At 42.9% G+C, this 50,706-nt stretch overlaps 3 protein-coding genes across 4 annotated transcripts in view; all 3 read right to left on the minus strand.

The window, feature by feature from the left end:
- glud1b (glutamate dehydrogenase 1b) overlaps nt 1-7,156 on the minus strand; it is a 12,847-nt gene extending 5,691 nt beyond the window's left edge. Inside the window, exons 1-5 of the mRNA XM_062378821.1 lie at nt 6,629-7,156; nt 2,784-2,864; nt 2,433-2,488; nt 1,811-1,874; nt 568-662 (exon numbers count right to left, since the gene is read on the minus strand). Coding sequence (XP_062234805.1) covers nt 568-662; nt 1,811-1,874; nt 2,433-2,488; nt 2,784-2,864; nt 6,629-7,025 — 693 coding nt within the window. The 5' untranslated portion in view covers nt 7,026-7,156. The remainder of the gene's footprint in view (nt 1-567; nt 663-1,810; nt 1,875-2,432; nt 2,489-2,783; nt 2,865-6,628) is intronic.
- A 7,281-nt stretch (nt 7,157-14,437) lies between these two features.
- On the minus strand, nt 14,438-20,009 carry epas1a (endothelial PAS domain protein 1a). Its single transcript, XM_062378374.1, has 9 exons — nt 19,773-20,009; nt 17,452-17,618; nt 16,816-17,051; nt 16,599-16,683; nt 16,415-16,515; nt 16,124-16,287; nt 15,310-15,416; nt 15,055-15,223; nt 14,438-14,870 (listed from the first exon to the last, which is right to left on the minus strand). The coding sequence occupies exons 1-9, from the start codon at nt 19,796-19,798 to the stop codon at nt 14,807-14,809; spliced, it is 1,119 nt and encodes a 372-aa protein (XP_062234358.1). The 5' UTR covers nt 19,799-20,009; the 3' UTR covers nt 14,438-14,806.
- Nucleotides 20,010-20,261: 252 nt separating this feature from the next.
- On the minus strand, nt 20,262-47,108 carry prkcea (protein kinase C, epsilon a). Of its 2 annotated transcripts, none has more exons than XM_062414341.1 (15): nt 46,006-47,108; nt 34,507-34,636; nt 30,285-30,450; nt 30,134-30,168; nt 29,501-29,589; nt 29,205-29,334; nt 27,886-28,028; nt 27,362-27,461; nt 26,560-26,759; nt 25,894-26,067; nt 25,599-25,753; nt 25,185-25,323; nt 24,410-24,598; nt 22,995-23,141; nt 20,262-22,123 (listed from the first exon to the last, which is right to left on the minus strand). In XM_062414341.1, exons 1-15 carry the CDS (start codon nt 46,348-46,350, stop codon nt 21,974-21,976), a joined length of 2,292 nt encoding a protein of 763 aa, XP_062270325.1. In that variant the 5' UTR covers nt 46,351-47,108; the 3' UTR covers nt 20,262-21,973. The 2 variants fall into 2 exon arrangements, with proteins under 2 accessions (XP_062270325.1, XP_062270326.1); XM_062414342.1 differs by having other exon boundaries at nt 34,573-34,636; nt 46,006-47,107.
- Between the last annotated feature and the right edge of the window lie 3,598 nt (nt 47,109-50,706).

Raw genomic sequence — 50,706 nt, forward strand, 5'->3', positions numbered from 1 at the left:
ACACATCAGAATGGAATTAGCCTACAAAGTTAGCAGTCTGATGGTTTGCGTGAGTTTGGCCTGGAGTCAAATTCCTGCCATGAATTATTGTTTCAGTCCAGCCCTGGATGAGTCATTTGGATTCTCATAACACTGCAGTTCGCTTTTCCCAAAACTTTTCTGAATATCCCAGACCTAAAACCTGCTTTAAATCCATATCATGTTCGAGTTTTTGAGAATTATAACTTGTGGCAGTTGGATGAAACTTTTAACAGCTGCTATAAGCATAAGAACATTCTGATAATACACACAAACGTGGGTAAATATTTCCTATCTCTGATCAAATATTATCAGTTCGACAGGTTTTTGATAGCATAAGGATTAACTGATAACACACACAGGCCTCTGCCTGCTAAACTGACTTCAAGAGAGCAGGAATGTCTCCCTAATGGGAAGGGAGAGGCAGGAAACCACTGTTCATGGTTTACATGTGAGTCACTCCTTGTTTTTCCATTTGGCCCATTTTCCGATTCGTACCAAAAGAACCAGCCGAAGCACGCATTTCTATTCCTATGTCTGAGAACTCACAGTGTGTGCAATGGTGTTGGCATATGTGTCGGCAATCCAGGACATTTCCCTCTCTCCTGTGCTCATGTCTGGGGCAGGGACATCGATGCCAGGTCCTGGTGAACGGAGATCGTGTAGGAGAGGAAAAGAGGGTACAAGAAGGGAGAGCATTGTAAAGTGTGCCAGCGACTGTGTACCTCTGCAGATCGTAACAAATTTGAATAAACGTTGTCCTTGACAGCACAGTATTGGATGACAGAAACATGAAGCACAAGACATTTTGTCATACTGTATATACACTTGCCCTCGGGCTGGCATCCAGCAACAAGGTTCAAAAACAGAGGCAGGCATGCAGAGATGTGGGGGAGGGGAGTACTGAGAGTAAGAAAATAATGAGCCAACCTCTCAATAGGGGCAGTTTGACCATGTTACACTCACAGTGACACAATAGAGTAGAGAATGTGAAGTGGGTACTGCTTCGCCTGCAGGGTGTATGTATGAATTCACCAGTGAAGGGCCTTGTATAAAACCTCACCAAATGAAACAACTGTTTGTTTACAAGCATATAAAATATCAATATACACAAATAACAGACTGTTATATTACTCAGTGCTGTGTTTGCACAGCACACTAACTTGCATCCAGGCAGGGGTGAAGAATGTGCCTGTATGGGGGCTGTTAACCTGCTGATCTGGTTGTAAACTTAACCTAAAACTTAAACTACATTTTCAACATCGGCATACAGAATATACGCTTTTTCCCTTCAGATTTTTCCACCTGAACACATGAGATTCACAGTGAAACTCGATCTCAATCCCTTTTCTCTTCCTTTTGACACCACTATTGTCTCCCTATACAGTTGACACAGGCACACCCTGAGCTACCCCAACCTGAATAAACAGCACTAGATGACAGGAGATGTTTGCTTCTCTCAGGTAATATTCATCACTACACCTCTTTGAACACATCTTTCAAAGCAAACAAATAAAAAGCGGTTCAGAGGGACAGCCCTCAGTCCTCCTATATAAGATCTGTGTTTTTCACTGTTCTGCATCCTCACTTTGAGACCCTTGTGGTTTCCCTGTGTTGATCCTTTCTGCAGAAAGCCCCTTATTAAATACACGTAGATAAATTTGTTGTTTCCAGCCTCTTGTATTTACAGATTTCCATCACAACGATAAATAATCACTCACAGAATAATTTATAAAACAATTTATAACTTTTTGAGTAACACGTTTTAAGACTATTGATTAAAAAATCTCACCAATGAATCCCTTCTTGGCCAGCTCAATGGTGAATCTCCTTGTAATCTTCTCCAGCTCATTATCCTATAAATGGACACACAGACAGTAGAGGTCAATAAAAAAAACAGTGGCAGTTCCATATAAAGTAATATGTCATCAGATATTTAGAAAGAAGCTCCAGCTCCTTTGATAACAGCCGATGAAATTTAAATCTGTTCATCTCAAAGTTGCGATCAATAGATGGACTAAATTCCCTATGATCAATCATATAAAAGCCTGGGAATCCTCACTGAAAGAATGTGAACATTGCACTGTTTATCTTCATTTACTGGCACTGCAGTTCTTCCAGGTTTTAAATTTAACTTGATCTCTCTCCATTCAATGGAGGAGAAATACAAAATGAAGGGGTGAGATTCTGCAGCCCTGGCTTGTGCATTCTTGTTTGGTTGGATCATCCTCTGGGGTTTGTTTGGATGTGAGAGACACAGTGAAACTGATCTTCCTCATATGACTGCCAGCCTCAAGATCTCCTCTTGGACTGTCTCGCTTTAAGCATAACAGCACACAGGCAAAACATTGCTGTAAATCTCCACATGTGCGTGTTGAGCGTAGGCGAGGAAGGACTGATATTAGGAGCCTTACAGAATAATTCTTGGGGTTGATCTTGACTCCAGCTTTGGCTCCCCCAAACGGCACATCTGGAAAAAAAAAACAGGAACATAATGTGGATATGCTTTAGCCAACACACAAGACAACAACATACGCAGGCAGAGCTGCATTTTTAATGTGTAGTTAGAAGACGACAAAGCAAAACTAAAGATTGATTCCTATTCTCTGCTAGCATTACATGACCGATAACCTAACATGCTGTCAAATGGTCCTGATTGCTTTTGAACATTAAACGTAAAAGAGATGAAAGCGCAAAAAGAAATTGTAGAGATCAGGAGATAAGAACTAAGAGGCTTTGTGGAAAGCTTAGACTTCAATACCTACCGACAACGGCACACTTGTAGGTCATCAGAGAGGCCAGGGCTTTCACCTCATCCACAGACACCTCTGTACTGTAACGGATACCTGAGGAAACATACAGAGGGAAGTTTAAAATGTGACCTTACAAAAAAAAATGCACATCAAGGAAAATGCACAAAAAGGGCTTCTGTGATCATATTCAAGTCATTCAAATGGAGTTGGGGTATTTTTACAGAATAATATTTAAGATAAATGGCCCTTACAAACACCATTACATGTGTATCTCAACAACAGAATAGTACTATCAAAGACTGGACCAATGATTGCTTTCAGTATGTCATCCACAATTGCACAAGAGCACATAAACCGGTCAGAGATCACTGATTGTGTTTGACAGCCACAGTAACGGAGGTGGGCGGGTGGAGACCGAGTGAGCCAATCCCAGCCCTCCATTCTGACCCCAGCCCGCAAGCTGCAGTGATTTCTTCCTGCTGTCTTGACTTTACTGCCGTTGCAAGTGTAACATGTGTGGATCTACCCCCAACGCAGCGTAAAAACGCTATCAAATAGCCAGCTGCCGGCCAGGCCATACCAGAACAGTGTGTGTGTGTGTGTGTGTGTGTGTGTGTGTGTGTGTGAGAGAGAGAGACTGACAGTGATACCAAATATAGTGTATCCAGAGTTAGCATACGCGGAGGAATCCAAGGGCAAACGCCACAAAGAGGGGACTGCAGAATCTCAATGGAGAAGAAAGCCCTGTGTGTCATTGCATGTGTTCCAACCACGAGCAAAAACACAGGAAATGCAAAAACCCCCACTTACTGGCATTATTTATGTGTGTGCTAACAGTCAGAGCCTCTCATCTCGAGTCTGTTATTACTGGGATTTTGGAATAGACGAGGAAAAGATCAGACATCCTGAAACAAAGCCTCATCTTGTAGAGTGCTGTTGTAGTTTCCCCTTCATCTTCCCCGCCATTCATCCACAGATCAGCTGAGTTTCCTCAGGCCGACCGTGGAGGACAATCTCGGGCACAGTGATCAAATTAAAAAGGGGAAAAAGAATAAGCCTAGCTGCCAGCCCATCCCCCAACAAACCAACCATCTAACCATGTATCCACCCAACCAAGAGCCGATCCCAGCAACAAGAAATCAAAACACGTCTGTAAACACATTCCTCTGAATTGGAAGGGCAGACTTTTTTCATATAAACTGAGGCCACGCTGAAATTCAGAGTTTCCACTGCAGTCAGATGAGCTGGATTTTTTTCACAAGACCTCACAAAATGGAGCTTTGTGAGTCAGAGCCTCTTGGCTGCATTGCTACACTCCTTTTAAAGCAATGGCTTAGATTAAGGTGTGTTTGGTTGATTGAATCTTAATAGTAATTGCTTCATAAATACCACTTTAATCCTGTTCATTTTTCCTCAGCAAGCACATACCACTTCATGTGTGTATGGTATACGTTTGTAGATATATGCAAGTCTGAGTTTATTCAAAGGTCTTTAACTTCTATAACATACCTATGCAACTTTCACAAAATGCTGAACTTGTGTTTTCCACATGACATACATTTATGCCAAGAATCTATTCCACTTCTGCACAGAAAGGAGAAGGATGTTGACTAAACAGATCTTTAGTGGCGCGTACTGTGGAGCAACTTGTCACAAAACTCTCCTCTGGAAGTGTGTAAACCATAAGAGATTATTTTATGCTGAATGGGCAGCTTGGACAACAATGGCTTACTAATAAAAAAAAGTGACAGGATGGGCTGAACAAGCTGAGGATAGCATGTTAGGATACTAACCTCATGAGAAGCAAACAAGTAACACAAATACACGTTAACAGGGATGTTGCTTTCAACGACTGTTGGTGAGTAATGAAAGGAAATTGGATACTGAATTAACAATGCTCATGTTTAACTGGTAAGTAAATAGATGGTAATGCTAAGGCTGGCTATGCGGCATAAGCAACACTCCCCTACTGTATAGCCCCAGACGCTCACTCAGTAGAATGCAGCTGTTGCTCTATGTGGCCCTCAATGTGCACACACAGAAACAGCCTTTGCACTTTTGATCTGACCACAACTGAGGGTCTGTGCACCATATCAATGATGTTTACTGAACCACTTGAATCAATGAGCTCTACAGTTTTTTTTATATGTAGCGCAAGTTAAGATAAGAGAGAAGTTGTGGTTTCACTGTGATGCATGTTTTGTTGTGTAAAAGACAGTATAACTCCAGCAAATTGCGAAACGAGTTCCAATTTTTCTTTGACACTATATAAGTTTGAAATCAAAGTTAACACATTCAGTGATTTGTGTGGTCAGCCATTGGAACAACTGGTTAGCTGTTTCTGTGATCTAAATTAAGCAACACGAGACCGGAAGTAACACGTTCTAGTAACACCAACGCTATAGATGACTTCTATTGCCGAGCAGGGTTTGGATAGAGCTTTGGATTGTGGTGATACTCTGCACCTCTCTCGCTCTCATGAAAGGTATCGAGAAGGTTTTGCGCGGTATAACTGAGGTTTGATTTGACTCAGATTTCCCCCTGCATTTCACACTGCTAACCGGCTGTCTAGTGCGTGGTGCTGCAAATTCATCAATGGGTGCACTGATGCATTAGTGATAAGTGCTTTGCTGAGGTGTAATGGATACTTTATCAGGGTCGGGTAGATGAGGACATTCTGATTCCGCTTACAGGAATGCGTCCTTTAAAACAATATATCGCTGTGCACGGCCCATTAAGGAAAGTGCACGTCTTCAGTCTAAATCGGCCTCCCCCCAGAATAGGCCTTTCACTCGCCACGTTACACGGCTGCAGTAGAGGGTTTGGTGGTGTTAATAACAGGCCAATGTCAGCTCCGTACCATTCAAACCTGCCCTTTGACTGCGCTGACTGAAAGGCATGCCTCTTTTCCACCTCGCTAGCCTCCTGTCCACAGCCCCCTCCCCCGCCTGTCACACCACTGACAAATAGGAGTTCCTGGAAACACGACCACCCCCCATCCCCAAGGCTGACACACCTCCTGTCTTCATCATAGCTCCACTCCCAATTTACCCAGAGTGCACTTAAGCAGAAAACCCATAATGCTCCGGCTCTGAACCTTGAACTCTGGCCATGGAGCATAAAGGATATTATAAAATATTCTGCTTTAGCCTGACACACAGTATTGACAGCTCCTGCATAAAGTAGATGAGTATTTGACTATATAATGGAGAGGATCCTAATCAGTGTAGAAGCTCTGCTTTTCGGATTTTTTCAGCCTTCTTTGATTCCAAGGACATGTGCAATGGCTCCAACCATGTGTTCTGTGCAGCAAATGTGGGGATGCTAAATCTGGAAATGCTCAAGGACATAACACCTGGGTCCTGCCCTCTCCATCACACCATACATTAGTTTTGAATATGAATAGAGGACGTTGGTTATGGCAGGAAATCGATTTTAATGGGTGCGTCCATCCAAATCTGGAGATCCGACCAATGAATAAGGAGAAAATTATGTCAAAACGATGCATTAGTAAGTTCATTGTTAAGATTGACGGAGATAAACAGGTTAATGCTAGATCGTTGGTGGCCCTCGGGCCAGGAATCAACAGCCACAGGTGAGCAGGAAGGTCACTGCAAACTACCCGGAAAGTCTCAGTTAAAGCCGCCGGAGTTTATACTCTGATGTGAGGGCGGTTAGCTCCGGATGAAACCAGTGGTTGAGTGTGTGTGTGTGTGTTGCAGTGAGCTCCAGCAGTTGACTTCCTTGTGTTTTGTGCCTTTAGAGGGCTAACGTTGCTGCTAACTCATGCTAAGTAGCTGGCTGAGGCTAACTAGCAGAGGGGCCAGTGTTGGGTAGGGGTCTGCCGCAGGTCTTACCTCCTTTGCAGGGAGTCCTGTGCTGGCTGTGCTGGGCGCGGTACCCCTCGATCACCTCCCACTCTCCGTTATCCCTCCTGATGGGGAAATTCACGCTCAGGACGTGGTTGCAGGGCTTGATGATGCGCAGGATGCCCCGCACACGGTGCCTCTTCTGCTCGGGGGTGTCCCTGGTCTTTATGTCCTCCACCAGCTTGTCCTCCACGATGGAGGCGCCGCGGTCAAAGAAGCCCTCGACCATGCGGAAGAAGTTGGGGTCGTCGGGCTTTTCGGCCGCGTCGGCATAGTGGCGGACCCGCATCAGGGACGCGGACGCCGGGAGAGCGGAGTCCACGCACCCCGAGGCCAGGGCGCTCCCCGCCGAGCGGGTCAGCAGCTCCCCGAAATACCGATACATGACCGGAGGTAGCTAACCGTGAGGAACTGAAGAAAACAGGGCAGCAAAGCAACCAGGACAATGGGGGTGACGACAGGAGAGAGGGGGGGGGCAGAAAGAGCGACTCCTCACCGGGTCCTGTCTTCTGGCAGAGTGCGAGCGACCCACTGCGCGTGTTTGCTTTAAAACGGTGCACGAGCCCCGGCGTGGCAGCGCGAGAGGAGGTCCGAGGCGTGCGCGTGCCCGTGCGAGGCAAGTCAATGTAACTGACAGCGCGCGCTCCCGAGGTGTCGCCAGTGATTTTAGCATCTGGTTTATTGACCGCGCGTGCACGTCAGTTTATTAGCGAGTAAGCATATCCAAAGCACATTTCATTCCAGGAGCATTTGGTTACAAATAATGAAGTATAAATGAAATAGAATAAAAACAATTAAAAGAAGTTTTTATAAAAGACAAAAATCACATACAGACCAGTCGACCAGACAAGTATTTTTTTATTTCTTTTTTAATTTGAATTAATACCATTGTGACCTTTGGATTTATTCTAAGTCATAGGCCACAATTTATACAGAAGGGCCAGTTATTTGTCCAGGAGTGTTAGTAAGTGGCACGTCAGGAGCATATCAGATGTCCCCCACCCCTGGGTTGAGGAATTTCTGACCATCCTCACATATTACATCTGCACAATACCATTATAAGCATAGTGCCTGTCTAATTGCAAACATACTCCCTTCTCTTTTCAAGCAATACTCAAGGTCTGGTTATAGATAAAGTGCAGACTAGCTGTACATTGTAGTGCCTATGCTCATGGACTTTCATATCTAACTCAGATGCCCCAGACAGAGAGTCACCAAACTCCAACTCTTTTGCCTATTTCACGTAAGGTAAGATGTAAGGAAACAACGTAGTTTAAATGCACACTTTATGCTTAACTATCCAATAGGACGCAAACACCTTCATGTAACATTGAGAGTGACAGCAATTTTAGCCTTTCCAAGATCTGTGTTGGAAAGGGTGATGCAAAGTGAGGGAGATAAATAGGGATGCCGTGTGAGACATCTTCAGGCTTTGGGGTGATAATTGCTGATGTTACACTGTTTCCATTTGTATGTTGTTCCAGCTTCGGGTCTCCTTGATGCATCAAGTCTATATTAGACTCTTCTGCATAAGACATTAGCTGCTGCCTGAGTTCTCCTTAGGACTAATACAGTCTAATACACAAGTGCAGTAAACAGATCGTACCTTCATGAAGGTAATTATTTAACTGCATTTGCAAACTGCCCTATACAAGTTTTCCTATAGATGTGTCCACACCATTGAAACAACAGACTCTCCTATTTGTATAATGCGACACAGTTCAATTGCCATATTCAACAGTTTTAGAACTATGTGCAAACAGACATGGGTTCAATATTGAATTTAACGGGGTTGTTTGATCTAGCTGCTTTCCACTGTGTGCCAGTCTAGACTATTAAGTTTACAGGAAATTGAGCAGGTAGAAAGGTAGTGCACCCGCCTGGTCATTCATTAGCCTTTGTACTGTAGAGTTTTGTACTTTGTGGCTTGATGGAAGGTCCTGCTGTTATCAGCACTTCCCTGATCAGTTTAGTGAGTGTTACATCCGTGAAGAGAGAGAGAGAGCAAGAGAGAAAGAGATGATGAAAAGGGCCGCTGTGTTTGCTTGATCAGCCACCATCAAGAGCAGCTATGATAAATGGTTGTAGTTGATCGGGCTACATTGATAGTGTGCAGAAACCACATTTACTATTTAGTTGGTCAGCATGATAACATTTGCTAGTAAGAAACAATGTGAAGCTGAGGCTGATTGGAAGGTCATACATTTTGCAGGTATTTGGTCCAAAGTACTGGATTAATTGAGACATTATTTAAAACTAATATCCGGTTGTATCTGTGCAAGATGTCGTTCTGATACATCAGCTAGACTGTAATGCATTTGACTGAATAAAGTAAAAAGTTTGATCAAGTGATATAAGGTGAAAAGTCAGACAATCACCAAAGTCAGGGATACACAACCCTGGAACCATGAATGTCTGTACAAAATGTTCAAATGTTTCAGTCTGGATCACAGTGGTTGACTGACTGACTGACAGACATACACATTTCAATCCTTACACCGACCCACTAGCAAACTTTAAGCATGAAAATTGCCATTTTGACCATAAAAACTCATTCAGATATTTTTTATCAACTTGAGACTCGAGCCAATTTTTTACATCAATGTTTGAACTGAATTTCTGCCTTTCTGAGCTTAGTTTTGAATCCAAAGTCCTTTAGCAGCAAAGTGTTCTCAGTGCTGTTTAGTGCAAACAACTTATTTGCATGTATTGTCAAAATGTAGTGTGACGTGGGGCATCAATATGCACACATACAAATGTTTTTTGTGTACGCAAATATGTGTGACCAAGTAGGAGAGCGTAATCCAGGGCAGCAGGTCACACATGGTGAGCATGTGAATGAATGGGGTGTTGCTGGAGAGCATGTAGGAGACAGCTGGAACAAGGCAGACGTGTGTGTGTGTGTGTGTGTGTGTGTGTGTGTGTGTCTGTGTGTGTGTTTGTGTGTGTGTGTGTGTGAGAGAGAGAGTGTGGCGACAGCACTACCAGCTTGCTCGAGATAATTTTCATAAGAGGCCTGTTGATGTAGCGTAGGGGCAATGTATCATGGGTACAACCTACTGATCAGCCAATCAGCAGAGCTTTTTTTTTTATACTTTGCTCCCGTTGCATGCAATCCAATGTTTTCCACAAGAGCCAAGACAGTGTAACATCAATAATTAAATGCCGTAAATATCTGCTGCTATGCACTTGCCAACGTGTGGGAGCAATTTTACAAAATCCGAATGCAACTTTAACTCCTTATCCTGAGTCTGCAAAAATACTCTCAACAAAAACTGCCATTTTCTGTTCTGGTTACACATTCGTGTCTGTGCATCTGCTCCCACACTCTGAGCACAGCTGAGGTACCAAAGCAGGAAATCGCTCTTATGTAAAAGGTACATGGAACCATATATATATATATATACTATACTTCACATACATAGTTAATGAAATCATTATCATCCACATGGCACAGAGAGAGGGGATAGCAGTGCTGAGCTCAGCTGATCGAAGGCCCTGACCCGGGCTTACACCCGTGGACTTTGCACAGGAGATAAGATTCGATCCAGGTACAAATACACATTTATACTTTGCTTAAACAGTGCTACAAACTCATGATTGCACAATGTTGAAAGTCACTTAAGACTCATTTAGTAGTGATTTTTTAGACACACATGAATATTATTAAACTACATCCAGGTCTGGTGCAGGTTAACATGGTTGGATTGTAAAGCTGCATGCTCTGAACACCCTGTATTGTCTCTCTGATGTCAGGAAAGAACAATCAATAGAAACCGTGTTACCCATTACAATGGGAACAGAGTCAAGGCAAAGTCTCACTGGTAGTAATGCAATAACGGAGGAGAGCTTATCACTTTGTTGTTGAAGCTGCTTTCAGACAACCTCCTCAAGGTCCATGAGCATCACTGACTTTCAAAAGCTGATATCCACTATGAAAGCGAATGATTCTACAACAGAGCGAGCGAAAGAGAGAAGAGATATAATATCTGCATACTATTGTGCCTGCTTGTTCTGTTCTTTTTGGGAGATAACAACCGGCGGTAAAGATAATCGGAAGCTTTCTATACAACTGAGGCCCCTGGCACTCCTCCTTCATACCAGCCATAAAGTGAAGAAGGTGGACACCACACAATCCGGCTGCTTCAGCACAAAAAAACTGCATGCAACAGAAATTTGCATCAGATTGTCTGTACACTGAACTTTGCAAGTTGCCACACAATTTAGCTTGCAGAAAAAAAAATCATAAAAATTTGTTTAGTCAATACAGTATTTGAATTGCAGTGCTTGGCTGTGTTCAGCAACTTAAATGAATAAAAAGGAGAAGAGTTGAGTTTTCCAGATAAACAGAAGATGTTTTTGTGGAAAAACTTCTGCAAGACTTGAGAACTAATATCAATAAAAAAGTGTTATTGACAACTTTGTCTTCTAATGATTCTTAAGTCCATTTTCTTACCTATGCTATGCTACCAAACCTACATTTAACTTCTCAAAACCGGCCTTATGACAACCCCTAGAAGATCATCGGTTTGATTCCAGTCTTCCCCATTCAACATGCCAAAGCGTCCTTGAACCCCACATCGTATTTGAACACCAAATTGTCCCTTTTCATAGAAAAAGTGCTCCACGTGGATGCACTGTTGTGTGTGTGAATGGCAAAAACTGTACTGTAAAGCGCTTTGAGCGGTACACACCATTAACCCTTCTCTCCTGCTCCTTTATGTTCCTGAGCAGCTGTGGCTCAGGAGGTACAGAGGGTCGTAGACTAACTTAAGGGTTGATGGTGCACCTCCAGGCTGCATTCCACAAGTGTCCTTGGACAAGATACTGAATCTAAAATAGCCCCTGACAGCTGTTCTGACATTGTGTCATCGAAAAAGCTGGGTCTAGAAGCATTCTGTGGATGTGTGTATGAATGGGTGACTGCGACTTGTACTCTAAATAGATAAAGTCCATTTAACATTATTTCATATTTATGTGTAAAATGCTCTTACTTATCTTATTTTATTCTATTTTATTTATTGTCGCGGGCTATAAATACACATGTTTTGTCTATAGTCGTACAGAAATCCTACACTAAGTTCTTGAGCTGGTTTTTATGAATGCGTCGGCTCGAACAAGGACCCAACCTGTTTTCTCTTGTCAAGTCAAACATCAGTCAAAGGACTTCGAACTCTGCACCACAGGTCATTCTCCATCGGCTCGGGTTTTCTCCACCCACTCTCCATCCAGATACAATCTCGTATTAATGCCACAACAAAACAAGAGCTGCATTAATAATTAAATTACTCAACATAGAGCAATTCATTGGCCTTTGACTCATTTTATTGCCCGACAGTATTTACCTGCACGTGTATCTTTAATTACATAATTTACACATTCCCAACCCCTCAGTGTTTTGCTCTCTTCGACTCTGCCACACACACTTTTTTCCAGCCTGGATTTCAATGGGTGAGCACTGTCATGCCATTGGCTCACAGCCTGACAACACCCACCCAACCATAGGGGTGTGACTGGGGGAGGAGTGGAGTGAACAGCAGAGGGAACATGGAGGGGAGGTGACTTCAGCACGGGCCTGATGAGTCAGGTCACATGTTGTTTTCACTGAAAATGCTTTGAGGAACACACTGTTGTTCTGTGCGTGTGTGTGTGTGTGTGTGGGGGGGGGGGGGATGAGTGTGTAGGTTGTGAATGTTTTTTGGGAGCTGGTGGTTAGAATGAAATTGAGAGAAGAGAAAAAAAAAGGGTTAGGGTTACCTGTGACCTCCTCCCAGTCCGCCTCATACTGGGTAATACTGGAGCGTTCAGGCTTTTGAGACAACTCCCGGACACAGATTCCTTCAACAACACAACTACACTAAGGTCACCTTGAAAACCGTTTGCATGGTCTAACCCCCCCTAAAAAAGAGGTTCCAAATAGAAGTTTAAAAATAAACCAACAGGATGATTTTTTTTTCTTAAAGCCAAGTTATCCGAGTATTTCTTTGAACATTTTCATAAGTGGTTTCCTTTCCCTTTCGGCCATAACTGTCAATGAGCGTCTTTTATTCCCTTTCAACAGAGCAGCGAGTTCACATTATTATATTTATTATTATCAGTAGAAATTCAAGGTCAAAGAATAAACAAAGGCAATTTAGATAGGAAATTAACCCATAAACCTAAGTCACACCGTACCGGGTCAATTTTAAATCTAAAAAGACTTAACTCTTGCTTTTTGATAATTTCTAGAAACAAATCTGTCACTCTGTATGATTGATTCAATAATTATCATCTAGATACATATTCATTTATTATCTAACACTTATCCCAGCTGACACGAGAGGAAGGCCATACCCTAGACAGGTTCTATCGTCTAGTGTTACACATTTAATTACCTGTATTGAAATGTTATAATTAGGATCATGTCTCAGATCAGGTCACACTATTGCAAAAATAAACAAATGCTGTTAACTTGACTTTATGCAGATTTTAATGCAGATTTTAATCAGAAATTGGTTGGATTATATTGAGTTAGAGGTTAGGGCTGTCAGGATTCAGCTGTAAGTTTGATTTCAGGTTTTTAATTAAAGATTAGATTACAAACCAGATAAATACAAATTTATATAAATAAAAGTGGTTAAAATAGTGATCCGAATAAAATCCAATCCACAGAGATTTGAACCCTGGGCTGGTACTTATTTGCTTTTGTAGAGCACATTTTCATCTGTATTTGTTTTCAAGTCATTCAGTGACATTTTCTCTGACATATGAGATAAACCATTAGTTCTCTGATTGTTCAGAGACAGACAAGTCAAACCCACATGTCAAGGCCTCTTTATGGGACAAGAGCAAAGGACCCTGGTGAACACCAACAAAAATAAAAATACTAGATTGTTCTTTACTGGGGTTTTCTCTTCTTTAGACTTGTTTCTTTCTCTGAACACCTTGGAAGTGAGTGGAAATCTAATCAGTTATTTGCCTCTAAGCAAAACTGACTGGAGGAACATTGCCGCTATGTTTCACTGACGACAGTTGAACACTAGATGGAGCAAGACCTTTTCCCTGCATGCTGTAGTCTGACTGCATCAATGAGAAGGTGAGAATATGAATCCATATTTTTCATTCAATCTGAGGTGCCTACTGAGTGACACCCAAATAAAAATACTTACACACAAAATATCATTAATGCACATTTATGTGCGATAGTAGAATTGACTGCATTATTAAATGTACATATAGAATTTGTGTTTCTATTAATGTAGTTACATTACTAAAGGCAATATTAGGCACAATTTACCTTTGTTTAACTCAAGTTAAATACACAAGTTGTTATGACTTTTTTTGTCATAGATACTTATTGTTGTAATGCATTTGTATTTTCAGATTGCTTTCAATTTAGTTTGAAAGTTCGTGTTTGTGCACGTGTATGCGGTGCTTGTGTGATTGTGTGTGCGTGTGTGTGTGCGTGCGTGCGTGCGTGCGTGCGTGTGTGTGTGTGTGTGTGTACGTGTGCATTCAAGGCCAAAAGGTAAAAAGTTCAAGCAGTTCCCACGAGAACTTTCCTCTAATGCGTCTAATCAGGAAGCTGTGGCTTTGACTTGTGTCTGCTCACATCTCATCATCAGCAGAATATATATCACCCCATATATACTCAGTGTGTGTGTGTGCGTGCATGCATGTGTCGATGTGTTTGTCTACTGTTCAATGTGTCTGTGCTTCACAGACAGATGTCACGCACCGTGTCAGGTGGCCCAGGAGGAAACCTCAGAGGAAGTGGGGTCAGGCCCAGGGCGGTCAGTAAAAAGTCAAACTGCCTGTTTCAGCTCCACTTTAATCACAGTCTGCAGCTTTAACTTTCACTTTCTGTTTGCGGAAGACAGATGTCGTGCGAATGCAACTCTTATGCAAAACAGTTTGAGTAGTAAAAAGTAAGAAAAAAAAGTCGCTCACTGCAGTACCAAAACTACAAACCACTAAGAATAAGTCGTTTTCTCAGGTTCTGTTGAAGCGTCTGGTGGAAACCAACTGCTCAGCTTGTTCGAATAGTGAGAAATATCAGATGACAGCACCTCAGTTCGAGTGAGCAACTCTTATATTTGATCAAAGCTAGCTCGATGGAGATAATTTGACGGAAGGAAGTATACGAGCCGATTGTTGTTTTTCTACAGGACGACTGTTAATACATTTTCAGCTGTGATATCTGTTGATAGTCTGGTCCAAAGAGAGCTGCAGGGAAGGCTCCTCCACTCCACTGTAAGACACAAGAGAAATCACAATTCAAATCTTACCCCTGAACCTAACCAGGACCTCAGGAATGAAGTTTTGCCTCATAAGGGCCGGGCCTTGTTCCCAATTAGGTCCCCAGTCCTGACAAGGTGAGTATTTCCACTGGAGTGGGTCCCAGAGAGGACAAAAAAACTAGATTACACACTTACCTGAGGATGTAGGTAACACAGATGATGCAGAGGGGCTGGTACGAGCGAGGCCTGGACTTGGAGGCCCGGACACTCGGGATGACAGCGCAGTGACTCTCCACCCAGACGTAACCCCCACCCCTCACCAGCATCCTGTACTGACCGCTCACCGACTGACTCTTAAAACACACTGCGGCAGGACAGAAGTACAAGTCAAATCAGGCGTGCAACGTGTCTGTGGAGTTTTTTGTTCTGTTTGTGTGCATCAATACTCACGGTTCAGGTGATTCTTGGTCAGACAGTTTGTGTCCAGTGTGTGACAGAAATCGTAAATGGAACGACCGAGCAGCTCGACAGGACTGTAGCCTAAAAGCAGAGTCACTCTGCACAAACACAAAAGCACAAAGCAGTAACAAGTATGAATCTATTCCACTAAATATACTTGCTTTAAAAAATTAGTCTAATGATTCAAATGCAGTTTATTCTACTTATTCAGCAGCAGCCTTAGTTCTGAATGATTTTTTTATTTGAATTCAACTCAAAACATCGAGTTTGTCACTTCAAGTAGCTTGAGGGACGTTAAACCGACTTATTTGACCCTCTGCATCATATATTCAGTGTCTGCTTGTTTTAGCTTGCCAGTGAAGCCACAGTATGTCATGTTTACTGTTCACTCAGAGAACATTCAACCTCAAGCTTCCTTACAATAATACCTTTATACTACATGCAACTTGTAGTGATCAGTTATTAGTAATTAAAATGTCTGTGGAATCCGCTCGGCTGCAGAAATTTACTTGAAACTTGAAACTAAAAACCTGCAAATATCAGTGCAGCACAGATGCTGATTAAAAAGTGACAAGCCTTGTTAGATTTATAATGTTAAAAGAATATCTAATTAATTACATTATGTGGAAAAATGGCACCTCCTCCTTAACAAGTCATTCAGTTTTCAGAGAGCTCCTTCTTTCTTTTAACATATAATTACATCAGTATTTTATGTGATATTTGAACAGGGGATATATTAAAGACTGACCGTTTAAATAAATACTTAAATGCTTGTATACAGTGTAGATGTGTCTGTGTGACTCACCTCTGGTCACAGTGCGTGAACCTCATGTCCATGCTGTGCTGGCTGGTGAAGGTGTGTGTGCTGAGGAGTGTGTGAGACAGGGGCAGAGGTTGGCAGGTGAGCAGCAGGCAGGACCCCGCGGAGGGAGCCGAACACACCCTCACTCGACCCTGACAGTGCAGAACCTATAAAGCCACACAGTTTTATTTAGGGAATCAGACAAGAAAGACCATCAGATACGCTTTGTGACGTCCAAGAGTCCCAGGAAGAGGGAAATAAAGGGAAAGTCCTTTGTGACAGTTTCTCACCAACCTTCCACGTCGCTGATTTGAGGTTGGCGCTCCTTCCTCTTTGGGTCAGAGTGCTTTTTATCCTCAGGACGAAGGTCCTCGTGGCAGTGCACCAAAGTCCCTCTAGAACACAGGCAATTTACAGAGCTATACAATTTATAAAAATCTGCAAAAAATAACACTCTTGATCCCACACACACACACACCTGATATCAGCTGTAGATTAGATCTGATTTCTTCGCGGTCAGAGGGGTGAATAAAGTCGAAAATATTGTGTCCCATCAACTCGGTCTGTCAGAAAACATAAAGTACACGTTCATCTTTAAATCCAGATTCCTAAATGTAAACCAGAGCAAGATTCACATTTAAATTGTATTACGGGCGCCCGTGTGTGTGTATGTGTGTGTGTGTGTGTGTGTGTACCTGTGTCAAGCCCATGTATTTGCTGACATTGTCTGACAGGTAGACCATGTCTCCCTCAGAGGATAAAACCATCAGAAATCCCTCCAGGATGCTCAGATGCAGATGTGTCTCCCCCGAGGCCTCGGCTTCCTCCGTCTCATTCTCGCCGTGGTCTCGTCTTTCGTCACACACTTCCTCTCCACCTTCCAACACGTCTCCATATTTTACTCTCTGACTGGTCTCTGTCGCAGAGTTCACTGAGGGTCAGGGACAAAAGATAAACAAAAATGGAGGGATATAGTTGATTCTGCTGTGAACATTGTGTTAATTTCATGGGAAATGTTTCTGTTCTGTTCTACAGTGGGTTTGTGTTTATGGGGAACTGTGCACAAAGGATGTGGTGTGTGTGTGCGTGTGTACTCCAGGTGCTATTACACATTTTACACAGCTTACATCAACAACCTGATGTTATCACCCAGTGTAAAATGTCTTGTTCATCCAAAGCAGAAGTTCTGCGGAGAAGCATTGTTACTAAAGCACTTATTCAAAACCTTTTTTTTCGTTAGGATGATTGTTTACCAAACTCGTATAGAACAATGGTTTTTCGTTGGTGTTGTATGAGGGATGGTGTTAAATGTCTGTGATGACTTGTGTTACCTTTGAGCAGTGTGTGCATGCGTATGTAGCTGAGGGTGAGGCGGATGACAGAGGGCTTGTCCAGGTTGGCTCGGACCGAGGGTTGGAGAGGCAGCAGCCGAGATAAATCCCCAAACACCTCAGACTCCACTTGACGTCTCTTTCTGGCCGCCTCACGGCTGATCGCCCTGCACACAAGTATGTTTATAATACTTAACAATAATTGTAATAATAAAAATGTGTGTTTAGGTTCAGGTACTGACACCGTGTGTGTGTGTGTGAGTGAGGTGTCATTTCACTGCTAAATCATTGTTACTGTGAATAATCTTGCTATTAATCTCCACATTCAAATGTATAGTTTAAGTTAAAGTGGGAATTTTAAGATTTAAGATGCATTTATTAGTCCCAAACACATGCACAGACATGCAAAGGCACACTCATGCAGGTAGGGAAATGTAACTTCTGCTTTTGACCCATCTGGTGCAGGACACACGGAGCAGTGAGCGACCATGTACGGCGCTCGGGGAGCAGATGTTGGGGGAGTAAGGTGCCTTGCTCAGGGGCACTAGACAGGGTAGGGAGACTCTTGGATTTTTGGACAGATCAATCCAGGTTCGGCTTTTGTTGTCTCTCCGTGGAGTTGAACCAGAGACGAACCAGAGACCTTCTCTGCCCATAGTCCAAGTTTCTGCCACTAGTCCACCGCCTCTCTGATAGGAGAAACCCTGCCAATTTTTAGAGTTCAATTTATTGCCAGGTAGAAGATGGGAAAGAGTTCGATTCGTACCCGAGTCTCTCTTGTTGGAGGTCAACGCCCTGCCGACTAGGCCACATTGTCTAAATTTGACCGACACGCAATGTTATACACCATCTCTCTATCTATAGAGCTAGTGAGAATGCTTGAGGCATACATCAGTGGTGCTAGTTGGTTTACTGCCACAGCAAGTAAAGTGTATTGAGTTGTATTCGAACATTTTATTGCAAATCTATAAATTATTGAATTATACAAAGACGCTTTGATTAAACATTTCCCCTTGGTTTTCGCTCGCTCTTAATGCAGGAGTGGAGTTGTTTGTTTCTCCATGTTGTTGTGATGACACCTCAAAGTAAAAATGTGGAATATGGCCAAAATGGCCACTAAATGCAAAATAGCCTGTTGTGTTTTTCCAACTGAACCCATAGACTTTTTTGTTTGTCTGGTCATGATGCACGTGTATCGATTTTTGGTGAAGATCAGTCAATGCGAACCTGTCCCTTACATGTTGGTAAGAATGATTTATAATATATAATAATAATAATAATAATAATAATAATAATAATAATAATCCTTACAATTTCAATAGGGCCACACTTTCTGTCAGTGCCTGTCAGTCATCGGGACCTAACAAATTCATTTATATTAAATTAAATTAAATTAAATTTACTGTTTCCTATGTTAGGCAAACAATAGGAAACAGAAAAATATAAATGAAAAAATAAAAAAATTATGAATATGTATAATATATTAGGCTTAAGTGAGCTAAAATAAATCACTGCATACAACATGTTATTAAATAAATATAGTGAGACAGTGACACTGTTTGGGCTGATTGAGGAATTTTTATGATCCCAGTTCAAATTATGAATTCACTTTTCATTGCACAGAGCACAACTTAAAATTCTAATAATGTAATTATTTTATACAGTTATTACAAATGATTTAATGACATTCCAAAGAGAGAATTGGAGAAATGGCAGAAGACTCGATGTATTGACTTGATAACTTATTACCACTAAAGTACTTTAAGTAATAATTCTGTTAAGTCAAAACTCACATTTCTGTACTTTTTCAGATTTTTTACTGTTCAATTTTTTAGTTCTCAGGCATATCTCCAAAACTTCAACTTTGCAGGAACTTGGATGAGTCATATTTCAGTTTGATGACAGAGACATTTTGAGAATTTCTCAACATGTAGGGAAGCACATTATGCTTCAGTAAGGAAACTCCATTTAAAGGTTATCATCCTGTTCAAAAAACATTATGCTGCTGATAGTTTTTATTTATTTGTTAAAATTTGTATGTAGAGTTTTACTTTAAAATTTTTTCAATTCTTCAATCTATAAGGATTTGAATAGTTTTTCCACGACAGTTGAACTAGTTGGGGAGACGAGCACCGCACTGTGGTTATCGTTTAAGTTCAAGTATATTCGCACGTGTGGTTACACCATCTTTGGCCTCACCACCTCAGTCACAGACCAAACCAGCAAAGAAACAGGTCAATTAAACATGCACTTTAACATATTTTCAAAAACACAGACAAAAAAATTGATTTTAAAAATATCTGCGCACACGCAGCTTTTACCTTCTCTTCTCCTTGTTGGCCGTCATCGTGTCCAACAACTGGCGCCTCTATCCAGTGTCATGGTGAACCTCGGCTCAGTAGATAAAAAAAGATGGTGGCAGCAGGAGTTCACAGCACGGCGGGGAACCTCGCCACTCCAGTTTGCATCATCACAGGCAGTGTAATTAATCAGAGAGGCAATTAGCGGCGAGGCAAATGTCACGAGGCAAGTGGTCCCCCGCAGCAGAGATGACTTAATCAGACTCAGCAAGTGTCTCCTCTCCCTCCTCTGCATGTGCATCACCTACAGGCCTCCACAAGCGAGCTCACTGATAGGTCAGCTGGCCAGGAAAAGCATCATCCTCCCCCTCCACTTCCTCCTCTCCACCCCCTACTCTCTTCTTCTTCTTCTTCTCTTGCACAATCTTTCAAGCATCCCACAGACGACTGAGGATGGATAAAAAGCAAAATACGACAAAAAGAGGCAGGAAGAGACGACACGGAGAGGTGTGAGGGTGATGTAGACAGCTCAGTGTTTTATTGGAATCAGACCAGACAGGACTAGCCTGGCTGTTGCACTACATTTTGGCACAGAGTAAGATAGAAGTGTGACCAGGAACAGCCCTACCCCTGGGTGCACGAAGCTTCACTACACAGCGACTCTACTGCACACAGAGCAAACCCCGCTCGCCTTCAGACCACTGTACAGTACATGCGACAACAGTCCTTCTCTGTGTGTGTGCGTGTGTGTCTGCGTGTCTGTGTGTTTGTAAAGAAGAGAGTGAGAAGAAGAGGGAGGAGGCGAAGGAGGGAGTCTGCATGGGGTGATTTGTGTCTTGTGTTTGAAATGAGAGGTAATTCAGCTGCTGGTTCTCCACATTTCTTTTTCACCCGGCTGTAGCAGACCTATAATAGTATAGTTATATAATTTACACAAAGGTTTCCTCCAAATACACTTTACAATAATAATAATAATAATAATAATAATAATAATAATATAAAAGAGAGAGAGAGAGAGAACGATAAGAAAGAAAAGCCATTCTTGAAAAAAGCAAAAGTCAGAAAAGCAGGTAGTTTAAGCTGAGTGACAGCTGCTATTGGTGGGAAAGGGGAATTGGTGCTTCTGAGGAAACGTGGAAGGAAAGTGGGGGTTGCTGAAAACACTGATTGTAACTATAGGAACAGAAATGCTGAGGACAAAAAGTCATACATCAATAAAGAAAAACAAAATCCACGCATTCACCCACAAAAAATGTACATTCACGAGAAATAATAACAATAAAACCGCCCACAGGCCGGCACATTCTGGCCGGCAGGAGGGGAGGTGGACTCTGAAACTAGCAGATGCATGAAACAGCTGAAAAAACGGGTCTTTTTCGCTGCTACACAGGCCACCTGTAACACTCTGCTCCACATAATTAGTTCAATAGCCTGTAACTCGTAAAGCTCGACATTCACTTTGTACACACGAGAGAGGATGAGAGCGATCGATCATACGACAAATCCGACAACAACCAAAAAAATAACATTTCGAGAACAAACAAAACCATAAAATATATAGATAGTCAGGGTATTGCACAAAGGGTATTTGGCCCTAACCGGTCCACATTAAGGACAATAATAACACAGGTAGGGTGCTTGTCCATGCGCCACGACTCTCCTTCACTAGCAGACGATACCAACACGATACAGCCACTCGACACAGGCTATATACAGGCCTCTGCACCCGGCACCTACAGTCCACATACAGGTGCTGGGTAGAGGAGCAGTGTCAGTGTGTAGATGTGTGTGTGTGTGTGTGTGTGTTTGTGTGTGTGTGTTTGGTTGTCTAAGCATATGCAGTGAGTTTGCAGGTATGTGCGAGCGTGTAAAAACGTGGGATTGTAGTGTGTCTGTGTGATTATGTGCTAAACGTGTGCACATGGGAATGTGTGTGAGAGAATGTTGAGGGTGTGTGTGTGTGTGTAGTAATAGTCATATTCATAATAAACCCAGGCAACAAGGACAACACAATGCAAGTAAAGAATATTCCAAAAGTAACAACAACCAATAACTTAAAAATAAAGGAGTGATTGCACGTGTGTGTGTGTGTGTTTTGTAAAGGGATCTGTGGTTCTACACATGTGAGAGTGTCGGCATGTGTGCGTGTAAATGCGTGCTGGGTTTCATGTCGCTGGATCAGTCTGTGTGTGTCTGTGTCTGTGTGTGTGTGTGTGTGTGTGTTAGGTCTGAGTCTCCTCGGGGGCGCAGTAGGAGAAGTCCTTGAACTCGTCCTGGTTAATCTGTCGGATGATGGCCTCGTCCGTGGGCGTCAACACGGGGTCCTCCTTAGTGAAGTCCTGGTCGAAGTTATTCACATCTCGCTTGGTCTTCTGCAGAGCGCGCACACACACACACACACACACACAAAGAAAAGAGTGACTTCAGAGGAAGAAGGTTCACTGCAATGCTCACTACAATCCAGTGCTATGAGGGTAATATTATAGCGACACCTTCTGGCCATTCAGACTTACTGCCTTGTTTGTATGTGAAAGTTCGTAGAGTCAGCTCAGTGTCTGGTTAGTGAATACAGATTCTACAGAAGTGGATCCAACCCAATATGTCCCATTAGTTTTCTTTGGGGTCATAAGATGATCAAAACTTTTTTATCATTGTGTTTTTATTCATTCGTTTATTTTGGCTTTCTTCTAAGATGAACCTTTGCATTTTCTAACCCAATACTGGATTGTTTTAACTCTTCAGTATCAGCTGCTTGTGGTTTGAAACTCTGCAGTATCATATGATACCAGTGATGAGTTTAATGGCATATTTCATCATTAAGTTTAAGGAGAATAATTTAATATCACAAGCAAATACTTTGTCTGAATACAAATCGTTGTGGTTGTACTTTGGCTGAACAAAATACAAAGTACAAACACAAAAAGTATGATTTATCACTGGAGTTTGTTTTCCTTTCCACAAGAGAACCTTATTTTACAGTGAAGTGCCTGAGCGTAATGACCTTGCTGCAGGAAACAACAACTTTTGGATTTCTGGAGTTTCTTATACAGTCAGGTCCATTTTTTTAAGTAAAACTAAATCAGTAAGAACCAAAAACAAATGCAGGAAACACTCTTGCATGTGGGAACTAAGTTAAGAAATAAAGTCACAGCAGATGTCACTATTATCTTTAGCTTTACAGTTCTGAAGGGATGTAAGACGTCAGTGTTTGTGTGTGTGTGTAATAATATGTGTGTTTCTTACGATTCTGGGTTTGAAGGGCGGTTTGACTTTTCTCTGCTCCAGCAGCAGCCAGTCGATCTCTCTGAAGAAGGGGTGGGTCTTGATGGCCTCCTCGCAGCCCTGGGTCACCACGCAGCCTAGACGCTTGGCCGGGTTCTTGGTCATGAACTAACACACAAACACACAACACACAAGCTTGACTCTGAGATTTTCTACTGTCTGAAAAGCAGCCCCTTTAAAAAACAAAAAAGGACGTTTCCAGCTGATGTTTCATACATAAAACAACGAGGACAGTAACAGAAGGATAAGGGTCGAGCAAAAAGCATTTCAGTGCTAATTATAGAGCGGAGGCATTAATGGCTCTGTGAATGCTACAAACGAAGAGGTGTAGTGGCAGAGTGATGAAGCAGGTCAGCGGAGGGCTGCTGTTATTTAACGCCCTTGAAAGCTGCGTCGCATTTGTTCCGCTGTCTGTTCACCGCCGTGAGAGCACTTTGTGATCCGCTGTGGTTTTTATGATGCCATTATTATTTTAACCTCTCTGACTGACTTTTTTTGTATTCTTCTCGGTATCACAGAGAAGTGCGCGTCTGTTTTACGTGCACTTTGAATGAGTGTGATTTGAGCAGGTGGGGAGAGAAACATGAATGACTGTGTGATAGCAATGATCACAAGAATATTAATGTGATAAACACCTACTTTCATGACGGAAAAACTTTTCATAGAGACTTTTCGGATTATACAAACATCTATTTCATAATGAGCGTGGTGATATGCAGGTGAAATGCTGTTTAGGTTCAAACCTGGCTGAAAAACATACTGGTAAAAGATCCAAGTCTAAATACAGCTATTGTATCATCAGCGTTTAACATCAGAACCTCAGTCACTCATATGTCAATGTATCAGCGGCGAACCTTCGCCTCCTGGTTCTCTTCCAACCAGCGAGGGGTTGAATAAAACATTTGCTTCCTGTGGTGAAGCAAATCTGCAGCGTGGCTTCGCATGCGGTTCAACTTTGGTGAACTTTGACCTGTGATATTCACGTGCATTGTGTGACCGTGCCATACCACATGGCACAAACTGGAGCTATATGCAAGTTAAACATTTACAAACTGGCAGTTTAGAATGGAACTCAGCCCACATTAGACTTTTACTAAGCTCCTAATCACCTCATAAATGATCACTGGAAGACCTCCTAACAGCGGAATGTATATTTGTGTGTAAGTAATGAGAAGTTTCAGGAATCTGTAATAAAACCCCCAAACAAGTCACAAATAGAAGGTCTGATCAACTACATTCAACTAAATTAAACTTGTCTTCAGTTTAAAGCAGGGACGAGCCTCGCCGGTGAAGGAGATGAGATTGACTCTTTAAGGGATTTTAAACAGCTCTTAAAGAAAACGTTAAAAGAGGTGTGTCTGAGAGATGAGCCGTACCGCTCGGAGGATGGAGACGGCCTCCTTGCTGAGCCACACAGGGTACAGGACGTCGTCGTGGAGAATCGACTCGAACAAGTCGTCTTCGTTATCGGCTTCGAACGGAGGCTGCCCGGCCATCATCTCATACATCAGCACGCCCAGGGCCCACCAGTCCACAGACGCTCCGTACTCCAGCTCCTGCAGGATCTGAATTCAACAAAGTGACAGAGTTTAACGTGAAGGACGGATTTGAACCGGCTAACCTCCCCCTGCCTAATAGACTATAGGACTACCCTTGTCTGTTGCATTTTCACAAGATATATTCTTCAGGTTGTGCAAAGGTTAAAACAGGGAAACAGCTAACCTGCCTCTTTCAAAATAGCTCTAAAACCAATTGATCCTAATGTTGAGTCTTTGCTGGTTGCCTAATGGCGACAGAAATAGTCAAGAACACTTTTTTACACTCTGTTTTTTTTCTTCTTATAAGGAGACAAAGAAGACAAACAAGGCGCTAAATATTCATAGAGTTTCATAGGTGTTGTTTGGCTGATTTAAATATTTGAAGAGAGAGCATAGCCCTCTCTAAGAGCTTTTGTCAAGTCGAATAAAAATTACTTAAAAGGTGGATAACAGGGTTATCGCTGCTTGGAGACAAATCATTTTCAAAATAAAGCCTGCAGTACTTGACTTTCTTAAATTAGCAGCCAGCCCACCACAGCACAGTTGAGACCACGATATATAAAACCAGCATCTTGAGGACAACGTCATGATCTGTGGGCTGAGTTCGGCTCACCTCGGGCGCAATGTAGTCCGGCGTGCCACAGAAGGTGGTGGTGGTCACACCGTTCATGATGCCCTCTTTGCACATGCCGAAGTCTGCCAGCTTACAGTGTCCCTCTGCATCCAGCAGGATGTTATCCAGCTTCAGATCCCTACGAGAGACACAGACAGAGAGGGAGAGAATTAGCACCGTCTGGTTTCCACAGCAGTCGGGCTTGCTGAGATAAGTGAGCATGCGTTGCAAAAAAAAACCCACATGAGAATCAACACCTAATGCATGTGTGAATCCTGTTGTCATGCACCTTCTGGTATGTTCCTTATAACTGAGCCATTTATAAAATTGCCTTCACTCATCGGCTCTCTGGCTTTTTCTGGCTTTTAGACAGAACATGAATATTTACATATAAGGCTCTAGCAGGGTATTTACCTGTAGATGACACCATTACGGTGCAGGAACATGAGGGCTGAGGTGACTTCAGCGGCGTAGAAACGAGAGCGAGGCTCATCAAACTTCCTGGATCGCTGAATCTGGAACATCAGGTCTCCTCCGTTCACGTATTCCATCACAAAGAACAAACGGTCCTGCAGACAGAGGAAGACAAACACTTGTGAGACTGAGAAAACAGACATTAGCCATCAAATACGTGTGTGTGTGTGTGTGTGTGTGTGTGTGTGTTTGTGTGTGTGTGTGTGTGTGTGTGTGTTTTGTCTGGCCTTCCTACCCGTGTCTGGAAGCAGCAGTAGAGCTGGGTGAGGTAGGGGTGTCGGCGGGCGAGGGCTAGGATGCGCTTCTCGGTCATGGTGCAGTCAACGTCGTCGTCCTGCAGAATCACGTCCTTCTTTAAAACTTTGACGGCGAAGACCTCCTCCGTCCCCTTCAGCTCCGCCAACATCACCTGAGAGGGAGAAACCACAGCGAGGAGGAGGAGGAGGAGGAGGAGGAGGAGGAGGAGGGGGAAGGAAATAGAGAAAGAGGAAGAAAGCAGTTCACAGAAGTTTAAGACTTTAACCTTTAACTCCACATTATTATAAATCATATATCTCAGCTTTTACGCGATAAAATTGAACATCGAATGATTTATATATTGTCAAAATTTCAATATGATTATTCCAATCAAATTTTAAATACCAAAACCTTTGTTTGTTTTTATTTTTTAACTGAAAAAGTAATTGGTGTGTTTGGACAAACCTTCATTGAAATGTAAAAAAAAAAGCCTCTGCCTCATCATATAATGTACATATGACTAGTGTATTGAGGTCCTTGATATTCCCTGATATTACCAGATACTGAATGTGGTGTTAAAAGAATAACAGTTACATAATCATAAAGGTTAAGAACAGTAATCATATAAACATTCCCCTAAAACGCCTCCTCTGAGCCGCCTTACCTTGCCGAAACTGCCTTTGCCGAGAACCTTGATGAAGTTGAAGTCCTTGAGGGTCCTCCTCTGACTCTGTCCGTTCTCCCTGCCCGCGGAGGACGAGGAGGACGAGGAGTTGGTGGAGGAGGAGGATGAGGAGGAGGAGTGTTGGGGTCCCTGCTGGTCAAGCGACAGCACGTCCTGCAGGCGATCTAACTCTGCCAAGTCTGTGGGTGTCAGCGGAAGAGAGGATCAGTGAAAACAGGCCGGCTGCCCTTTTTCCTGTCGCTGTTCAGCTCGTCGTACAAAACCAGAGACGTTTGCCGTTATTTATTTAACTATTACTTTTCAATAAACTTTTAAATTGATAATCATATTCTTGGAAGACTCTGTTTAAGTTTCTCTGACCAGGAGGATTAAATAGCAGCTGTAAACTGTGTCATCGGAGTTCGGCTCGATAAGATAAAAATGGGAATCCTTCCACATAGAAGAAAGTTAACTTTTATTTCTCAGCTTAAAAAGTGTGAGAGCAAGATGACTCGGTAACAAATGGTGGTGGGTGGCGGGGGATCATTCTTACTGTAGGTAAATCAGGGTTAGTCTTATATCTAACAGGGACACTAATGTATTCAAGTACTCAAAAGGAGCAACAATATTATTACTGATAATAAAATGACTGGCTCTCACTGGTAAAATTAACACAGTAAAACCACATGCAGCTCAGAATGTATCTCAGAGGGCTTTGAAATATCTTCATGTTTGTGTAAAAAGTGTTTTTTGATGAGGATGTGTGTGCGTGTGTGTCTGTGTGTGTTTGTGAGTGTGTTACCCTGCTGTGAGGGGGAGGTGGGGACAGCTGGCTGGCTGAAGCTGTTCTCGGTCTGAGAGAGCTCAGGAGGAGACTGGGGAGGGTCCTGCCCTGGAGTCAACTGGAGAGAGAAGGAGACAACATGGCCTTTCATTTGGGGTTCACCTCTTAAAACCTGTATCATCATGGGCCACAGAGTTTAATCTCGGGTTCTCAGTTCGAGCATGGGACCAATTAAAGCCAGTATGACAATGCAGAGAAGATGATGATTTATCTAGTTTAACTTTCTTAATTCAAATCTTTTTACAAGAATCTGAGCTTTATTTGCTGAAAAACTGCAGACAGAAAGAATATACAGCCAAAGGGGCAGTTTCCAGTGTCTATACGGGAGATTGTCATTATACCAGGCATGAGTGATAAAAAAAACAAAACAAGAAGAAGCTAATACCATATTTTTTAAAAGAACCAATGTCCTTCCAAATGCAGAATCAAACTTTCTTTATTTTCCTCATTTCAGAAGCATCACAGTGAGAATGATTCATTACCTTCCTCCTGCGCTGCGCGGTATTCGAGATCTTGTCAGGCGTGACTCCCAGGTCAGCCAGGACCTTGGCGATTCCTCTGGCGTCCACGCCGCAGTTAGGAGCTACATTTTTCTCACACCGCCTGTGCACATTCATCTTACACACTGCAAAATGGCAAAAACACATGACAAGGTTCAGGTTCATTTATTTTTGAAAAGTGGCCTTTTTAAGAAAATGTATCCAAGGTATCAAAGTAAATTGTTAATGCAGAAGACATCATATCTGGATGCTATGACTGCAACTTTGTTTACTAATGCATCTTTCCATTACCAATAATAGATTTCTCACATGGACTAAAAATGTCAGAAAAAAAGAGAAAAGAAATGAGAAGCAGCTAATTTATAAAGCTGCAGGTTCTTGGAACAATAATGTATTTTTAATTTTATGGATTTGATGAAACGATGAATCGATTTTCAGGATGATTAAAGTATTATTCTGGTTTATTTCTCTCTATTGGGTTGCGATACATTTTCATTCGCCACCATCGTTGTAGAGATTCAGGGACAGTCGGACTTGCATAAAATAGTTTAAATAGTTATGCTGAAAGGGGTTAAATCGTCCATGGCCACATAGATTTCACCAAGACTGGAATCAACCTTTCCTTCTGCACCGACTGTACGAACAACACTAATTTCCTGAGGTACATCGTCCTTTTCCTGTTGTGTCTGTTTGATTAAACTTCTTGTCTGTTTACTCCAGTTCAAATAAATACAGTCGACCACCACAGAGAAATGACTCATCCTCATAACAGTCCGTGGCATAATCCAACATTGTTTTTTAGCTTTTAGAATCTCCTCAAACGACGGTGAATCCGCAGTGAAAGTTGGCCTCCCACATGTAAACAAACCGGTGTGTGTGTGAATGATTATGCAAGGGGGTGGGGGGGGGGATTAGGTCAGCCGGCAAGTTGCCCTGGATGTAGATCCCTATAGATCGGCATAATGACTGTGTTGCCTGTGAAATGATTCATGAGCAAAGCATTTTAATTCAGTAAGCTGTTAGAAGGCTTCCACTGTTGGCACCGATATGTGTTGTTTTATGTGAGTCCTTCCCTGAGTCCCTGAATGATTCTGATAATCGAATCATCCTTTCATTGAGCTAAGTTGTGCAATATTTGCTCACCAGCTTCGCACACAAACATATCTTCATCTGCAGAGATATAATGTGTGTGTCATTGAAACCATTGTGTTTTTGTCCACCGCTTTTGACTTTAATTATCTGGACACATACGCTTAGTTATCAGGCCTCCCTGCAAAATTCCCAGCTGGGCCTGAACTCACCTTTGCACTGCAGGCCTTGCCTCATGAGGCCCCAGAGCAGGGAGCCACAGTGATCACAGAAGGTGGGGACTTTGTAGTTGTGGATACTGAACTTATGGGGCATGTTAACACTGAACCGCTGTGAACCCACCTACAGAGGGAGACGCAGACACACAAACACACAAAAAAACAGTACATGGTAAATCATCAGAATCTGAATTATTATACACAAAAGACCTTTATGATTAAGTTTGTGTGTGTTGATGTTGATATGTAGGTAAACGTGTGTATTTGCAGATGTGTGTGTGTGTGTGTACCTCCTCTGGTGTGTCCTCCTGTTTCTTCATCCCGGCACACTTTGTGATGATGAGCTCATGGCAGCGCTTGTGGACGACACACGTGCACACTGGAAGCACAGAGTCAAAATTTCAATCAACACATTTGTGGAAGACTTTCACTTTTTATATGTTTATTAAACGTCTGATGGCCATTTTTATTTTATGTTCACATGATTCTGATGTAATGCTGGTGCACATATTGATGCCCTGATCCAAAATTGACCTTATTTAAGGCGTTGGGTATTCGCCAAAGGTGACTCATCCACTTTAAATATCAATATGGAAATGTAACAATGGAATTTTTATCATTTTACACTCCTGAGTTTTATTTCCACAACCATGCATGTCTGTTACTCTATGTAGATAAGCAGCACAACTTCCTGCATCTGCACTGTACGATGAAGAATCATTCAATTTGATGGAGCATCAACAAAATAATACATCATGTTGGTGTGATGCAGGTCATGAACTCTCTGGGTGATGGCGGGTTTGGACCAAATCACAGATGTCATTCAGCAGCACGTAATCCCTCTTGTGTTCTCAGGATTAAATTATAAATGATATGCAACATGTTACTTGAGAAATTGGAACCCGCCACAGAAAAGTACTCACCCTGACACTGGTAACCCTGCTTCCCCAGGACGCCCCTATCGGATCACACACACACAGAGGAGTCAGCGTTTCAGCCGCGGTGGTTACAGAAAACACAACAGCAGGTAGGTTTGTGTGATTGTGAGTGTGTGTGTGTGTGTGTGTTTCCTACCAGATAAAATCTCTGCAATGTGAGCAGTAGGTTGGCTGTCTCAGATAGGTGGCCATGAACTTGTGTCCATTGACTTGATGGACACGTCTTCGGACGGCGCCCTGTCGGCGGCGGGGACCGATCCTCTCCCGGAACACCCGCTCCTCATTGTCGTTGGTACCTGAGGCTGTGGAGCGAACAGACGGGAAAAGATCATCAGTGAAAATGTCAAAGCATTTGTTCCTTTCAGATGACACATCCACCCTCTGCGGATGTTTTCTTATGGCCATCGATTCTATTTCCTGAGGCGGTTTGTACAAATAAGGACCATTTGCATCATGTTGCTCAAGATGTTTGATCATTCAACGGCCTCTCATCTTCCTATCCCCCCTCCCTCCTTCTTCCTCACACCTACCAGAGGCCTATGCATACATAGATGTGATTGCGTGCTATTTATACCTTGGTGTGTGGGCACTAAAACGAAGGACATCATATTAAAATACTCCTCCTCAGTGAGCACCATCCATCCAGCCGTTCCCATCACTTCCTCTCCGCATCTCCCCACAAAGATAAATGCTTTCCGAGGGTAACCTTAAGACAAGAGAACCACCTACACTCTCACTCCCACACACACTCCTCTCTGAGCTCCTGTCCTAGTTTGCCGTTCTCTCACTCTCCCTCCATCTCTCTCCTGGGTGCGTTATAGATGTGGTTACCGCTGAGTCTCACCAGAGTTCGATTACAGACAGGCTTTCTAGGGAGCCTGTGTGTGTGTGTGTCTGTGTGTGTGTGTGTGAGGGCGAGAGTGGGAGGGTATGTGAGGGGAAGTGTGTGTTTTTGTGTATCTGATGGTGGTGTTGGTGAGGTGGGGTGGGGGCTAAACAGGCCATTACTGGGATCACTTTGTTTTACATAATACATCATCCATCTGTCCAGGACAGACACACACACACACACACACACTACACACATGTACTAACACAGAGGCATGCTGACAAGGAGGGCTGATGAGTCGTAACAACAGTTAAGAGTGATCGCCGTGTAGACAGACGTACTCTGGACCCACTGAAACACACAAACACACAAACAAACACAAGCAGGCTGAGGATTCGATCAGACACAAACATGCTGAAATGCTGAAAACTACAGATGGTGGCATAAACAATTATGACGTGAAAATGAATAACAATACAACTGTGGCAGGAACCCATCTGCTTCTAAAATAATGAATAAGAATCTATTGAGTTTGAAGATAAATATATTAAATATGTTATATAGAAAATTGCACTGTACTCATTTCATTACTCATTGCACTACAATGTGCAATTATGTGGTTCCTCAAATTGCAAATATCTTTGTAGAAATCAATCCGGTTGTAACATTTAGAGGAAGAAAAGTTGCAGCAGAAGTTGAAGTAACAGTTGAAGCCGTTCCTAAAATATCATGTATGACTGTAGACACATTTATGAAAAACATTTCTTAAACTGAAGACAAACTGAAAAGAGAAAGGATTACATTTTCTGAAGAGAACCGAAGTGGGCTCGCCTCACTTCCACTGAACCACTTCCATGTCCCGTTTAAAGATTGGAAATGTGACAATGCTGACTGTGCGGATCTATGAAGTTCAATCTGCAGTGGTTTCTCAAATACCATGTAGGATTATAGGTACATTTGTATTTCGTACAAAATGTATCAATTGGTGTGTGTTTGTCTGCCTGTCTGGTACTTACATATTCATTCGATTGATGAATATGCATTGAAAAAAACTAAAGCTGCAACAAATTCTTAATAATCAATATGTCAGTCAAAAGAAAAAAATAATGTGGTAATTGATTAATCGTTACCACTTTAAATTGTTCTCAAAAAGATTCTCCAATGTGAAATTGTGATGCTCTATCTTGTCAGACACAACAGTCTGTCAAATATCTTTGGGCTGGTTGAACAAAACAAGTCATAGTTTTTTCCCCATGTTTTAAAGACCAAACAATACGTAGATTATTCAATCATAATAATCAGCAGATTAATCAAACAAAAAGCTCTAAAATCTGCGTTGGCACTCAGTAGAGCGCGTCTGCCAAGCCCCACAGTTCCCTGAAATTCAGTCTAGCGGCACCAAATTTCAGCCACTCATAGATATCAGTCAGCTAAATGTGTCTGATACTTTTTTATCAAGATCCATTGATTATATCCAGGGAAATTGGTTCGAAAGTCAGAAAATGCCCTGTCTCGTGATCTAAAGAAAGAGAAAGCTAAGATCCTCAATCTGCCATTTTTGTCTAGATCTGTACCAATAATGGAGCATTTCTTCCACCCGCCTTCCACCAAGTTTCAGTGCAGGAGTTTTTAGCGTAATTCTGCTGACAACCCAAAAAACAAACCAACACACAAATAAACAGAGAGTGGCAAAAACAAAACCTCCTTGGAAGAGGTCATAACAAGCCCTTTGTTTCCTTTTCTTAAAAAAAAGCTTTTATCAGTTATGCTTGTAATTTTGAGTGTTGTCCTGGTAATATTGTAAGTGTTATGTGGAATGCTGCGTCACTTATTTTGATGAAATGTGAGGAAAAACACACAAAGAACTGAAAAAGGATGAAGAAAGATTAGAAGAATACTGAAACACTGAGGGTGAGGCTGCAGATGGTCAAAATAGGTCAGATTAATATTTGCTTCCTGAGACCAACAGATGCAGAAGGATGGAGAGGACAGAGGAGGAGAGGAAAATAAAGGATTGGAACACGTCCTTCCGTCGTCTCAAACTGCAGAGAACAGATTGCACCAGGGGAAAAAAAATAAATCTGCTAAAAATACCACCTCTACTTCTAGAACTCGCCCTGTATCTCTGCATCCTCTACTTCTCTCCATCCGTCCTATCAGCACGTGCACACACACACACAATACACACACACACCGTTTATTTTTATCAGCATACATTAACATGACAAGCACTCAAGCCAGCTGAACTCAGAGAGGAAGTTCAGGAGTGGGCGGAGAGAGAGTCCAGAGGTCACAACAGAGGGTCCAATCATCGATGAGGAGGGCAAGACAAGGGTCTGTGTGTGTGTGTGTGTGTGTGTGTGTGTGTGTGTGTGTCTTTGTAATCCGTGGCTCAATCTACCCTACTATTTTAAGAATCTACTCCCTCTCTCTTCACTCTCCACGGCTGCCTTTATCCTCCTTTATACAGAGGAGCTCTTCACCTTTATACTGCAGCATCCTCTCCAACACAGTCACTTCCACCGCACACGCATATACGTGTATATAAATGCAAACTTCACCGGAAAGCAGAGAGTTGCTTCTATTTATAACCGGGTGTCAACGTACACAGGTGCAGGAGACAATCACTCTTATCCAGCAGCAGGTGAGTGACGAGCGTATGGCCTAATTGAGGAAGACACTGTGGGCGTCTACATGTTTAATCACTTGAAACAAATGGAGGAGATGGAAAAAGAGAGAGCGAGAGAGAGAGCGAGAGAGAGAGAGAGAGAGAGAGAGAGAGAGAGGGCGAGAGAGAGCGCGAGAGAGAGCGTGAGAGAGAGAGAGAGAGATGAATTCTGTTTAGCGACTTTCTAAGAAAACAGGACGGCCTCGGGCTTCATGTTTGGCTTCTTTTCACAGTAATCGCTCCATCACACCCTGTGACCTCGAGTTTCACTGCAGCAAAGTGGCAACAACAGCCGAGGATTTAAACTTATAGTCACATTTTATGTACAAGAAATAACACAGGCTGGAAGCTCTGCAGATCGTTTGAAATAGTTCACTCGTGACCCAACAGAGGGCGCTGACTGTCAGCTTGACCTATTGCATTTATCAGTAACGTAAAGCCCCTTTTGTCACTGATCAAAAAAGCCACTCACACCTGCTATCATCTGACTTTGGTCTGCACTTGGAATGGGAGCCATGAGCATTCACTCCCAGGACAAATGCCTCTGCAGTAGACAGAGGTTTTTATCTGCTCCAGCTCTGATAAACAGTGATGGAACGCAGGTGAACGCACTAACTTGACAAGTCAACGAAGTGAGAGTTGTTGGTACGTTCGTGACGCACCAGGGAAAAAACTAAAAGGCAAATTCCTCTACTGGCAGTGGGAGTTGAGTCAATCCCATACATTTTTTTTATGTTTACCCACGATGAAAATGGAGGATGCTAGCAAATAGCGACCCTAATATAAGCTCATTACTTTGAACTCATACCACATCTGTACAAAACCATCATTAAACTAGATATTCTTTCATGTGTTAAATACCTTTCTTTTTCCCTCTGTGTGTGTTTACAGCAGGACAGTATGCGTAGTGTGTCGAGGTGGTCTCACCCTCTGTGGAGGATCCGGAGAGGTCAATGACCACATACACCTTCCCCTCGGGTTCCAAGTCAATCTGTGCAGACAGAGAAAAAGAGAAACACAAAGTGAACCAGTGAGAAATAACACAGCTGAACAGTGAGTGCAGCAGGGGAGGGAGGGAGGGGGGGACTTTCCTTTACTAAACAAACACACCTGTGCACATGGAAGAGGTCGTCGTCTTCACCACCCCCCCCCCCCCAACACAACTTTATTTCAATACTACATATTTTTACATGATTACAAATGAGAAATAATGAATTAATCCACCTATTCAATGCACGCTGCAATCACTTCATTTAAAACTAGTACATTTCCAGAGTCCCTGTTCTGTTCTTGAGAATCCTGATAACAGAAGGTGTCAAGAGAAGCCAATTCTCATATAGTTAAATAAAGTGCAACGCTACTTTTGCATATTATCGTAGTTAATATTATGCTACTATTAACAGTGGAGACATTAAAGCAGTTCATGTGCTGAGTGCTGGTAAATCAGTCAAATCCCTCCTCAGCAGAGTCAAATCATTTTCCTAGACAAAATGTTCTGATGCTGTGAAACGCTTGCAGCCAATATTAGATGTCGGACATAGTAATGCTCGTGGAGTCTGATCCAAACCTCATATTTTTAGATAAGTGTCAACACACTGCAAAATGCTGAGAATTAATATCTTGTGCCGCACTCAGAGGGACGTTCAGAGTTGCCAAAACCCAGACGAGTTGCTGGAGGAAGACGACTGCAGGGGAAGCAAAGCTGCTGGGAGAAGGAAAGATGTCACTACAAGATATTCGCTACGTGTGTTATAATCCATTAATCCTCTACATACACTAGGCTACACAGTATGGATTATATAGAGCTCGTATAAATGGATTTATCAAAACAACAGCTGATTAAATCAGCAACTTTATTTGAATATATCGTTATTACTCTCTGCGTCCTTCATATTAGCAAACAGCTTGAATTACACGTCAAACTGAGCGCCGATTGGTTTGTGTGAGCAGGTGTCATCCAAAAGGATTCTGGGTATTTCACATTCACGGAACAAAAAAAGAAATGTTCCTGCTCAACCTTAATAGATAGGCAAACATGGGACACACACAAAGTTATTCAACAAATAGTGACCTCACCCACCCCCCCGCCCGACATTATACATGCAATTACGGAGATTAGCGAGAGTGCAACAGAGAGCACCAGAGACGGCCGACAACAGGAAGAGAGAGACGGGAGAGAGACAGTGCAAGAGAGAGTGAGAAAGAGAGGTTTAAATCCTTAGTTAAGCTCTGGGACAGCAGCAGATCCCCTTATGCAACAGTCAGACTCACACACAGGCAGCAACACACAAGCACACACACGTATACGCTTCCATGCATCGCTGAATGATGAGACACAAAGAAAACACTGCACAGTGAATTCAACAAATACTATGTGCTTATCCTATCATTTACATCTGATATTGATTTGTATTTTCCCCATAAAAATTAAGTAAAATGATACCTGATATATTTTTGTAATGGTGGTGCATTAAACTTAACTCTACAGTTGGCAGCCAATGATCGGAAGGAGGAAGGTGTTAATTTAATTTGCTGGTCAGTAAAATAGGAAGGAAAACTGAAATGCAACTATTTTGATGATGAATAGTTTCTAAGTCATTGAAAATGGTAAAAACTATTAAAATGTGAGGTTTTGCTGCTTTACTTTTCATTATAAACTGAATATCTTTATGTATCTCACTTTTCACAACATGTCACTTGTTATAATTTGTGAATTTTTATTTGTATCTATCATTGACTGATAATCCAAAATGATTAATCAGAAAAACAAACACATTAATCGACAAAGAAAATTATCATTAGTTGCAACTCTGAGGTCAACGAATCTATCTCGAGTGGAAGAATGTAGCTCCTATATGTTCATCAGTATGCATTACTATCATCCTTTTGTTGTATGGGTAACATGTAACAACTGCATGGGATTTGTGACCTACGGTATAAGCGCCATTCAATTCTTGATGTCTACCCTTGAAAATGTTGTGCTAATCCCCAAATGTAACCTCTTGCGTAACGGCACATCTCGGCGAGGATTTCAGCCGAAAGATGGACTGAGAGTGATTTTGAAACAGAGCGGAGCAAATGGACGGCACCGTCATTGACTCAGTGCTCGGCTCCTGAGGCGGCACGGCAGCCAAAAAAACGGCAGCATTCTCACATCACCGGTCGCTGGCCAGGTGAGCTGGGAAGTGCCTTCAAGATAAATCGATACGAATGCCTATGACATGGATATGGGGTTTCTCAAGATTAATTAAGTCCAAGCCAGTGTTTGATATCATATCAATTAGTCTGAAACAAACAGACCTTCGTTGCACATGGCCAGTGTAGCATTAGCTGCTTTGAGGAGAGCACTGGTGTCCCGATAATTACCAGAAATGTTTCCAGAGGGCCTGTGGGTAAGATCCCAAATTCCCTGGGAGTTTTCCTCTTGTAATGACTAAAATATAAAATAAAATAAAACATAAAAATATTATATATATATGCAGTAATATGAGATAAAAAAAATTAAAATAGACAAAAAAAGGATAAATTTGGGCGCAAGGTGACATTTTAAACAGAGAAACATAAGATACAATGCATTGTTAATTATTTTGTTTCTTTAATTGTTTAGGCCTATTCAATGTTTGCCTATTAAACGAAACACAGTGTCAACGTCATGTTCTTGTCAACCTGACGGATCGATTCATCGTTTCAGCGCCACTAGAATGACCTATGCCCGTGCTAAGTGAATCGAAACGCAGCTCAGCCTTCACCTGCCGTGTGCAGACACGCACATGCACTGAACACCCCCGCCCTGACAACGAACAATGGGAGGAGAGAGAGAGAGCTTGAGAATCTAGTTCCCCTCATTAAGCTTGTTAGTCCAATTAGGACACTGATACAGCCAGGGAGTCGAATAACTCCACAAACCTTCTCTCACTCTCTCACACACGGCCAGTTAGAGAGTGTGTGTGTGAGAGAGAGAGAGAGAGAGAGAGAGAGAGAGAGAGAGAGAGAGAGAGAGAGAGAGAGAGAGAGAGAGAGAATGTCTGGGGATTTTTGAATCGACTTCAGAGGGAGGTTAATGTTAAACACACATACAAGCTTAACTCTCTCGCATTCCCTCCATTGCCACACATACAAACAGGCCCCAAATACACCTACATGGGTGCTAGAATTAAAAAAAGACACACACAGACACACACACCATATGCAGTAGCACAGAGGAGCACTCCACCAAGCAGACAGGCCACTCAAAGCTTGCATTATATCAATACTGTGGCGCTAACCCCCTCCCACTCTCTGTCCATCTAGCTCGCTATCTCTGTCCAACCAGACAGCTCTCTCCATCTCTCAGGAGCGTTTAGTCTCAGTGACAGCCTCCCACATCCATCTGTCAAATAACAAATTTCGGCTTGGAGAGAGCTCGACCGCAATTGCACAATAACAGGCGCGTGTGTGCTCCTTGCTAGCAGTCAGCAACTCGAGCTTGCCCACTTGCACACACGCACACACACACACACACACACAGACGGGAGGCCCCTGCTGAGTGAGACGGCGTGAGAGTCATGCATCTTTAATGTAACATCACAGACGGCTAATAATGTAAGAGAAGCTGAGCTGTGTGGGGGTGAAGGAGGAGGACAGTGAGGGGGGGGCTAAGCTAAGCCAGATCCCTACCACGAGTGACGGGTCAGGCCGTCCAGTAGCGTCTACAGGACAGGGGGCTTAATTAGATTTGGAGGAGCGGACATTCCCTCTCAGCTCATCCTGGCTGCTCCGTCATCTTGCAGACGAGTGGGTGACGTCCAGATGGACTGACAGACGGCCTGAAGAGCAGCCCCTGCAGACCCCGCTGCTGGAGCAGCCTGAATGAGAGCACTCTTCATGGAGACTCAGTCAGCAGGAGGAAGCTGGAGTCCAGGAGAACATGCAAACTCCACACAGAGCGGCCGCAGAGGAACCGGGATAACCACAGCTCTCTAATTTTGACTTTCATTACTGATATTGTGATGTAAATTGCAGCTATTCTCTATAAGTCAACTTCTTTTTTATACTGATGCCAAAAAAAAACTCTGAGATTTAGCAATGAAACCCAAAGCTCTCAAACTGTGAATCAAACCAAAGAAGTATCCGTGAAGCTGCTCTGAACTTCACACACTTATAGAAATCAGTAGGAAAAGGCCTGATTTCCTTTCATCAAGATCCATGAAACATTCCTGATGTGGATTAACATCCAAATGTAATGGGTTCTATCCCGACTCATACCGCATCATTACCAGTTTCGTGGTAATTTGTTCGGCAGCGTTTGTGTTTGTGAGACAAACAAACAAACACATTATCCCTAACTAACTATCACCCTTATCCGTGTGTCCTGTCCCTGACAAAAGATAAAGACAGATAGCATGGAAGTGTGTGAGTGAGAAAGTGTGTCTTTCTTGGCAGACACACAAAAATAGACACACTGCTGAGGTCACACAGAGAGAGAGAGAGATGGGACGAACCGTGTGCATTTCACCTGCTGTCCCAGAGCTCTCAAATATCCTCCCATTTCTTCCCTTTCACTGAGAACATGAATTAAACACACTCCATCGCGCACAAACACACACACAGACACACACACACACAAAACAAGCGTGCTGCTCTGCCCACTGATGCCAAATCAGGTCAACCCTTGGTGTGTGTGTGTGTGTGTGTATTGTCACTGTGGTAACACTGCATCTTAAATCCAGTCTGTCCTACTTAACCAGGAGGCCGCCAAGGGGTGGAGCCCATGATGTCATTGTCCGGCAACTTGCCATGGTGAGAGAATGGAGTCTCGGGGTCAGGGATAGAGAAAGGGATGATGACAATATGGCTGTGACCTCGTCTTGAAACGGGCAGAGAGGGAGGGCGGGGCTGAGGAGGATGGCTGCACGGCGCTGCACATCAACACTAAAGAGCTATGGTAAATACAATGGTGATTGAGATGTAAAGGTACGACCCACACAGCTACATGGTCATGCTGTTGCTCAGGTTCTCAAGACTGTTTATCGATAAAGAGTTATTCGCAGCACAAGCTTGTTAACGAACAACCTGTCTCAAAAGACGTCTGTGAACTTCTAAACATCGGGTTTATTTGTAAAATTTGTAACACATCTAATAAACTATAGTAGCTTCCTTCATGTTGGTTCTCAAATTCATGGATTCAAGGTCAACTTGACGCAAAAGATCATCTCCGATTCACCCAAACCAACAAATCTACTGGTGATGACTGCGTCCATAAACAACGATTAAATTGCAAACTTTACGACCCTGCTGAGACCTTAACGCAACTTGGGTTTCCTTAATGCTGGGAACAGGACGTTTAAAGCCATTTTTACAGCCTCAATGAATTAATTCAAACCTTACACTTTGACATACATCAGCGTAATAAGAACTACCACAAATCACAGAAACCATCTTTGAGAAAAAAAATCACTTTTGACTATTTTGTTTGCCTACATGAAGGGATTTTTGACATATACTGCAGACAGCCACCAGGTGTTGATCAAGAGGCTTTGGCTTCACTTTTAGTAACCCGTCATGTCGTCCGTCTTTACAAACTTTCCCAACATTAATGGCACAGCTCTTGAAAGATATTTTAACACTATAACATATAATAATATTATATATTTGGCTGATTGCATCTTCTAACAAAAACAGAATAATAGCTGATTTAAGCCTCAGAGGCAATGACTAGAAACAGGGTCACCAAGAACTATAAGAGGATTTGTCAATGTCAACCTCACAATGCAACATGTTTCGGTTCAAACTTGTAAACTATAAATTCATCTAAAAAGATTTTAACCATTTTAAAAACAGACTGTCCTCTAAAAGCAGTCCTTGACTCATTAATCCTGGCTGCTGGTAAGTATAAGCATGTGAGTGTGTGAATGTGTGTGCGTGTGAGTGTTGATGCCAAGTGTCGTACCGAGGCTGGCTGACATCTGACGTGGCCCTGTGTCCCCGAGAGGAAACATTACACTGGTGTGGTCATCGCCTCTCTGACTTGTGCCTAGAAGCTTCTGGCAGCCTCACAGCTCTCAGCCTCCAGCCTGATATATTTACATGTACACACACTCACATCTACACCTCAACTCCTGCTCCTCCACTCCTTCATCACTCTCTTCTGCACAGCCTCTCTCTTTCCTGTTTTTATTTCCTGTAAGTATTTTCATTTCCCTTTCTACCCCCCCCCCCCCCCCAAACTCCCTCCTCCTTCGCCCTCCTCCGCTCTCTCTCAGGACCTTTTGACGCCTTTAAAAGTTACCTGACACGGTTTATAGATCCACTTTAGCAGGAGAATTAAAAGTCGATGACTCAAGTCCAAACGCAGACAGTAACGACATTAATTTAGACTGGAAACATGTTAGACTGGCAGTATGTCCAGAGTGTAGCCCACTTCTCAGCCAATATCAGCTGCTACAAGGCTCTAGTCGACCATAAAAGTATAAGCGCTATAGCTAGTGAATGAATGAATAAAAACTCATCCTGCTTTGCTCCACGATTCAGCAGGAACTTCCAAAATGTGTCATAAAATCTAGAGAAGGTAAATTTCTTTTACGTTAAGGAGAATGAGGCGTGTTCTTGTGGATTACTCTAAATAATCTGAGACAAACTGCTACAGACGCAGTGCAGCAGGTGACAACATGAGGTGAAACCTTTGCGATCTTAACAGAGTTAAATAACGATTACTTTGGGAGCAGAGGATAAACTACAACTTGCAGGAACACACTACAAACATAACTTTTTTAGTCCGTATACATGAGACGCTCTTGTTTTTAGTAATTTCCCCACTTTTGATAGTTTCTACTGTGTTTGGTCCTCTGTTTCCTGCGTACAGTCATGTCTGAAATAGCTCCGACCCCTTGACTCACCTCGTCTGCTGTTTATCCCTCGAGCATCTGGGGCTTATGGGAAATTATGATATTTAAAAGGCGGCTAAAGCATGAATACTGAATAAAGAACCATTTTACTTTGACTCTCAATCCCATTCGTTTTGGCAAAAGCGAAATATTATGATCCATAATCATAGCTACTACTTATTTCATAGGAAGTCATAATACAGCATTTCTCTGACTCAATCTTCACATTAACATCCATGACAGCAGCCAAATAATCTCCATTTAGCTAAACAGCTTATTTCAAAGTGGAAAGTCAAATGTGTGACCCCGGACTTCAATCATAATCATCCTTTGCATTGCTGCAGCGCTAACATACCATGGCTGCCACAGGAATGTACAGACACAGTTCTGTTTACAGTGGCATGTGGCTCACCTCTATACAAAGGCGATGCAAGGCAGTTGTATTTATATAACACGTCTCACTGCAAGTAAACTCCATGTGCCTAACATTTGAAAAGGCATACAACACAATCACCTACACGATCTGGAGTGTGTGGCAGCGGCGTTTGCATTCATGCGATAGCATGGAGGACAAACAGTGCCATGACGTGTCGTGTCGCTGTTGATCTCAGATGAAGCTCTGCACAGCAGTGGACGATCGAACCGGACATTTGGGTTTGTAGCTTTGACTTTGTAGCTGACGTGCACTGAACTTTGTCAGGAAAATTCGCTACTGTTTTCCAGAGTTTGCCTTTCACATTTGAAGAACAACCGGAAAAAGTCTGGAACATCAAGATGAGGGTTGGAGCCTGGATTCATCGTTCAGGACGCAGGACATAATGTTTGGATTCTGCTGCAGAAATCATGTGTTTGTTTTTTTACAGCACATCAACACTGACGTCAGCCATTATCTCTAATCTCTTCATTTTTCCAAGTTGACATCTTCATCAACAACTTCTACGGGTATGGCTCCTCTTCTTCTTCATCCTGAGATATTTGTATTCTGTTTTTTTGTGTGTTGCATTTGTCGCTATGTTCTAAACATCATCAACACGCCCACTCGCTCGCTGTGAATTCCCCAGACATTTTCCTGCTGTCTCGACAATTCATCTGCTAGGTAAAATAGAATTTCCCATGAAGGATGGCCTGGCTGAGCGGACGCCCCATGTACGCAGGCTCGAGTCCTCCAGCAGCAGCTGTGGGTTTGGTTCCGACTCAGCCCCTTGCTGCGCGTCTTACCTGTTCTCTCCCCTTACACACTTAAACTCCGTCCTATATCAAAACAAAGAGGCTTAATGCACCAAAAATGCCCACGTTAAAAAACCCTGTAAGAGGTTTAAATCATCCTGACTCTGCAAAGAACCACAAGTGTTCTACTTTGTTTTTCTCTCTTCTTAACCCCACTCCCTCCTTTATGCGCCCCCCCCCCCCCCCCCAATTCTCACCTACCCATCTCTCTCCCTGGTGTTTCTGTGGGTGAGAGGCTGTCACCAAGGGGACAGGCTGTCATTGTCACCATGGGGATGGGCTCCGCAGAGCATCTCCATTACTGAGTGGGACAATTAATAAGCATCAAAGCCTGGTTAATATTTCACCAGCGGCACGGCGTAGGAACCTGGCCCACAGCGCTGGGGTCCACGTGAGACGGATCGCGGAGAGGCGGAAAAAGACAATAGAGAACAGCAGGCAGAGAAGATGGGAATAAAAGAGGAGAGACTGGAGATGAAGACGAGGAAGGCAGCAGAAGGACGGAGGAAGTGAGAAAGACTGAGTTAAAGTACACAGGCCTCTGTGTTCATGTGAACAGCAGGCAGCTCAACCATTTGGTACAACTCTGGTCTGTGTCTCACTAGGGGTCCTAGCATTCATATTCAGGAAAGATGTTCCAATACTGATACCAGCATCAGAAATGCCTCCGGTGCTGCCGATAAGACCGGGTCAGGCGTCAGCGAATAGGCCAATCTTTGTATCGATCCGAATCTACCACATCTTCACCCAGGAAAAATGGCTATTTTCCTTTCCTGTAAATGATTTATTCTTCTTTGCCGCATCACAACAGCTGTTGCGCCATACTGCCACTGGCAAGTGGTGATTTGAGAGCCGCGGAGAAGTAGTGATTTGCAGTAGAGTTAGCCAGAGCTAAAATGTCAGCAGGTGGGCAACGTTTCACAAGTAAAGAGGTGCAGAGTAACTTAGGCAAGACTTCAGTTCTGAGCGGTGGAACCAGTATCATATTGGTTCTCATATCGGCCGATACACAAAGTCCAGGTATCCGAATCAGTATCAGGAAGGGAACAATGGTATTACAACATCATAATATTGATTAGTTATTTTAATGGGGTTGTTTTGGACATTTTAACAATTTAATGGACATTTTGTCGTACTTGACAGACTTTCTTCCTGTTTTTCCTGAGAAAGTGACATTTTCACAATATGTGTCCTTTGTGGTGCACAAGCCCGGCAGGAAGAGGAAGACGATGTGTAAATGAAGGCGGGGGTGGGGGGATAAGTGTGAGTACTATGACGAGAGGGGTATCACTGCTGGAGAGGGGGAGGATGAGGGAGGCAGAAGTGGTGAGTAATGGAGTATTGCAGGGAGGAGGACGCAGGGAAAGTGGGTGGGACTGTGCTGCTGGGAGGCTGATGTATTGACGAGCTGGCAGCGTGATCGATGGGATGTGGTCAATCAACAGAGGGATCCATATGCTGACCTTACTGTGGATGGGCAAGGGGCGAGGTGTGTGGGCGCTCCCTGTCTGTGTGTGTGTGTGTGTGTGTGTGTGTGTGCGTTTGTCTATTTAAATGCGAATGTATACCGTTATAGTACTACATTACATAACTATACATCAATTAAACCGCCCCTGAGGACCCGTACCATGTGGTTTTGCATTCTTCAGTCTATTAAAATCGTATACATGGTGTAAATATTAACAGAGAGTTCAGTTACTTCTGTATGAAAAACTCTTCAGATTAATTCATCACAATGGACATTTTGTTGCCCCTCTCTTTTCTATTACATCATGGTCATATGTTAATCCAGCTGAAGACAGGGTCTGTATTTAAAAAGTCTTCAAAACAGAGTTACCACGCAACAAAAAAGCCATTTTGACAGAGGAAATGCCACTAATGCTGTAACTGTGATGGTTTATCTTATATATATCTTGTATTTCCAACAGGTTAAAAGTTGCTGTCGGTTCATTTATATATTGTATGAGCATGGACTGAAACCAGTGGCTACCCTGAAAGATAGGAAATTATTATATTCCAGAATATGCTTTGGAAGATGGTCTGCAGTGATGGAAAACACACGTTAACCGCAGCTTATGGGCTAATGACAAGACAACAGGTGTGGTAATTTAAAATCCATGTCCTCGGCTCCCACTACACGTCCTGACATCACCTTCGTCAGCCGCTCATCCGACACAAAGACAAGAACAAACACACGCAGCCGAAGTGAGAGAAGATCACATGTCAGAACTGGAGACACAACTCGCAGACCCAAAACAACTGGCCCTTAATCCCCCCTCGTATACAGATCCACATGTGGCGCCCCGGCATCACAGTCCCCGACGCAAATGAGATTACATGAAGAGAAACCGTAACAAATCAAAGGAACTTCATTCTCTCTCTGTCCAGCTACTGAAGTCACAGTATGATTGTGTGTCGGACAACTCACAGGAACCAGGCTGTGGTGAAGTCCCTGCTTCATAATTTTGATTCTACAGCTTCCACTTCAATAGAGGCAGGAGGAAGTTGAGGGGCCAAGGAAGGACGACAACAGGCTGCAGCTGAGACGTTCAAATCAGATCTAACGCAAATTCGGCTCCCGTGTCACAGATGAGCAGCAGGATGTCAGTACACAAATTTCTTCCCTTAGCTTGAGACTGCATCACAGGTTAAAACCCGACCGAGTTGGACGACCGGCTGAGAAAATGTCTCAATTTGATGGGAGACTTCTAGAGCTGAATTTGCTGCTAAACTGCCAAAGGGGTAAAGGTGTAAAAATCTAAGAGGCATTTGTGGTTTATGAGCATGTTTGCAGCTGACAGGCCCCAAGAAGTGAGACAGGTTTCTTCTACATGTCGAAACTTATACAGTATCGTATCGTCTTGTTCTTCTATTTCGCTGATATATTGATTCCACATTTGCTGGAAAGAGAGTAACGTTGTTGGATCAGTGCTCAGAATCCGTAAAAAGTTGGATCAGCGCATCCCATACTCATGAGCAAGGCATCTGGTTCACTAAAGCCTGCGATGAAATAATGTTGTGAGCCTCCGCGGAAGGGATGTGAGCCTGTGTATGTATGTTGTGAAGCGGCGAATGACTAAATGAGACTCCTTCCTGGAAGAAGCTGTTGATAGAGGAACTTGGACCCGGCTGAAGGCTCATTAAAACCTTATCAGCTGAGGAGCCACTGGGCAAGGTCATACTATGGACCTGTTCCTCTCTACACTGCAGATCCAGCCTATGATGCCCTCCAGTACCCAGGGCCCCTGGAGCTCACATATCAATCACATACCCAGTCTTCATAGTGCCTGGTTCCGTTCTGCAGCAGGTCCTCCAGCTGGATGGTGCAGTTGGCCACGAAGTCATCGTATCCGATGGGCGCGTCGTGGAAGACGGAGAGCTCCAGGCTCCGTCCCTCGCGGACCTCGGTGCAGAACTCCTGGTGCCAGGCGGGGCTGTTGGTCTTGGTCCTGGTGGCGGTCTGGCCCAGCCGGGTCTGGTCCAGGTTCAGGGCCAGGTAGGGGTCCAGCAGGAAGGAGCCGCTCTTGCCCACAGCGTGACGCAGGGCCCATGGGGTGGGTTTCAGGTCCACTGCCTCACACACTCGCACCTTCAACAGGCCACTGAACACAGGCATAGCTACAGGGGTGTGTGTGTTCTGTATGTGTGTGTGTGTGTGTACTAGGACAAGTCAGCCTGTTCCTGCTCCTGTACACAGTGTGTTTCCTTCCAATGAGAGGGGGTCACTGCACAGTCCTGCTACATCCCATAATGCCGCGGGCTCCTTAGACTCTCAGTCTAGTACAGCCATATCAGAACACTGTGTTATCCTCACACTCACTCACACAGACACACACTGATGTGCGGTAACACGCAGCACCAACGCAGACTCACACCCTTCAGAGGTCGCTCTCGTGTTTGTTTATGCTCCAGACAAGATTCCAGGATATCTGCGGAAACAGGCCGGGATAGGGACGCCTGGGCGGGGTGTGCAGGTTAACGGGCTCCGGTTGGGTTCACTCGAAGCCCCCGAGCCTCCCCACCGCGGGTCCGTGCGTGTGTCTGTCCCGGGTCAGGGTGGGAGAGAGCGGGAGCAGCCGCGCCTAGCCATCCGGGATTGGTGCTCGGTGTCCAGCCCGTCGCAGGCTCGCTCTCCGCCGGGATAAGCTCCTCGACCTCACGGTGCCGCGGTGTTCCTGCGCGTCCTCTCCGGTAGGCAGCACCTCTGTGTGTTCGTCAAGCCCGCTGCGGTGGGTTTTGTCTTCACGACCAGCCAGAGGACATCACGGCGGGGCTCCGCTCCCCAGCTCCGCTCCGCTTTTTTTTCTGCTGTGGTTCCTTGCGCGCGCCCCCCGCTTCCCGTCCCCTCGCTCCTGAATCCGCGAGTGAGCGCGAGCTGCAGGAAATGCGCAAAACGCGTCACACGCGCTGCCGAGCTCTCGCGCCGGATGAGAGAAAAGAGAGAGAGGGAGAGAGAGAGAGAGATAGACTATGTGTTTGTCTGTGCGTGTGTGTGTGTGCGCAGATGGAAGAGGTGTTTTTTGAGGGGTGGGGGGGTGGAACTCACCCGCAGGCATGGAGCGTGCGTGTGCGTGTGTGTCATGGCCCAGACAGCCAATAATGCAAGTCAATCATTCAGTCCTTATGCATGGTCACACACACACACACACACCTAGGAAACAGAATAAATAACATACATGTCTATTACTATTTTTTGCTACATTTCCAATAATGATAAAATCTAGTTTCGAGTTACTCTGAAAACTAGTTTTGAAGTTGCTCTGACAGTTTTCTACTTAATCAGTTTTGTAGTTACACTGTTTTCTTTTTGTCTAGTTTAGTTTCGTTGTTAATCTCTTGCAGCTACATTTCTAGTTAATCAATGTTTTTGTTGATAACTCTTCTATTTGCTCGGTTTTGTAGTTTTCCAGTTACTCAGTTTTATAGTTTTATAGTCAGTTTCTAGTTCCCTTCCACTTGATGTTGACATCCACAAACTGTGAGCTTCTGTGTATATTAAAGCAGATGTGTGATGCTGCTCTGAGCTGCAGTGAACATTGAGTTTTTCAGGAGCTTCCTCAGGAACCTGTGATAGTGATATAATATTCACACCATCATATAAGTCTCTATGTTTTAACTCGCATAGTGTCCTCATTTAGTTTAACTCTATTATCACATACCTGCTAATTCCAGCACATACATGTACATTTACATGTTTGTGTAATTTAATTAATTTGAACTCACAAATCACAAAGAGCTTTACAATCAGAACATCATATGGGAGACTTTGTATAGTGAAAAGTAAACACCTACATTAATCAGTATAGTATATAATAATATATATATTTGTAGTATTTAACATATACTATACTTTGGGAAATTATTATAATGTGCATGATACAGTAATGCTGATTGTAATGCTTACTCTTTGTACTGTGCTGTGTTTAATAAATTCTATCTATCTATCTATCTATCTATCTATCTATCTATCTATCTATCTATCTATCTATCTATCTATCTATCTATCTATCTATCTATCTATCTATCTTCTTTGCTTTTAGACGACACCAGGCATGGCTCAGCTACGCCATCTGCTGGCTCTTAAGACTTATGTCAGGTTTGATGACGCACCCAGGACGTGACGTCGAGGGACGCTGTGTTCAAGTGCTCCTCGTAAATTTATGTTGTGACAAGTGGTCAGTGGAGGAAGTGTTCAGACCCTGTTCTTACAGTTTTTCTCCATTGCTTTGGCTCATTTCACAAAACAGACATGACATTCTCAAAACAACACGTGCAAACCTCCAAACCACTGGGCACTTGTTCACAACAGATTGGAATATCTCATTCCTTTAATCAAACTGCAATTGTATGAGCACATCCTTGAAAACAGTTAGGTAACTTGGCCTACAGCTTGCACAAATTTCAAATGATTTAGTACACCTTTGCAAACGGTAAAGTACAATTGCCTTCTGTTTGCCCAATTACCAATTGAATATATCTTGCTGGTCTAAACTGACTGTTGCTTCTCAGTCAAGTGGTCGTTCTCTTGCAGAACATGTTGGCACAATTTCCTTGTGTACCTCATCACCTGCACAATAGTTCACTCCACTGTCAAAATCTTACATGCACATAATACCATGAAAAACATCATGGTATATACTGTAATATGGATCTCTTGGATTATGGGCTGAAATGTCAGGTCCAACTAGAACTTTACTAATCAAGGTGGAGTTTCACACATCTGATCACCAATCACACAGTAAGTTTAATCAGCTATCCAGGAGTATAAATGCTTCCATCAAATATCTAGAGCTTGACCAAGTTCAGTACAATTTATGAACATGGAAGCACCTGGCCAGGGAAACGACCCAGGGCAACTGCCTGCTCGAGGAAGAGGAGGAAGAAGAAGAGGAAGAGTTTGGTAAGTAAAGCAAACTCCAGCTTTGCTTTACTTTCTTACTGTATGTGTTGTTAATGTAGGCTATACCTGATTTTAGTTTTCATGTGCTTATTGTTTGACAGTATATAGTGCTGTACACATTTTCTGTTACTGTAACCATGATGTATGGCAATTACTGTAACAATTTCCATGGCAGCATGAGTGCAATAAAGTATTTTATGTGAAACCTTGAATTAATCTTTTTTCTGTTTGATACACGTAGTATTCTGGAAGGAAAGCATATACTGTAACCATTCAGTGTCAAAGGACTGAGCCAAGATTGAAATGTGCACATGAGGGATATTTCTTTGGTCCACTGCCATACTTGTTTACACAATGCCAAAGGGACTTTTCATTTTGGGGGCACTGACTATTTATATGAGAAAAGGATTTAGTTTTGACTGACGAGTTACCTATTTTGGGAGAGATATGACCTTTTGCAGGTGTGCCATGGAGTTTTGCTGACCATCTAGGTTATTTTGGCAAATGTATTTAAAGCTTTGAGAATGTCCTTTTGTTTCCGAGAGATGAGCCACAGCAATCGAGAAGGAACTTTTCATTTTGGGGGCACTGACTATTTACATGAGAATATGATTTGGTTTTGAAGCTTGAGTTAACTGTTTTGGGTGAGATATGACCTTTTGAAGGTGATCTACGTAGTTGTGCTGAACCATATAGGCTATTTTGCCAATTGCACTTAGAGCTCTGAGAATGTCATTTCTGTTTCGTGAAATGAGCCAAAGCAATGGAGAAAAACTGTAAATCAACAATTTAATTCAGATTTGTACAAAATATACTGCATTGTATGTCAGAATATTATGCTCAAACATTTTGTGAAAATAGAAGAATAAATGTACATCGATTTAATCAAGACTAAAAAATGCATTTTTCTGCAGAGTGCCCCACTCCAAAACTGATATTATAATAGGGTTTTAATGTATTAAAGTGTATAGAATCATTAACTACATATTTTAACTAGGATTATTTATAATAACTTTCAATTCTGTTGCGTAGTTATCATATATTATACTTAACTAGTAACTTGCTATTGTATACATGTAGTGGAGTAGTATGTTCAGTATGTATAAGTATGAATGGGGTTTGAGTAGTAATCACAATATCTTAATACTCAAGTAAAAAAACAAACATTAGACGCATACCCAAGTATACCCAAGTATAGAACTTGGGTAATTGTACTACATCCACCGCACTCTCTATATTTTGGTCACTGGGTGGCGCTGTTTTGTCTTCTTTCCTACTGTGGGTGTTTCCAGAAATGCGAAAATCCTCAAAAGACTGGAGATTCGTGAACTGACTCCGTCTCCTCGTGTGGTACGATTTAAAATAAAACATGTTTTTTACCTTTTCATGTTTTATCTTTTCTCAACGATGGATGAAGTATTTTGGAGGTAAATTGTTATATTTCATCTAAAACAAATAAGACTAAGAAGGAGAATACCGTGCAGGATATTTAGGAAATGGGTTCAACGCAAACTGGACAAAAAACAAAAGTAGCAAATATTATCCATATTATTTATACCTAAAAAACACCCA

Source organism: Platichthys flesus, chromosome 20, assembly GCF_949316205.1.
Source record: "Platichthys flesus chromosome 20, fPlaFle2.1, whole genome shotgun sequence".
NCBI lineage: Eukaryota > Metazoa > Chordata > Actinopteri > Pleuronectiformes > Pleuronectidae > Platichthys > Platichthys flesus.

Coding starts and splice junctions, on each gene's coding strand:
- prkcea (XM_062414341.1), bottom strand. CDS start 46,350: ATGCCTGTGTTCAGTGGCCTGTTGAAGGTGCGAGTGTGTGAGGCAGTG. Junction 29,590..30,133: donor GCAGGGTTACCAGTGTCAGG/GTGAGTACTTTT, acceptor CTGTGCTTCCAG/TGTGCACGTGTGTCGTCCAC. Junction 28,029..29,204: donor GCAAGGCCTGCAGTGCAAAG/GTGAGTTCAGGC, acceptor GCCATTTTGCAG/TGTGTAAGATGAATGTGCAC.
- epas1a (XM_062378374.1), bottom strand. CDS start 19,798: ATGACGGCCAACAAGGAGAAGAGAAG. Junction 16,516..16,598: donor TAATCTACAGCTGATATCAG/GTGTGTGTGTGT, acceptor CCTGTGTTCTAG/AGGGACTTTGGTGCACTGCC. Junction 14,871..15,054: donor TGTGTTACCTACATCCTCAG/GTAAGTGTGTAA, acceptor TGTGTCTTACAG/TGGAGTGGAGGAGCCTTCCC.